This window comes from Balaenoptera ricei, chromosome 3 (assembly GCF_028023285.1).
Source record: "Balaenoptera ricei isolate mBalRic1 chromosome 3, mBalRic1.hap2, whole genome shotgun sequence".
NCBI lineage: Eukaryota > Metazoa > Chordata > Mammalia > Artiodactyla > Balaenopteridae > Balaenoptera > Balaenoptera ricei.
In genome coordinates this window covers 80,446,022-80,508,282 of record NC_082641.1, presented here as the reverse complement: position 1 = coordinate 80,508,282, position 62,261 = coordinate 80,446,022, and the positions used below count along the sequence as shown (strand labels likewise).

Genomic DNA, 62,261 nt, shown 5'->3' with positions numbered 1-62,261 from the left:
ACGCCTAGTAGAGTGTGTGGATTTGAACTCAGAACCGTGTGACTCCACCATCCATAATCCTGACCGCTATACTACGCCACCTCCTCTAAGGAAGAGTATATAAAACACATGTTTACGCACAAATGAACCTGTGATAATGGCCCTGTGGCTGCAAATGTGATCAGGATGCACTCCATATTTGTCATTCTGGTTTGTGAGCTCTTCCTGTCCTGTTGCCACGTTTCCTCCCAGATCCCTAGATAAACTTTCACCTCTTTCCCAGCCTCTAACCATCACCAAAATTTCCATCTTGACAGGATACTGAGAATCTTATACTCTGTGCTATCCCAAGTTATTTCACCGCTCTTTCCTTCTCCTTCCCAAGAAGGAAGATGAAGATCCATGCGGTGACTCTGGCGCAGAATCTTTCCCTTGTACTTAGAGTGAGCCAGTCGCTAGCTCCCCACAGACCTCACTGCAGCGATGGCCAGCGATGGCCAGCAATGCATAAACGGCATTGCTATCTGGCAGATCCAAAGAAGGTCTTGGGGGAAAATGAATTTATCGTCCCCCTCATCCTCCCCTTCAGTGACTCCTACCTTACTGCTTCTTGTTAGAAGCCTCTGGAAGCAAGTCCTTTATGCCATCAAATAGCATCATTTCCCTTGGTAGTGCTACATTACTGATTGAGATCATCCTGGTTTTTAAAATGTCATTTAAGGTAGGTACAATTCATACTTGGTTAATTTGTGTGTGGTTTGGTCTATATCCAATCTGATAGCAGAATGTTTACTTTTTTTCCTTCTTCTGGAGTTGGAGTTTTCATTATTAAAATTAAAAATGGGTCCTAGAACTGTCACCCGTGAAGAACTCTCAGTTAGAAAACATTGCCTGGTTGCTTTCTTCTGGCTAGAGTTTGACGGACCTACTTTAATACATTTTAGTTGACAGGACTGGTTTGTTCAACTGGTTTGAACATCATTTTAACGAGGCCAATGGCATACATTCTACCTCTGTAGGACCTGTTAGTATATTCTCCTGGGCTTGGATGTCCAGTCTCTTTGTAAATCCACACACTGCTCACAAGGGAGAGGAGGCACACAGACATCCCCACTCCAAGCACACACCTCACAGACATCATGTTTAGGGCACAAAGGACTGCGTTAAGCATCGTGCCTACTAGAGATACTTGGGGAAAGAAGAGAAGTAAATTCAAAGGAAAATACCATCTAAATAATAATGTGAATATGACTTGTCCATTTAAAAGACACACAGAAAATAGATGGAAGCAGAAACAATATGGTGAGCTAGGTAGTGAAATAACGAAGAACTGGGAACTGCTTGCTGTTTCTTGAATGTCTTGATTACATTCTCTGTGAGGGAGAGAGATGTTCCTTGGTTCACATACAAATAGATAACTGTTTATGGGAACAGGGGAAAAACTGTGGCAAAGTCTCTGTGCACAGAAAGGGCGGCAGCAATTCAAGACTGTGTTATTCCAGGTGATTCCAGGCAACAGGATGCTGCTAACTGGTGTGGGTACCAAAAAAAAGTTTTTAAAATAAAAAATAAAATAAATAAATAAAAGAGAAAATTGAGATAATTAACAGGATTCTTAATATTTGTTAGTCACCATTTGCTGTTCAAGACAATAACAACCTCTTTTTAAGATTTTTGGACAGCTGCTCAAGTTCTAATCCCTGGAAAGCTGGAGGTCTGGACATGAATATAGTGAAGAATTTTGTATTTTTAAGCACAGACCTCATTGTGACATAGATTATTTCGCAGTGTTCATTCAGTACAGACATAAGCACTATGTACTCAGTGGCTGTAACATTCATCCTACTTCATGTGTGCAGTTCAGTTGACATAATTTTCCTTTTTTATTTGTTCTGAACTGCCACACATAAACACTAAGTATAAGGATTAACTTTCTCTTTAAGAAATGATCAGGTATGTTTTCCCCAATCAGAATTCACTCCATTTAATATTCTACCTAGTAGCACTAACAGTGCTTTTCTGTGCCTTCAGTTTGGGTTTAATTCTTTTTCAAGCTTTTCTACCCTTTGGCATATTTCGTGAACAAAGACTAACTTACAATCTTGTGGTGTCTCTTTCTGGAACACCCAAGAAGTGGGGATTTACAAAAGTTTCCAAAGCCAGAAAATCCTGCCCCCCAAGATCCTCCCCACCAGGACTAAGTTGTTGCCATCCAGGCTGCCTTCAAAGAACCAAATGCAGGTCCCATGTCTGCAGGGGCCCAAAACTAATACTAAAGACAGACCTCTGGGATAATACTGACTTCTTTGCAATTGCTTAAAATTTAAAAAGGAAAAACCACAGTAGCGATATAGTTTAGAAAATGAGTCTGTGGACAAGTTGTACGACTTACTGTCAGTAACCATAAAGGATTTTGCACAAACACACCCTCACTCCCTTTCTTCTGCTATTTCTCGGCTCTTCCAGCAGGTGTCACTATAATCACAGAACAAACATTCCACAGGATGGTATGTAACTTTATTTTTCTACCATAATAATTTAAAGTATTTACACACTGCACACTCACTGTTTTACACAGATACTTATTCATATACCTATGAACCACATCTAAAGGTTTCTTTGCAAAGACTCTACACACTGTAGGAGTTTCCAAGCATAACAAAGAGAAGCACAAAAAAATGTTTCGAGTCTTTTAAAGACAGCCACGTGGAGCATCTGTGAAAACCAGTGTTTTCCCACAAGTTTAAGCTCCCCCAGAAGACGTCTTAACAGCTACATCCTACCTATGTGTTAGTATGACCCGACACTCTTCTGGTTAAGGAGGATTTCAAAAACCAACATGTGCAAGTAGCATTTTCTTTAGACATTCTATGAAAGAAACTGGAGAAAATAAACCAGGCCCTTCTCTAGAGAAATACCTGTATTTCTGAAACAGTTATCTGTGGCGAGGACCTCAGTGTCATACAGAGATACTGACTATAAAGGGAGAACAGCTAAATACACTGGTACTAATAATAGTGATGTAGGATGCTTTTAAGCATCCTTTCCAGGTAAATGATATGGCAAAACAACCCAATTTTCTTTTCCCAACTATTAGCAGAGGTGGTTGTTTTGCTTTCCCTGAAAAGGACAAAGGTATGTTAATCATATACACTCTAAACCCAGATACTGTAGAAAACTTCTACTGTTTTTACTTCACTTTTAGACTATTTGCACAAAAATAGTGGTTAGAAGTACCCTAAATATTTTTCCTTCATTCTACTCAATTACGTAACAAAATTACTAGCTAACTATAGCTTCTAACCTGGCACACAATTCTGTAAGTGAACAAAAGAAGTCACGGTTCAGAGCTGATGGTAGGTAGGCCCCCGGTCCAGCTCTTATACAAGGATAACAGGTTTGGGTTTCAACTCTCTGTAAGCAGGATGCCTTCATGATTTTCCCAGACTGGCCAAGATTATTCTCTCATATACCAGAAGATGGTCGAGAGGAGGCTTGCCACCTCTGGATGAACCCACATCTCCATCCTGTGACTGATAGATCAGTTCACAGAGAAATAGAACTTCACAAAATGACATCCTCTTTCCTGCCAGTCTGGGCTTCTGGCAGTGCCACTCATCAACAGGACACGGCAAAAGGAAGAAATTACCTGGCCAACTAAAACTAAGCATAATCTTGACCCAAATTGCTGTGAAATTTAAAGTTCACTAACTTTTGTTTTCATTTATGTAAATGATTAGGGTAAAGTATAAATATTACCACTAATTCTTGGAACCATACATTTATATTTTAGATGTAACAAAATAAACCTACCTATCCCGGAGTCCATGTTCTCAGTTACTGTTCTTGCCTTTTGTTGGTGGTGTTCTCCTTTTGCAAGAGGTGCCAACAATGTAATTGTAGAGGCAAGGAGTTTCTCATGTAGCTTGGTGAAATTACTATAAAGTAAAATGACTAAATAATAGTCACCTACAGATGTTAAGAGGGAGAGTTATCTGATTAAATGGAGAGGCCACCTGGGGTGCAATACTGCCCAGTGCGAATGTCTGGACTAACCAGCACCCAGTTAGCTACACACAGTCAGGCCAAGGAAGCGCTTCTGCCGTGAGCACCCTAGTCCACTCCATTATGCACACAGATGTGTCAAAGACTGTGAGGAAGACCTCAGTGTGGGGGGCAAGGAAGAGGAGAACTTTGTGATGGGATCTGGGCCTTGATATTAAAGAATCTAACAAACCCCAGTCCCTGGGATCCTAAAGTGAGACTGAGGAGGGCTTACTGGGCGTGAACACAGGGGGCAGTGTGTTTCCGAGCCCAAACAGCCGAGGAAGAGAAGGCTGAGAATGCGGGCTTGTACAAATTACAGAGATAAGAGCAAGGCATGAGCAATGAATTTATGTTTTTGCGTTTTGTTTGTTCAATGTAGAATAGAGTTAAAAGAGGGAAAAGCTGCAGTTTAAACAAGGACACGGGATGACAGAAGTCTGAGAGCTGCCGGGGCCTAGCAAGATGCCTGGTATTTAGCTGTGAAATTGTCATCACTAGCCCCTTCTGACCTATAAAAACAGCAGTTTTCATTCAACCTACCATACTGTAAGTGCTCAGATATAACAATCCTAGTTAATAAGAACTGTACTAACATTCTCCCCACCCTCTGAAAAAGTGACAGCTGTAAAAGAGGGAGAGGGCGTCCTAGAATCAGTGTTGAACAGCCAAAAGCACCTGGAGGGGGGTTAACTGTCGTCCTTCCACATCGAGTGAGGGCAGAAGAAGAGGGTAAGGAGCTAGTTCAAAGGAACGAGGCAGCTGCGCCAGGAGGCGGCAGGTGAAAGCTGCGTGCGCGGGATGAGCAGCAGTGGGAGAGGACGGGAGGGCGCAGCCAGGAAGAGCTACAAACGACGTCGCCGGTCATCTTCAAAGGGAACGCTGCGTACGGTGTCTGTGCACGTGTACTATATACATACTAACCAGGTACACACATAAATATTTAATATATAAAAAATAAAGTGCTTTCTAACAGGTCCCCAGGCAGGGACATTATAAAACATTTCACAAAACTGCAAAACAAAATCGATACAATCAAAGAACACTACATCCAACAGATGTGAAAACAGTCAAACACAATATGTACAATCAGGTGGGTGTCCCAGGACAAACATCCTGTCATATACATGGTATATACATATATACTCTTTTACTCAATATATTATGACAATATATATTTTAAAATTTTGTTATAGACAAAAACAGAAACAAAACAAGAGACAACGCCTACAAAAACACAATAAGGATGGAGCACGCGAGGCCTAGACTGACAGACAAATGGCTGTCTCCACGCGGAGTCCCGCGACCACTGCTTGGGAAAATGTGCCAGCGTTCCCTCCTGGGGTGCAGTGCCGCCACGTCTTCCAAGGCACTGTGGGCTGCGGCGGTGAAGTTGGCATCCCCCGTGGTGAGCAGGTCAAAGACACAGGACTGGAAATAGATGTCCTTCACCAGCATCTTCTCGTGGCATTGAGCGTTAGCAGTCTCCAGTGTGTAGCCAGGCCAGGCCTGGGCCGAGGGCGTGTGAGGCAGGCTGTGCCCCAGGATGGCAGACACCTGGCCCTGCCCGTCATCAATGCGCTCGCTCAGGGGGCAGCCGTTCACACACAGCTGCAGGTCCTGGCTCTCCTCGTAGGACATGGCCAGGTCTTCAGGCATGCGGACGGCGAGGGTCAGGTAGCGACCCAGCTGCCGCACGAACACCGTGGTCCCTATGTAGCGAGCGTGCATCTCCACATAGCGGCCGCTCTCCCTCTCCACGATACGCAGGCTCTTGGTGTCGCCGTCCCCTCCGCTGGTGCTGCCATCCACAAAGGCAGCTGGCAGGTCATCTGTCACAGCTTGGTATACTTTCTGATCTGTACACTCGCGGTGGGCTTTGAAGATGATGGTGATCTGTGGGAAGGAACGCGTACAAAGTTTAACACGATGGGAGGGATACAGGACGGTGCATCCTTGTGTGGCAAGAGCTGCTCTCCATTCTGGAGTTGAATGGCTAGAGACAGAATCTCCAGACTAGGCCTCTTTGCTTCTGCCTTGCAAGTGAATGGTGTCGCTGTTAGGGGAACTTTTTAAAGTCCTATGTATTCGGAATGATAATTTAACACAGATCCGGGGAATATGCCTCAGGAAAAAATTTTCATTTTCCTAAGACAGAACAATGCTGTTGTTGGGATACAGGCAATTTTTATTGGTAATTTATATCTTGTCTCTTCCAAAAACAGGTGAGCTGTGGTAGAGCTCTGAGAAAAAAACATTCCGTTCTCAGTTATGCAGAAGCTCTAAGTGGCTTAATTAACGATAAACCTACCAGAACTTTGATTTCTAAAAAGTTTCTCCCTTGGACCCTAAAACCATATCCCATGACTCATCACTACAAACTTACTTATAAACACTGAGGGAGGAAATGGAAAGCTGAGGAGGGGGCCATCCCAGCAACAGCTACCAATCATGTGCCTCAGGAAAGATTTCTCTTAAGTCTCTGAATCAAATGTTTCACATGACTGGCTAATCGCCGTGACAGCAAACTCACTTAGCAAATGCAGCTCCCAAGCACTGGCAGGGACTAAATACCCTAAACCTAGTTACAGCAAATGTTTCCCCCAAACAGCACGATGGCCCTTCGACTTCTCAGAAATCTGTTCCCCAGTCAACTCTCAACCCTCCAAGTTAAGCAGACAATTCATGGAGAAAAAACTACCGATAATACAAAAGCTTCCCTTTAGTGAACCGATTTTATTTCCTTCATTAGAACAATTATTTAAAAAAACGAACTTTGAGCACCTCTGTCTCCAACATCCTCAACATCTCTGCCGCAGGGGATGGAAGGAAGATGACGAGGAAGAGACAGGGCCTTCTGGGTCACACAGGTGGGAAAACGGTCCCCAAGGGGGAAAAAGACTATGCTTTGAGATCTGAGTTATTGTCAATAACTGAGGTAACAGCTTATTATTCTTTTTTTTTTCAGAGAACTATTTTATTTTAAATTAATTTTTACTGGAGTATAGTTACTTTACAATGTTGTGTTAGCTTCTACTGCACAGCAAAACGAATCAGCCATACATACACAGCTATCCCTCCCCTTTTGGACTTCCCTCCCATTTAGGTCACCACAGTGCATTAAGTAGAGTTCCCTGTGCTGTACAGTACGTTCCCATCAGTTTTCTATTTTATACATAGCATCAACAGTGTATATGTGTCAATCCCAATTATTCTTTCTTCTTGAAGGAAAAAAAAAAAGTATCAGGTGACTTCAGTCAAGGAGGGAGGTAGACAAGCCAAACACTCTACAGATTACTCTGGATGGAGGGAACCTTCCACCTCCTGCAAGGGGACTAATCAAAACAATAGACCCTTGTTAAAAAGGCCATGCCGGCCCCCTCCCCACCCCGCTCTCTACAAGTCCTCACTACCACCCTCAAGTTTATGTCTGAAGGGCTTTTTCCCCAGCCCGGCCAGCATTTGCTCACACTATTTAATTCCACATGTTACCACCAGTGTTACCTGACTGGAATTTTCCAGCCATTTCATTTCACTTCAGCCAGTTATAAAGCCAGATCTGAACCAGCTGCACTGTAGCAACTGGTTAAATTCATATCCGTTGTTTGCAGCTGCAACTAAAAGCCAGACAATGCACTATGAAAATGCTTGGTTTTCTCCCTTCCTAATTACCGAGCCACAACTTAATTTCATGACCAGCCTTCTCACATTTCAACACCTTCCTAACAACCTGAAGGAGGTGTACCAGAGATGATTTCAGGAAATTTGTTGTGCATCCAACCATATGACCTTCCAGAGCGAGTGGGATTTTGAGCTAGATATCTAATGGGACTATAAACTAGATTTATTTGGTGGCTCTAAAGACAGTTTGACAAGTGCTTTTTTAAGGCAAGCTGGGATCCCCTGGAGGTGAAAAAGATTTATTCAAGTAAATTCTGCACCTGAAAGAGCTGAAAGTTAATACAGACGGCTACAATAAGAGTAATAGACACTTCATACAGCCACTCTCCTCATTTTCAACTAGAACATCCACACTCAAAGAGTAAATGAACTCTTCTACAACAGCTAGGCCATTTGTCCTTCCAGTCTAACAAACCTCAAATTTAAACCAACTTGGCATTATCGGCAAGAATTAAGTACTTTTTAGTGCACCTTAGGAAAAACACAGAGGAATTAGTTTTGTTGGGACAACACACCAGAGAGATCCAATTCCAAACAAGTTTCCAAAAAAGGCAAGCAAGGGTCAATATTAAGATGAGTGGAATACTTCCAGCTCTCACCAAGTCCACCAATTCCAACTCAGGAGTCATTTCAAACACGCTCACGTTATTGTCCTCTGCTATGCCTGTGACACTGACAGTAACTCCTATACTTCTAGAAGATCAAGTAAAACTTAAAGCTTGACCTCTGCATACTATCTACACTTACAAAATATTCCAGTTTACCTAATGGATTTTTGTCTGTCCAGTTTCCTAGGAGTGATTTTCTCTAGGAGACCACAAAGCTGGTATTTCTCTTGTTGTTCCTCCTTTAGGTGAAATAATTCGCACGGAGCATATGTATAGAATTAGCCCTTGAATCAAGATGCTGAGGGTAATGAGGCAACCTCAAAGCATGAGAGAGGTTTCCTGAGTGGTCCTCTGTAGTTTAAGTAGGTACTGAAGAGATACCTAGAGATATAATCAATGTAGTAGAAAACACTAGGTAACAGTTTCACGTGACTTAAGTTTTGTAATGTAATTTCATTCCTCATACAATTAATTACAACTCGAGGTCTTAAAAAAGCAGGCACTCAGCCATGAAGGGCCAGAAATTCATTTTCAGATTCTGTCTCCCTCTTCAGAAAAAAAACCCAAAATTTATTCACTCTCAATAATTCTTACTTTAAAAACACTCAAAATTTTAATTGGAATGTTTGGTAATTCCACACGTTTTATATTTCCAACTAGCAGCTGTCAGAGGGTAAAAACAGGACATTCAAAATTGTATTCTAAAGCTCTCAAACAGATAATTTAAAAACACCAGCTATGCTGCTTACTTTCCCCCCTCTATGAACTGATCCATATGCTGTAATAACTCAATTTGGCACAGCTGTTCTATGCCACACCATTTATTATTGATGGATGGCATTTCTGTGCATTTAAAACACCAGTGCCTTTTGTTAAACCTCCCCTGCCCAGCCCCTCCCAACCCTCACCTCAGACAAACTACTCCAGTCCCCTCATTCATTTTTAATGTTTCATTCCCTGAGATCTTTACCACCCAACGGGTCCTCTTAGGAAGAGCAAGACAGCAGCTACAAATCAACCTTTCCACACGAGTAAGGCAATAAGGATTTAAGGTTTGCTGTGAAATACCAACATTTAGAGGCAGCTGCCTCTCCTTTCCACCAGGAAAATAAAAAAAAATTAAATGAAAACGACACAGCCCAGAGAACCAGGCATTGCCTTGGCAATGCACAGACAGAGCTTCCCCAGGCTCAACAGCCTTGCAAAGTGCTGCACAGAAGTTTTCAAACAGTAGAATTCCCCACAGGCTGTGCACTTAACTATTTGTGCTTATTGTATTTTGGAAGAAACATTTATTGGTGTTTAATCAGGCCATCTGGCACTGCAAGTGCAGGACCTTACTAGATTTCTCTAATACCAGAACTGGGCTTTAAGATCAAGGGACTCTATCTCTTGGATTAAGATGGGCCTGCAAACCAAACTGAAAGTCACAGAAATCATCCTGGAACATAGAGAAACAATTTTGACATGTACCTAATTAAGATTCTGCTTGTGTTAAGGAAGCTAAAATTAATTTTATTTCATATAATTAGCTGATATGTCCACTTCCTCAGATCCTCTGGGTGCAATTATAGGTTGAAAAAACAGGCGACTATGGGAGAATAAGAACGCTGTGCCCATGGCCCCTTTGCTCTTACCAGATCAGTGGAGTACAGCCTCTACACTCAGTCCTCAAGGCTGAGCAAAACGAGAAACCATTCCAACAAGAGTGCATACTTCAAAGAAATAAATACACGTGCTCTATCTCCAACTCTAAAACACATAATCTTAACTTCAGGGGGTCAGTTCTTCTAAATGTTGAGAAGCCTGAGCCTAGGAAGCGCTGAAGCACCATAAGGAAGTATCTCGGCTGGACTGGGGAGAACTCTGGATCTCTCTCCCTTTTGTGGAGCAGGAAACAAAAGCATATTCATCTACAATAACTTTCTGTTTGAACAGTTTCATACAAAACCTAGGAGAGTATCTGTACCATACTTAAGGAAAAAATGTTGCATTGGTTAATAACTGGTGTCATTGATAATTTTTCTGAAAAACTAAGAAAAAAAAATCTGCCAGGAAGGTGTGAACTCGATGAACCGAATGTAATTTTACCATTGCGACTCAGCCTACATATCAGCTATCTACCTATAGGAAATCTGAACTTAAGATCTACAAGAGTAGGACTAGGACAAGAGGGTGGCAGGTTAAAAATCTTACTCTAGACTTCTTTTAAGTCCTGAATGAGACTATAAACATCTCCTACCTTCTAAGGATATGAAAATAGGTTTCTCTATGCTCATGAGTCTCCTTCCACAGAGCTCTGTTCTAGGAGCATTTACAGGATTCCAGAGAAACGGAATGGATCAGACTTATTTATTCTTCAGTATTGCCCTAGGTAATACATGCAGGAACAAGGGCTGCCTTGGCTGCTGGAGGGGTTCTTGGCAGCAGACGGAGAAAGAAGAAACCAAACCAGAGGGAAAGGACACCCACAGTTGAGGCTGCTAGGGTGGTCCAGGGGAGAAGCACTAAGCTCAGTGGCTGGAAAGAGCATGTGAGAGAGAAAGGGAAGCAGGCCCAGGGATGACACATAAAAGGGACAGGCAAAAAAAATGTCGACTTCCAAAGAGCAATTTCTGTACACTTAAAACAAGGAAGGCTGGAAGTAGAAATAGGCTCAGAGACAGGGAAACTGGCCAGCTTCCTTGTACAGACCAGAGCTGAGTTTGGGGAGCAAAGCCTCTCTCTGGTCCTCACAGTCTTGGCACTCAGAGAACTCCAAAGGGAACTTCTTGTTTGTTTGTTTGTTGTGTTCGGACTTTGCATTGAGGAGGCCAGCAAATGTAGGAACTCACTATGCTTCTAGATGCGAAGTTAGATATGTGTGGACAGTATTACAGGCCGAGGCTGCCACTGTGCTTTAGACCAGAGGCTAAAAATATTCTGAAAGGTGACAGCCAGGGCCAGAGGCAGTAACTCTAGGGGCAGGAATCTGCCCTAGCAGGTCTTGCTTTCAGGGATCTCCCTCCTAATTGGGCAGGGCGGTGGGGGGGGGGGGGGAATGGGCACAGGGCCACAGATCCTCAGGCTCTAGCAGGACCTCAGGCAAATGCTCTGGGCCTAGGTTCAGCACAGCTGTTTCCCAAACCAATGGGGATTAGGAAATCACAGCCTCACTGATCATTTTTCAGTTTTGGTGATTTAAAAAGCAAAAGGGCTTGAAGGTCTCCACAATACACTCATACTCTGTCACTTGTAGGTTCAGTTTCAGGTTCCCAGGGCTATTAAAAAGAAAAGCAGCGGCTTCCCTGGTGGCGCACTGGTTGAGAGTCTGCCTGCCACTGCAGGGGACATGGGTTCGAGCCCTGGTCTGGGAAGATCCCACATGCCGCGGAGCAACTGGGCCCGTGAGCCACAACTACTGAGCCTGCGCGTCTGGAGCCTGTGCTCCAACAAGAGAGGCCGCAATAGTGAGAGGCCCGCGCACCGCGATGAAGAGTGGCCCCCACTTGCTGCAACTAGAGAAAGCCCTCGCACAGAAACGAAGACCCAACACAGCCAAAAATAAATAATTTAAAAAAAAAAAGAAAAGCAAAGCCCAGGAACGAGGTGGTTAGAGGGAGTGACCATATATTCCAAGAAGCCAGTTAACTGGAAAGTTACAAAACAATATCCTTCTGTCTTCATTTTCCTGAGGCAGGGAGAGGGGAAAGCATGGACACCACATAAATGCACATGTGTGCTTATGTGTGTACTCACACACACCTTTAGACGGAAAGATTAAACCCTGACCCCCTTTTCAGGAGCACATGCAGAGTAGATGGGAAGTTAGTATTTAAATGCTGTCACATCAATTCTATCCACAGTGTGCATACTAAGTTCCAACACTGAAAGAACCCCACCAGCAGTAGCAAAGGTACTTTGGGCTCCAACTCTTAAAATAACCAGCTAACTGGGACATACAGAGCTCCTCTCTCCACAGACCCAATTTCACCTGAAGTTCTTTCTAGACCCAACAGCATCATGTTTTCACTACAAGGCTCTCCAGCTAAATTCTGCATCTTAGATGGATGCTGCTATTCTTGTTAGTTATTACTTACTGACAAGCTGAGCAGTTTAAGAAGTCCTGAAGTTACCCCACCCATGAGAACACAAAATTCAAAACAGTGGAAGAGCAAGTTCTACTACAGTCAAAACAAATAAAGACAAAATGGGTAAGGTAGCATTTTTCATTGTTCAACACTGTAGGTAACTATCCCACATTCCGCACAGGCAGAAACTGTTTGGTTAGCGTTAATTGAAGCCAACAAAAAAAGTACCAACCATCCAATGTTTCCTTCTTGCCCCTTCCTCTCAAAATGTTAACTCAAAAGAAAATTTAACAGGGCAGAGAGAAACATTTGGAAATGTGACAGAAAAACAAGTTCTAACTCTCAGCTGTGCATCAGACTTGGCCTCCTGCCTCTGGTTTAAACTATGGAGGAGTGTGGATTTGTTTTAAAGGAGTAGAGGCCCACAGCACTCGCATGGAATCCTGGCTGGCTCAGGCAGGCGTTGGGTTAATTTCACTTATAAATGGGGGATTACGAAGGTCCTTTTTGTCCTTCCAAACCACATCTGGGACAGAGGGAGTGGCACAGAGAGATTCAAAATATAAAACTGACAAGATACACAGACACAAATTTTTAGACAGTTTCCACTAATATCTTCCGTGTTTCTTCATTCTATTCCAGAGAATAGAAAGATGATAAAAGACTCATTACCCAGAGTACATGAATCTGTATGAACTATATAAAGGTGTATCTTGTTTGGAAAGTACAGCATAAAGAATAACCAAGGCAGGCCCATTTTCACCTTACAAAATGATCTTTCACACTTACAGATACATCATGGAGCTAATAATTTCTCCTTCTTTTCCTGCTTCCTTTGCCCACATATACTTTTACCTCCAGGCAATCTGTTGAAGTTTCATATAGTTCTATGAAGCAAAGTTGAATAGTTTCTGGGCCTGAGACCTTACAATCCAATACAAACGAGAGCTATGCAGGAAACCAGAAAAGGACAAATAGGAATACTACCACCTGGAATTATATCTGATTTCTGCTTTTCTAAAACCTATTCTTTAATGTTTCAATATTATCTCTACAATAAATAAATTCAGGGAGGATAAGGTTATCTAAGACATGTTTTCATGTGTCTTAAAGATGAGATGGAACCCTGAAAAAAATGAATTTAACTAAGAACTGGTGACACTGATGGTCAAATTCCCTAGAAAGCTTTCTGGTATTAAATCAAAGGTCAACAACCTTTCAACAGTGGCAGCCAGGGTTCTAGAGCCTGCTAGGGTGTACAGGAGTGAGGAGACCTGGGTGCACGTGAGAGGCCACCTGAACAGTGGGAGGTGAAAAGGGAGACTGTGACAAATCCTAGGAGTAAGAACACTGACCTGTGATGGTGACCAGCGGGGACAGTCAGGCCCTGGGTACAGCAGCCCATCTCTCTGGCCCAACCTCCTGGTCCTTCCTGACACCCAAGACAACTCGCAGCACTTGGAACCAGCTTATAATGTGGGCCAGCAATGTTCTAAAAAGAAACCCTGAAAATGGCTTTTCCCCACCCCCCAACACAAACCCCACAATTCTCCACTGACTGCTGCAAAGTTTAGTTATGTGCTTAGACTGAGGCAGAGACAACATTCACCTCTGCATCTCCCATACACAATAGGCCCTTTAATGCTTGGTGTTTCAAATGCAGCACCACATTATACATTTTATCAGAGAAATGAATATAGTATACGAGCTGGGAGCTACAACTGCAAACTTCTTTCCCATCTGTTCTGCAATATGCCTCAACTGGTGTTACAACCTTTTTTCTTTTCTTTTTTTTTTTTTAGCGTTTCTGCAAAACAAGGAGGACCATGACAAGATGCAAATCCTAAAAAGATGGCAAGACTTAGCTGCATAACAGATCATCATAACAAAACAAAGAGCAATCTCAGATTTTAAGGATTAGTTACAATGTATCTGCAAGACAGCTTGTGCTCTCTGGAAGGAAAGGGCTCTATATTCTCAATGAAACTGCCACGTGTCCCTTCTGTAACAATGTAGCATGTAAGCACAGTGTCCATGTATTTAAAACACAAACCAGCAGACTGAAGGATGAGGCATCTTTCTTAGTCCACGAAAATAAGAACGATCACCACGGTGTAGCTCACATTGTCTCCATAAAGATACTAAAAACTGGTTACAAAAACTTGGCTACAAAAAAATGCACTAGGCCTAGAGTCAAGAGAGGACAGATTTCCAAACTTTGATCCAAAGATATGCCTAAAAAAGACAGTGGAAAGCCTTTGCAATGCAGGTGCGTCTGGCTCTGATTTTGTAACCAACAGAGAATGACCCAGAACATTGGTTTACATGCCCATTTGGTTGTCGAACAACAGTTCATGCTAAGGGGCATCAGAAAGGAGCACAGGATCCAATCATGCTCTAGGACCCTACAGTGAAGAGTATTTTATCATCAGGGAACACCTTGGGTTATACAGTTTGATGAAGATAGTAAGCAAGAATGGGTCAAAGGGACTAAGTCTTCCTGTATCTCTAGTATCATCAACCAGTGGAAGTTTTCAGGAAATTTCCCAGAAACTAACTAGAGTTCGAGACTTAGGGATAATTATGGACTTTCAAGACAGGGTCTCTTACCATGCTTTGGATAGGCACTGAAAGCTACTGCCCATGGGGTCACTGGGAGCTGGTGGCCCATGGCAACAGCAAGAATTTACAAGGCACCTCAGAGTACCCATTCACCTGGCCAACAGCCACCTGACTTGGTCAAGCACAAAGAACACACCTCTTCCCCAAAGTCAAGCTGCCTGAAGGTAAACCACCTTCTCTCGCTAAAGGATGAAGTACAGAAAAATCTGAAGATCTATAAAAGGACCTGCTGTCAACTCAATCTCCCCTCCTATCTGCAGTTTTGTTTCACTGAGTTTGAAGAACAGCATACAAAAGCTAGAGTGATGAGAAAGGACATGATTACGTTAAAACAAAAGGAAAAACAAAGCAAAGGTATACCAATTATTTGTACAGAATAATTTTTAAAATATTGCCATTGTTTAGGTATGTAATAAATTCATCCTTGAAATTTTTTGGAAAAGGAATCATTTTAAATGCACCTGAGAGACTGGTGTTTTTAATACATGTTACTAGGAATACATTTGTAAAGTGCAGAATCCTTTCATAAAATAATTTATACCAAAATCACCTTCTGTAATCATGGCATATACAATTCCTTATTAAATCCACATAAACAGGGATACATAGTTACAGAGAATGAAGTAAAAAGGAGTTGAGACTGAGAGGCTGGCAAAGAGAATGTGGAAGAGAAGGTACAGAAGCCCAGCATCCCCACAGATGACCTGGTTATTTACCTGTGTGAGGCCCAGGAGAGATACTGGCATTGTGTCCCCTCCCCACCCCCAGCCCAAAACAGAAAATGCTTTTCTTCCCACGCAGCCAGCGCTGCCAGTTCTAAGACTGCCCCCTCTCTCATCTCTCTCCCGCAGAGTGCCTGCAGGCCAGAAGCTGCCCCTTACAGCCAAAGGTGTAGAAGGTGGCCCAGAGCTGACATGGATCTCAGCAGAGGTGTGCAGGTGTGCCAGGAACCCCGGCAGCCCCAGGGCGGGGAGAGACGAAAAAATAGCCCTGGTCTCCCCTTTAGGAACACATCTAGCTGGCAAGGTGGCCAACCATGCAGACTCCTGGGAAGGGATCCCTAACAGGCTGGTGGAGAGTCCGACATAAACCCAGCGGCCCTGAGAAGGCATACCTGCACACAGCCTGACCTAGTTTCCCAGGGAAGGGGGAGAGAAAGTAGACAAGGGAAGATGAGGCCAAACTGTCAAGGACTGCAGGTCTTGCTGCCCTACACTCACTGCTTGCCATGTGGATAAGGAAAAGTCTTAGCTAATAAATGACCCCTTGAGTATACAGGTGACTCTGTAGTTTAGATTTTTTTCCCCCCAAGCTTTGTCTTTTCGTGATGAGGTTTGAAACGTGGGTGTTCAGGGGCAGGTAGAGCTCACAAAGACAGCCTTGAAGATGACTTGCTTAAGAAGCCAGGTTACCAGGACTGAGTTGCCTTAGGGACTTCCCTGAGCACTTCACTAGACCTGAGTCTAGTGCTTCAGTTTAGCGCTGAAGGTGGTGAAATGAATGTTTGCTTAAATACTATAATTTCGGCATCACAACCAGCCAGCCTCTATGATATGACATCATTGGTCAGTCTTTAAATCTAGTGACACTGAGCACATAGGTCATTAAAAATGCTTGACCACAGGATGACACAGTATCTGCAATGTGCAGTGCTGGGTTATCCAATAGCTGGTCTATGTATGTGTTTAAGGTCTCAGTAAAGCTGGGACTCATATAAAAAATTCTTCTTAAAGGTTTTTTGAAAACAGTATTACAGTAGACATCAAGGAAAAAAAAATAGATCTTTTCTGGAACTTATTTCTTATGTACTTTTTTGTCTCATTGTTTTTATTTTTATTGCCATCATTTTTTCATTGCTTAGAATTTTTAAAAGGTTTTATTTTGGCCCTGGGTTGGTAAAAGGAAATTGCAGTGCAAAATTTTAGGCCTTTGTTTGGTTTCACCAGCAGAAGCCATACCAACATGGAGACAGGCCCTCAACAGTAACCTTCCAGATGCTTTTGGGGGCTTTGGAGAGAGTTACAAAAAGAAGAAGGAAAAAAACAACTACTAGAGGTCATAGAGTAATTTGTTGCTGAAGAGCATGGACACCAGATGTGGGGAAATACTTTCCAATAGTGCAATTAAAGACCAAACATTCTCACTGTCTGCTTGAATTTATGTTAGAGGATAATTTTTCCCCTCTCCTTTCTGGAATGGGTAAAATCTTTGATTCTTACCAAAGTGAGGGAGAAAACAAATTGTATTTATTTATTTGCTAAAAACTATGAGAGATTCAACCACAACTGAAACAGAATAATCTAAAGTACTTCAGTGTCGACTGTTCCGTTTATATAATGTTAATACTCATAAGGTAACCAGTTGTCCCCAAATATTTTCAACATGATCAGTAAAAAGTATAAAATTTTGAAAGGTTGAACACCAAATAGAAGTGACATGTGACTGGATGGAAGGCTTGGAAAACAAAACTTTGGGCTTGTGAAAAGAAACAATATAGCTGACCCCTGAACAACAGGAGGATTAGGGGCAAAGACCCCTGTGCGGTTGAAAATTCACATATACCTTTATAGCTGGCCCAATGTATCGAGAGTTCTGCACCCAAGGATTCAACCAACCATGGATCGTGTAGTACTGTAGTATTTACTATTGGAAAAAAATCCACGTAAGTTGACTGGTGCAGTTCAAACCTATGTTGTTCAAGGGTCAACTGTATTTTCCCATGCACACAGCACTTATTAATCTCAAAAGTATCGTTTGAAGGATACCACTCCAAGCCCTCAATTATTTACACAATGATTTTGATGATTTTCTACATTCTTAATGGAACTGTCTTCTTGAATTTTCAGTGTTATGTCTTTCCAAAGACTATTCCCATGTTTTATATCCTATGACTGCAATAATGATGGATTTTTTGCCCATGGCTTGTCTTATGACTTCATAATTATATTAACTTCATATAATAACATACAGCAAATACATATTTTAATATACAGATAGGAAAAATTATTTGCATACTTGTAAAACACAGAGGAAGAAAAGTTTGAGATATAAGGTTTGGAAAGGCAAGCTTGGGCTTTATTGGGAGTTGAAGTGTAAATAGTTTTAAGTTCCCCTAAGATGTCTAGACTGATGTAATAGTCTTCTTTGTTCAGAGCAATGACTTCTAATCTTAGATTTGTGACACCCCCGGTGTGTCTCCATACACCTCTGGAGGTGCTGTAAAATTCCCTCCACAAAATGTCAAGTAAAATAATTTAAATTCACTTAATAACTATGCCACATATGTTTGGAGGCAAGGGAGGTGTCCTGGAATCAAAAGAACAGTCGTAAGTATTATAAAAGCTTGTTCCCTGTCAATTATATTTTAGTCTAAACCAACTGATGAAAAGATAAACAAAGGAAATCAAGTAAGATGAGAAAACCTGTATGTGTGATTTTGTGGTTGGAGGAGACAGTGAAGGAGCTGCTTACTTGGGACACTATTTTCATGGACAACCCTTTTTGACTGCTTTATTTATTAACACATGAATTAGCTCAGACTGGCAACTGGAAAGCCATTCATAGCTCCTCTCCACCTACTTGCACTAAGACACTGGTGCCTTAAAATTGGCTTAGAGGATCTCTATTCAGTATTAGTTTCTTTAAAACAAACAAACAAACAAACAACAACCACAGACACTGGCAGCTAGACATGGTAAGCTTAACTTAACTATGTCAGTTTTCCCCTCAGGCTGACTTACATTTTTATCCTGAGATTACATGGGGTTATATATCACTGCTCTGCAATATCCAATTCTTAACTTCCTTGGTCACCACTAGGTTAGGAACTAAAACACCACTGTGGGCTTGCCACTGAGAAGCTGGCTTATAGCCATCACATTTTACTATAGCTTCCAAGTTCCCAATAAAATTTCCTGATGGGTTATTGCCTCTGGCTTCACAGTGTTCTTTATTCAGAACACCCATTTCAGTCATCTGATAAATCTGAACATGGATTTCTTCAAGAGCCACACACATCTGCACTTAAAAATGACACCACTGAAAAAAAAAGAACTTTTTTTTTTTTCATTAAACAGGCCTGCCTTTTCCCTAGAGAACCCAACTTCAATGTTTACTTTTTATTTTTCATATCACTGCCTATTTAAATTTAGACCCACATTTTATATAGGCCCTAGAATTCCACTGAGAGATTCTTTTACCAAGTAATTTTCATTTAATCCTTCATCCACCCTGCGTGCCAAGATGACCAAGAGAAGCTCCTTTTAAACTAGGTCTTTTGTATCACACTTCAAAAGTTGTCTGAAGAATCAAACATCTGAAAGTTATAGGAAAGAAGAAAAAAGTACACTTGCCTTATCTGTAGCAGTAGCACTGGATCCAGGGACCACGGGCACATTCGTCACTTGAACTGAAAGATAATTATTATCTATGAGTGGCCAGGCCCCTTCCACTTTGCATGTCTGGAAGTGATCCTTGAAAGTTCTAAGGTGAGGATCTCCGAACAAGCCACAAAAAAGGTAATTGGGAGGGTTCTGGTCCCCTCCCCTGTGTTCTCTGGCTCCCGTGTGGCTATGATAGTTACAAGGGTCATGGGTCACTTCAGGGTTTGTGGAGGATGTGGGTCCGTCCTTAGAACAGTTCCTCTGGCTCATGAGGTCACTGATACCCAACACAGCAGAATGGTATACTAGGTTACCACGGCAGGCTTTTGAAGTTCGCTGGGTGCAGCCGGCATAGGCACGCAGAGCCTTGCAAAACTCAGAGTCAAAGCCATCAATGGCAGAGTTCAGGTGTGAAGTCAGGGACACAAAGTCCGTGGTACATTTCTGGATTCGACATTGGGCTGGCTGTTGGCAGTCACCTATGAGAAAGAAGATAAGAACAAACATTTTTTAAATGCTTCACAACTTCCTGAGCTACATGAGAAAATGACATTCTCCTCTGGGAACTGTTTGTTCTATTTCATATACTCCTATTTTAAGCAGGCCTTCAGAAATAGGGTTGTATTGTGCTTCTTGGCCTCTCACAAAGTAAGCCACTGGGAGAAACACTGCATGCAGCTAGTTAACTTGAAACTAAAGCATGGGCCATTGTGAGTAAACAGGAGTCTAGCCCAGTGTTCTTAGGGTAAAATTACAAGGGAATGATAAACGAAATATTTTATCAACTTTGCTATTGTTTATAGATTTTGAGAAAGATGTCTTTGCTTTAAGACCAAGTCAAAGATATGAACTTTGTTTTGATTTTGAAAACTGCATAAGTAATTTGCTTTGGAAATCACTGTCTATGCACAAAACCACGAGTAAAGCCTGCACACCTCAGGGAGGGGAAACTCCTAAATTACAGCATGATTAGTTAAAACACCTTTACCCGATTCTACTATGGCTATAGGGAAAGAATATCAGGAAAAAATCCAAGTACTAAGTTATTCTGCATTTCTTGAGGAATGTTTATCAACAAATTGCATATATATTAACACTTAATCTCCTGGTTTCTATCAATACAAAGTATAAATGTTCTCTTAAAAAAATGAAGTGATTGATTTGACCAAGCTAGGTATTCACTTATCCCATAGCATCAATCACGCTAGGATTCCAGCTCCTAAACAGTTCACCAGTAAAAGTACACTGAATCAAAAAGTACATAACACTGACAGGTGATCCCACCAACTATGTTTTTTCCCAGAAACAGAACCAGAGACAGAATTCTTAGAGTATATATAAACGACTTTTTCCCTAAATCAACAATTCACATAAACTTAATGATTTAAGTCAAGCTAAAATGAAGTAATGAAAAATCATGTGATTACTGCCCTACTATTTAAAAAGTCAGTTTTCAAATTATGGTCTGCCCCTAGCTTCTCATATAAAAATTTGTAAAATCTCTCAAAGCACAAAAAACACAATGAACTGCCAATACTAGGTCAGTGGTGTGCACCAATCAGTTTAACACTATATTCCTTAAAATGGGAACACCAGAATTACTGAAAAGAAAAATAATTTTCTTTATCATCCACCTCAAATTTTATACAAATGAACTGTAACACGTATTTGTATTACTTGCACATTCTTTATAGGTCTCTCAACCATGGAGGAACCTCAATGTCAAGTTTTAGGTTCCTCATATGAGAAATGAGTAGGTTGTTCTACAGTAAACTCTGTGATCTTTTCTAGGCACAAAATATCTATTGTGGGGGGGAAATCAGTCAGTAGAATATTATTAAATGTATAATTATTCAAGATTTAGGCATAACAAAACTTCAGGATAATATCAAGATTTAGTACTTTATCTGATAACCCTAATAATCATCTTAGAAAGATATTTTAATCTTTTCAGTAGTAAACTGCTTTTAAATCTGAATAAAATAGCCTGTAATCTCTGCTCATGGCATCAGCTGGGGAAACAAAGGGTAGGAAATGACAACCTCTTAAGGCACTTCCCCAACCATTCTTAAATTTCAAAAACCAAAAAGGGAAAAATATAGTCAAGACTGGGTATTTGATTTAACACGAGTAAAAGAGAAGATTAAAATATTTTAATATTTTGGAGCTATGAATTTACAGCTATCACTAAATCGCACTTAAAAAAATCAAATACATATTTATGTGTTTGGTCCCTTTTATGTTTGCTCATTCCAAAGTTGATATTTATAGAATTCTTCTCTATAAAGTAGATCAAATCATTTTTCAACTACTTTTACTCAAAAAAGCAAAAATGTGAACAAAAAATACAACCAACCAACAACCCCCAAAATGGCATTAAAGCCATTTTACAGATGGGAAAATCAAGACAAAGGGACACTAAAGGCCTTGTCCTGGCTGGATTGTAAACAGCTAGTAAGAAGCCCAGAGCATGGTGCCTTTCCTCAAATCCTGTTTTCATTCCTCCACATGTCACATCTCTACTAAATGCCTGATTCTCAAGACAGTACTTGATAGCTTAAAAAAAGACATAACTACAGTATCATTTCTTTTAAAATCAGCTTCACAGTAAGCAGTAAGCAAGAAAATAAAATATGGGCCAAGATCACTCAGTAATGAACAGTTCTTGGACAACATATAAATGACAGCAGAAGAACTTTCTGCTAAACTTGCAGTGCCTATTCTTTTTTATGGCCTATAAAATCTAGCCAAGCATACACTTACTAATAATTATTTCAAATAGTCATAAAATATCAGAAGTAAGACCAGCATGGAAATGCAGATGCAATTGTTCAGAAAGGAAGAGAAAAGCAGAATTTAGATTCCCAGCTCCTTTTTTGTTCCTTTCCTTCCTCCCCCGTCCCTTTTTCATAGCAGGTGGGTGCTGATTCCTTTGAGAAATCTCACATAAAACAGAACTCCTTGGGTTCCTTTGTATTGGATGAGGTTTCTAACAGACTTTTTGAATAGAGATGATGGGAGGGAGGAGGGCTAACTAGAGAGAAAGTGCATTTGGGTCAGCAGTTTCAGCCCCATCGCAGGCTCCTGTATAATGACTAATTTGCAGCATACACCCAGAAACATCCAGGCTTCATGAATTTATAATGACAATGCACACTTTGCCTGTTATAGGCGGTAAAGTAAGCCTCCTGTCAAAATACCAAGACAATGCATAGCAGAAACAATTTCAAGGATGCAGCCATGAAGGCCATGAAGTGTATGAGTAAGCAAGGAACTCCCATATTGGATCTCCATTCAGGAAGTGCAGAGGTTTGCTTAAGGAAAAAAAAAAAAAAGTGAATAAAAGTATTCTTTTCATTTCCCAAGGGCAGAATTCAAAATCTGCAGCTACAGATCTATTTTTCAAATCAGATCATCTATGATGTGACAGTATTTTCATTCCGGTAAATGAAACCTACTAAGGGATTTGTGGGTCTATAGCTTTCATTAATGATCCAGACATAAAGACCTCACCATTCAAGACAGTTTCCTCAACGTCCAGACTGCACGTGTGCATCTGCAGCCCAATCACCAGTTTATAATAAAAGAAATCAGATATGCTGAAGTGAATTAAGTGAAATGCAGAGCCATATGGGGTGCAGAGGCAAATTATATGGATCCAGGCACAAAACATATGGTAGCCCATCTGCAAAGAGCACTCGGCTAGGCTCCCTGCCCTGAGGAGAAACAACCCCTGCATTTCAACAGCACTGCTCTTCAAAGAAATCTCTCAAAAAGGAGCCCTCTTTTCTATAACCAGGTTAACTGCTCCCTTCCAACAAGCTGTCCACAGATAATCACTCACCACAGCAACTCTGGGTAGAATCTAATGGTGACTTCAGCGTGAGCACATTAGGATACTGAGAGGAGTTTCACATTCCAAGCTCTTGAACTAAGGCACCTTAATTTTCTAAACCTTTAAACCAACTTCTTAGGCCTTTCATGGGCCAGCGAAGAAATCTTCAAGGACCACATTCCAATCCTGTTATAGGACCCAATGGCAACTAAAGGAAACGATATCCAAGTAGTCAAGAGGGACCCAGTCCTGCCTACCACTTCAATTTCCATTTCAAGAAACCTACACTTTGACATTGTGGACACTTATTTTTTTCACACAAAACCCTCCTGAGTAGATTTTTTGACACGTCATAAAAAATTTTCCATGTAACCATAAGCAAACTGACTTTATTTTCTAAGGTTCTAAAGTCACTAATTTAAAACCTTAATCATTGTAAAACTTGCTATTTTACACTCTCTATTAAGACCTCGGTCTGTTTCCACAAGTGACAGTGTTAAAATGCAGCTGTTATATCACAATGCAAAGTTACGCAAAGTAAATTAAGTCACCTCCTCAAATGCCACATTTTTTCCCCATTACTTAAAAGACCTCCTGGATTTTTAACACCGCTGCTATGACTTAGTAAATAAATAAAAATTACTCCGTATGGGTGGCATTAAAGTTCAGTATTCTCCAGATCAGAGCGTTGTGACTGCTGTCCTACAAATACAGGACAAAAAGATCTCGAAGGAAAACTTACCTAATGCTCTAGGTGTTCTCAAACTAAAAGATAAATTACCTTTCAATATGGTATTAAAAAAATTCTTTGTCTAGACCTGCTCCTATAAGTGGTACTTATTTGTAAAGAGGGTCCTAGATTTTTCCCCCAGCTTTATTGAAATGTAACTCACATATAACATCGTGTTAATGAAACGATTTTAAAAAGAAAAGTAGGTTAAAACATGCTAAAAGGCTCATCTTCGCTAAGAAGAACGAAGAAGGCTTCCTTCGCTGAGAACAGATTTCTCACCGCTGCTTCCATAGGGGAAGCGCCAAACCTCCAGAAGGCAAGACATCTGTCAACCTCTCCTGGAACCCGAAAACACGCGGCTAGCCACAAAGCACGAGTTTTTCCAAAGAGGTTGAAAGCTGAATTAAAAGCAGCTTTCGCAAATATGAAAGAAGTCCCAGTTTAAAAAAGTTTAAGTTACTTCGAGATTAACCCCCAGGTTTTCCAGCTCTGGTGAAAATCTTTCCATCTGGTGCGATTTCTTCGCCTCGTCGCCACCCCCAACTCCAGAGAAGCAGCACAAGGCTTCCTAGTCACCCCACCGAGGAGGCGGCGGCGGCGGCGGCGAAACCTGATCCCAGCCTGACTTTCAGTAAACACCAAGGCAGAGAGCAATAAAGCATCCGGAACATTTGTCTCGGGTGCGCAGCCCCCGCCCGCTACATCTTTGATAAGTGGCCGTTGGAGGGGAGATTTATCAACGGTCCGAGCAGAAGGCGGGGAAGGCGGGAGGGAGGGGAAGAGGCCCCTCCTCTGCGCCCTGGGCGCTCCGCTCGGTCGGCGGGTGTGTTCCTGCCGCCGCCCCGCGAGCCCAGCTAAGGTGCATGGCAGGGGCTGGTGAGGCCTTTCCCGTCGCGCCACGCCGCCTTCCGCCCCGGCAAGCGCCTACGGGACCGGGGGTGTCGGGGAACAAAGCACTCGGCCCTAGAGCTGGCTCCCCTCGCGCGCGCGCCTCATACCTGCGTGAAGCAGCCCGAGGCTGAGCAGCAACAGAAGCAGCAGCGCCAGGGGCGGCAGGCAGAGCCGGGGGCGGGGGCGCTGCTCAGCCCCGGCGGCAGCGGCGAGGGCGGCGGCGGCGGCGCAGGAAGATGCTGCTCTCAAGCCCATGCCCGTCCATGCAGGTCTCGTGGGCTCCGGCGAGGGCGGCGGCGCGGGCGCCGTGGCGGGTCCCGGGCCGTGGCTGCGGCATGGGCCGGAGGACGCGCCTCGCTTCCTCTTCTTCCTCCTTCAGGCCCGCGTCGGACACGGGCCGCCGCCACCGCCGCAGCGAGCAGTGCGCCGCGGGCGGAGCGAGTTGGCGGCGGCGGCAACAGGGCGCAGTGGCATCGTGGCGGCCGGAGACGGCGGCGGGCGGAGGGAGAAGGGGCGGAAGAGAAGACACAAAGACCGTGAGCGAGTGCGAGGCCCGGCCTGCAGCGCGCGGGCGCCCTGGCCGCGGCCAGCGTGGGCTCACCGGGCGTGGAGCTCGGGTGTGGGCGAACAGGAGGAGGACCCAGCTCCTGCCAGCGGCCACCGCCGGCCAGGATATCTTTGCGCGTCAGCTCAGCGCTCAATCAATCTCAGCCCCTCACTGCCGCCCCGCCCGCCCTACACCCGCCAATCCGAGTCGTCCCCACCCCGGCCTCGCCCCTCCCTCTAGCTCCATTGGCTGAGAGGCGGGCGCTCTGGGCCCAGCCCGCCACTCGTAGGGCCCAAAGCGCCCGCCCCCCCGTGCCTCCTCCCTCTTTCTGCCTGCCCAGTGTAATTCGAGTTCCGCGTCCGCCCGCTGCGAGCCCTGTCCTTCGCGCCCGGGCCCAGCCTCCCTCCGGCTCCCTCCTCTGCTCTCCCCTCCACCCCCTTCTGCGATTTACTGTTTCCTCGCGCCCAATAGAAACAGGCGACAGCAACTTTGTCCTGGCGTCGTTACAAAGGCACCGGCCTTTGACCTCTCCTTGAATTAATGTGATCAGGTTCAACCTCCCTCCATGACTTTTATTAAAAAATTTTTTTTTCATCATCCCCACTCTGTCCCTCCAGCTCCAGCTACGGTTCCGGCTCCTTGGAGGAAGCGGGCGCTTTTACCCTGAGCCTTGCGGCAGGTCCCTTCGCAGCCAATCACATCTGCGGAACCGCGTTCCGAGCCTGTTGCGGACTTTTGGTAAAGCTAGCACCCAGTCTCGTTGGAAATCCGAATGTGACCCAAGGTCCGGAACAAATCGGATGGGCTGGGAGGGTACCCGCCAGCTCCCGGCGGAGTTCGCTGGCAGCCGTGCGAGGCTCCGGTGTTCTTGTTCCTTTGACATTTCCCTTCCTGAAAGCTGCGGGGAGGGGTCTGAGAGCGGGCGAACTTCAACGTGTTCGGCTACGGTGTAATTAGATTAATGAGGATAGTGAGTTTTTAATGCAGTGTAGAGTAATTATGCCATGATTTCTTGTTGCTCAGTGGCTTTTCCACAAATTTTCATCGTCTATTAGCAAATTAACTCAATGGCAGGTCGGTTTCTACTTTTGCGATTGAATGCATCCAAAAATGAGGGAAAACCAATTGTCTGCCAGAAAAGAGGTTGCCAGTGGAGATACAGGAAAGCATGTTGTGAGGTTGATGATAGGTTCTAATTTGTTATGAGTAGGTGTGAAGTGGTATCTAATCTCAAGAATGGCCTCAAAGGCCGGGAGCCACTTCGTACTGCCCTTGTCTTTGCCCTTCCCCAAACGGCAAAGGGCTGCCATTTTAAATTCACTGATATCCAAGTCACAGTCTGCAACCTTACCTGCTACATTACTTAGAATCTCTAATTAGGAATTTCGTATCAACCACGGACATGTTAATATTCCACATGTTAAAAAGTGCTAATCAATGGACCAGGATAATTGAGGGCAAACCTTCCAACGCTCCAGCTTACTCATTAGACGCATTCTGAATTATACAAACCACTAGGTCCCTAATGAAGGATGCCTATCTATTTTTACTGCAATTTTTCATTACTTACTTATTACGTACCATGATGACTCAAGTGGTAAACACACCTTTCACTGCCCAAGATATAATCCAAACCTTGTGTGTATCTATAATATGCTTAATAGTAGCTTCAGAGTTGCCTGGAGAAATGACTTTTTGGGGGGAGTCATCTGATATGATTTTTAGATGATACCGTGTTGTAAATACTGTTAAATCAAAAATTTACTCTCTTACAATTACTACATATTACAAATGAAATCAAGTTAATGAAATACTGGTAAGTGTCTTTTAAATAGTAATCAAATGTGAACACTATCTTTCAAAGTATTTTGCTAGCAAAGACTAACAGTAAGATGTTTCTTCTTCCTTAACCCAAGATTTAATTCGACCCCTATGAAAGAAGCATCCTACTTTATTGACCATACTTTAAAACATATAACCAAGAGTTAAGGATCAAATTCAGTTTAGTTTGAGTCTTTTCACTCCTGATTTTCTATGATTTTCCCCCCTTTCCTCTTCTCCCTCTTACATCCTGCTCCTTAAGTACACGGATGCTCTAGATTTTATCAACAGAGGGCACCCTCGAGTCACTGCAAATCCTGGTGTCCTGAAATGGAGCTGTTGTTCTTTAGAGGAAAAACTTCATTTCTTCTAAGGCACTTTACTGCTCCTATGTTGTAAAATTTGACAAGCTTAATATTTATACGCCTAACAATTCACTTTTTATTGCTGCATAAGTGTTCAGCCTGCTAGAGGAAAATGTTAATTTTCACAATTAAACCGCAAAGTGGTTCCTATTTTCCGGACATTAGTCTAGTTGACACATTGGCGGGGTAAATTCGGACTGTGAGCAAGATCCCGAATCAGCTTGGGAAGCAAGAGCGTAGTGAATGGTCACTTACAGCGCATCCACTCCCGCAGCTAGTATGCTGCAAGTTAAGGAGGATTTTAAGACTCTACAAAGAAAAATCTGGGGAGGGAGCTAGAACACAAACATAAAATCGATGACTTATAAAAGTTTTTATATTTTAATCAGGAAAAAAATCGTGAAGTGACAGCTTGCACAACTCACAAATCCACCCTGTTTCTTGCCACTTGTACTCTTTCCTCCTGCTTCTTTGTTTTCAGGAAAAAAAGATGAGACTGGAACAGTATAATTAGGGGACACAGCAAAGCATCCGTGCAAAATGGGTAGAATTAAAACACATGCCAGCAACATTAATGGATTCTAAACAAGATGTGGTTTCTTTTCCTGAACCTTTACATGATGTCTTAACGGTTCCCCTGTTAATATACAGAATCTCCATTTCCAGAAATCTAACACGAGGTCTCTAACAGATCACCGTAGGCAGAGGAGCCAGGAATCAGACCCGGGGTTGCGACTTGTGCAACCCATTTTTGAGTAAAGGTTCCCCTGCTGCTCCCCAGTCCACCCTACGCAAGGCAGGGGTGAAGGAGCCCGGAGTCCGACAGCCCAGCGGCAAGCAGCTTGTGTATTGTACTTACATCATTCTTAACCCTTCCGCTCCTGGAGGGGGCTTGGCGGGATCAGGGGATCCCTGAGCTCCGGAACACGCAGGACCTGGGTGTGAGAGAAGAGTCCCAGAGCCAGGGGTAAGCGCTGCGCCCCCGGAAGGAGAGGGCCCGGGGCGTGCGTGGGGCTCATCACCCGAGCCTACACAACCGGCCCCCGCGATCCCTTCGGGCTCAGCCGCGGCTCGCACCGCTCAAAGCGGCAGGTGCAAAAAGCATTTGGGAGTCGCTTGCCAGAGCGCGGAGGTAATGCGCTTCCTGTCCATTTATCTCAGGAAACCAGCGCAGCCTTCCCTTCCAAACAAAATTAACCTCTCATTACCCAGCCACTCATTCCCGAGAAGGCCTTAAAAGCTTTACCAGCTCGCTAATGTATTTAGGCTTTTCTTCCAGGCAAACGCAGCCGCTGCCGCGACTGCCATCAGCCCCGGGGGTTCCTCTGAGCTCCGCCGGGAGCCAACCGCTTACTTCCCCCCAGCCTCCAGGCTGGGAAACTCTGGCCAACCCAAATCCCAGTTTGTACTAATGGGCTGACCCGACACCCCTGAACCGACTTCATGCCAGAAGCAGCCCAAACAAGTTCCCACTAATTTCACAAGAGCACCTCGTTTCAAGTCCTCAGCTCCCCTATCCTCAAGGAACGGGGGAGGGTACCGGGGAGGAACTTCAATAGCAAGCTGTCCCCGGGGAGTGGGCGCTGACTCCCCTTTGGAGCGCCAGCCCTGTGCGCAGCGGGGGCGGGAAGCACTGATCAGGGGCGTGGGGGTAGTGTTAGCTAGGAGCCAGCCGATTCCAAGAGTGGAGAAGCAAAGGTGGTCCTAGGTCTACAAGGGGCAAGAAGGGGCCTTTTGGAGGGCTGCGGTTTTCTCACCCTGGTTCCCGCCGCCCCGAGGCTGGCAGATTTATACCACACAGGTGGACGGAGACCTAAACAAAACAGTCCCGGCCGCTGACTGCCGCTCGCCCCCCACGTCCCTCTGGCCCACCGCAAACTTCAACAAAATAAACAACTCACCACAGGCATTCCCTTGTCTGCAGCGCGACGCTTGCCAGCTGGGAAAATAAGCTGCAAGCCACGCGGCCAGGGCGCTGAGGGGGCCAGCGCGGCGTCCGCTTCTCTTCCCCAGGTCGGGGCGGCGGTAACCCGAGGCAGGAGGGAGGCTCCGCCTCGGGGGCTGCTCTCCCTGTTCCCCGACTGCTGCGTGAGTGCCCGGCGAGCGGCTGCGCCCTTCCGGCTGCCGCGATGTCTCCGCTACCTCGGGGAGGAGGCGGGAGGCAAATCCCTCGATTCCGTCTTGCTTTCTCCAAGCTGCTCTCTCTTCCCTCCGGAATCAAAGACCAAACCTAGGGGCCTCCACCCCACCCCTCCACATCTCCCCCTGCCGGCACACCCCGGATCTTTCCAGCGCGGCTGCGGAGTGGCAGGTAGCGGTGTCCCAGAACCCCAGCCCCCGGCTCCCGCTCCGCTGGCGCCTCTCGCACGTACACCTCCACCCCTAAGGCCTGCACAAAGAGCCTTTCACGCTGCCAGCGCCACCCTCCGCGCCGCCCTCCAGACCGGCCGCATTGCTTTTGCCCACCCGCGGCACCAGCCCATTCCCGCTTGGTGAGTGTGCCAGCCTTCGCCGGGGAAGGGCGGCAGTGAACGCGTGCAGGTTGTTCCTGCTCTGCGCTTCGGCACAGGCACAGATGCGGTCCCTTGTCCCCCCCTTCTACTGCTTTCTCTAGCTGTCCACCAGCGGCCACAAAATGCATCCCGTCCTTTGCATAAATGATCTTTGAGTGTCTTCCTAGTATGTCTAAACTGGGGGAGGGGGGCAGTAGTGGTCCTCCGGTTTTTCGCCGAAATAAGGAATCCAGCGACCTTTCCTGACCATCTAAATGTGGCTTGAGTTTGCAGCTTAAGAAAGCCCAGGATAACGATTTGGGAATTACGAGGGGAGAGAGGGTTGAGAGAGACATCTAAGACACAGGTGAGGAAGTGTGTTATTAAGAACAAGCCCACGCAATGTTTAAGGAAAGAATCACTTGGGTAAGAGTAGAAGGTATGCAGGGCGAGAGGGAAGGGACTAGCTGATCTTCCAAAGTTGAAAATGAGCATCACAGGTATTCAGCAGTAGCTACTGTTCTGTGCGAGCAAGGCCTGGGGCGAGCGGGCTGCTTCTCTTTGTCCAGGCAAATAAATATTAAAGCGTCTTGACCTAGGTATTTCACTTTTTGCCTCCTTAGGAGTTTCTCCGACCCTCTCTAGCTTTTCTTCACCTTCTGCTGTCCCCACTCTTTATAGTTTCTCGGTCTAACGCTAGAGGCAGCATAGGGCAGGGTAAAGAGGGAGGAGTGGGAATCCAGTGAGGAGGGTCCAGGAATAATTTTCTGAATAGGCGTCTTAGGCAACTGATGTCTTTGGACCTTGGGTCACTATCAAAATGGGTGTGTTAGGGGCAATGGCCGGGTTCCTTCTGGTTCTGAAATTCTATGACGAGAGACGTCTCCTCGCACCCTCTCTGTAGGTTCCCTTTTCCCCTTTGAAGAGTTTACCAACCTTGCTTTATCTTCTCCAAATGCCAATCAAATTGAAAAAAAAAAATACTGGGGATGTGTCACGGTAAACGTAAGATACACTGAAAAATGCTCTTTTTGCTATTGAGAATTAAAAAAATAATAACCCTCAGCTCCTGGTCCACAGAAACAAGGAATTTTAATGTCCTCACTTGCTTGCCTTTGAAAAGCCACTCCAGCAATCAGCAGAGCAGAGTTTGATTTAGAACGTAAAGGCAAGTCTCCTGTGTTTTTCTTTTTCCTTCCACCAACACAAAGACAAGCTGCCACATAAAATAATGATGAGCAAGAGTTCAAAGCAAGACCAGAGAGCCAGCCCAGAGGACGTTTTCTAATGCAGCCCCAGTCCTTCACCACTCCCCTGCTAAAGCTGGCTTTGGACAGCACATAAATAGTAGGCAGAAGCTGCCAGAATCCCCTTTCCCCCCCCCAACCCCTTCCCATAAATATTGGTCAGTGGAATCTGTATTGTCAGTCATCATGTAAATGCATTCATCAAATATTGTCAGTCTTCATGTAAATGCATTCATCAAATCAATACACTAAATTTTTCCTTAGCCTCATGATACTTTCCAGAATTTTCAATTCACTATTCAGTTTGGAATCTTTAGCCTTAGTTCTCCCTCTGGACAACCTTGACTGTTTTGTGTGTAATCTCTTCTGAAACCAAGGCAAAAAAAAAAAAGGTGAAATTTCATAATGAAGTGCTAATTTTCAAACTACAAATCTCTTGCTTCTTCAGTTTTAGCAAAAGAATTTTAGAATTGCTTAGCTTTCATAGCAATGCACACTTAAAAAGTTATATATTAAAGAGAATTCTTAAGTACACTTTCATTGGGGAATATAAGTTATTGTTTAAACAATAGTGGTGGAGAAACATTTTCAGCTTGTTTAATTCTGTTGCTTTCATTTGTATCAATCACACCCACCCTCATGACTGTCCCATTCATATATGCTAAAAACAGTTATATTTCTTATTAGACACTGTATGTTCCACTAGTAAAAGAACATGGCTTATTTTTTCCTCCCAAAATTATCTTGCTCAATGCTCCATAACTTTTTTCTCTTATTTCATTTTAATCTTTCTTTTTTTTCTCACACCAGCCAAAATAAACCAAAGACGGGAATAGAAAAGGGACAAAAAAGTCACCTTCAGTGTTTGACTTAGCATTTCTCTACTGACTGTAAAGAAACCTTCTAATGATTCAATGTGTATTTGCACCATCCTCTGAATTTCCACCTCTACGTGATAGAACTTCAGCGTTTAAAATGTTCAGTTAATGCATACATTCAACTCTCCGGTTGTCAAGGTCATAGTTTGCTTACTTTTGATATTTCTAAGTTTTTCCTTTTGCAAATTGGAAGAGTCATCTCAATGATCAAGCACCAAATGAATCCATTTCTCAGTATTTCTTGTTTTCCTTTTTCTTGCATGTGTTGTAATTCTTCCCTAGTTTCAGATTAATGCTCAATTTAATATCCTTTATTTGCTCATAATGTTTGAGAATTATTATTATTGCTAATAAATTACACTATTTTAAATGTTAGTAGCACCAATAATAAGATTGGTAAGGAATAGAATATATATAAAATAATGCTGGGAGAAAATACTGTTATACTTTCTACATGTGATTAATTTAGTTAAATGTTATTGAAGTTCATCAAGATCTTTTTTATTTTATAGGATCAGTGTTTAAATTGAGTGAAAACATAAAGGATCTAAGGCCTACTTCTATCTGTAAAAGGGTGAGAATTTACTTTGCTTTTTTCCCTCTATACAAAGATGTAAGAGAGCTGTCTTGAACCATCAGCTCACGTGATAGTTGAAGTAAAGAATTCTGGTAAATTGTAAATTTTAAAATGAAACCCCTGGACACATAGCTAATGAACAAAGAAAATTTTTAAAAAAATCCTTCAGAAGATGAAAACTATTACATTCTATCAGCAATGCAAGCCTGATTTTTTAGAGAAACCCTGCAATTCTAAAGTATTCCTACATACGTATACAATAAAGTAGATAAATGAATGTGTATTAAATTAATAAAGTTAATATTCATGAAAACATATGTGATAAAAAGAAAGTAGACAATAATCTCCTTGAAGTTCTAGGAAAAAAGCTACAATTTTTTGTGGGCTTGCTATTAGAAAAGCTCTTGTCATGAATCGTTTAGCCATCCAGCACAGTGTAAGATAGTAGAACATGGAACAGCAGGGACTGACCTTTTTCCATCTGTATTTGTAGATTTTTTTCAATTGTAGTCATTATAGACACACACACACACACACACACACACAAATTTTCTAGATCTTGTAATATGTCTTTAACATTTTTAAAAAAAATTTATACAATTCTAAAGGTTATTTTCCACTTACAGTTATTACAAAATCTTGGCTATATTTTTCATATTGTACAATATATCCTTGAGCCTATCTTATACCCAATAATTTGTACATCCCACTCCCCCACCCCATATTGCCACTCCTCCCGTCCCCACTGGTAACCACTAGTTTGTTCTCTGTATCTGTGAGTCTGCTTCTTTTTTGTTCTATATAATGTTTGTCTTTCTTTGACTTATTTCACTTAGCATAATGCCCTCCAAGTCCATCTATGTTGCTGCAAATAGCAAAATTGTGTTCTTGTTTATGGCTGAGTAGTATTCCACTGTATGTATATACCACCTCTTCTTTAACCATTCGTTTATTGATGGACACTTACGTTGCTTCCATATCTTGGCTATTGTAAATAATGCCACTATGAACATTGGGGTGCATGTATCTTTTTGAAGTAGTGTTTTTGTTTTTTTTTTGGATCTGTACCCAGCAGTGGAATTGTTGGGTCACATGGTGGTTCTATTTTTAGTTTTTTGAGAAACCACCATACTGTTTTCCACAGTGGCTGCACTAACTTACATTCCCACCAACAGTGTACGAGGATTCCCTTTTCTCCACACCCTTGCCAACATTTGTTATTTGTGTTCTTTTTGATGATAGCCATTCTGTCAGGTGTGAAGTGATATCTCATTGTGGTTTTGATTTGCATTTCTCTGATGATTAGCGACGTTGAGCATCTTTTCATGTGCCCATTGGCCATCTGCGTGTCCTCTTTGGAAAAATGTCTATTCGGTTCTGCCCATTTTTAATCAGGTTGTTTGTTTTGTTTTGTTTTGTTTTGTTTTTTGATGTTGAGTTGTATGAGCTGTTTATATATGTTGGATATTAACCCCTTATCAGCCATATCGTTTGCAAATATTTTCTCCCATTCAGTAGGTTGTCTTTTCGTTCTGTTGATGGTTTCCTTTGCTGTGCAAAAGTTTTTAAGTTTAATTAGGTCCCATTTGTTTATTGTAATATAAATCTTAAGAGGCAAAATATATATCCCCCAAATATTCACTTTCTTTTACATTACATTTGCTCTATAAAAGATAAACTTCAAGAAGCGGGAAAAGAACCTTTTTAGAGAGGTAAAAAATTGTGAAGTTACTCTTCTGTGAACCAATTTAGACCTACCATGGTAATTCATAACTTAGAGATGAAGTCTCTATTCCCACACTCACCTGTATACAGAGTGGCAAGAACATTATAAAAATATGACAGAATGGAATATGCCAAAATCCTTAAAATGTCATGAAATCTATGACATTTGGGAAATTGGATAACCTCAATTCTAATAGCCAATATTACCAATTAAGAGTTTAAATAATAAAAAAACCTAAGTGTGTTCTAATATATGAATGTTATGTTTATACCTACTGATATCAGAGAAAATTTCAAGGAGATATATTTTAATTCAACTTAATAAATTGAAAAAATAATGGGACCAAAGAAATCAGTGTTCAAATAATCACAAATACAAAAATAATAAGTATTTTCCTTTTTCTTCTTTTTTTCTCATATTTCATCATGCCATCCTTTCAAGTTGTCTAAGCCACACAAAGAGACTCAGGCAGTGTTTGTGCCAGAAGTAAGGTTAGATTGGAGCCTGAGAATGAACCCAGGGATGAAAACAGTGCATGTTCATCAGAAGTTTGAGTGAAATAAATCTGGCTGAATTCAGGAGTGGGGCTTATTTCACAAGAAGAGTAGGAAAGGATTCTCAGAGGTCAGGCTCTTGCTGTTGAGTTGTTAATGTGCTCTTCAGCTGTCCCAGCTGGGACTGTCCATCAACTAAGAATGTGAGGAATGCATGACTGCTGCAGGGATCTATGTGAAATAGATGAAGTTTCCCTTTCCCCTGCCCCCTGGTAGGGGCGCCACAAGGGAGATGGGGGATACACCCCCCCCCAGACCCCCCGGTAAACAATCAGCATCCAGGATACTTACTCCTTGTTACAGAAAGGATCATGCACATATATAATTCCTTTCTTTTAATCATTCGATTAAGCAAATGATTTTTGAGCACCCACCAGTGAGCCTGGCAATCCTCTAAATCCTGTGGATACTGCTGAAAATAATTCAGACAAGGCTCTGAAGAATGTACATTCAGATGGTGGGAAAATAAACAGGTAAACAAGTCAATAAACAAAATAACTTTAATAATGCTATAGAGTTTAAGGAATAGGGTGCATGTTAGCAACAAGGGTGAGAAGGAGTCACCATTAATGGAAAGGGCTTTCTGAGATATCATGGAAAGGCCTGTAATAATATGGGGGAAAGGGTTCTAGGCAGAGGTCAGGGTCTCAAGGTAGGAACAATCTTGCAGTGTTCAAGGAATGGAGAAAACTATGGCAAAAAGTATTTTACCCGGGAGAAGTTTTAACAATCTAAGGCAGAGTTCTTTGGCACTTGAATGAGGGAGACTTCTTGGTTGTTCCCAAACCTCAGGAAGGTAAGAAACAGAAGAAGCATTTATTTAATTACTATTAGGAGTGACACCTTGTGTCTGACTCCGACGTAGGTGGGAGTTGGTGGGCTCTAAGTGCACCCTCATAACCTCTCTCTGAAGCACAGACTGTTGTTCTCATTTTGTAGATGAGGAAATTTAGATTGAAAGATTGAAAAACCTGCCCAAAGATACATAATAAGTGGTTGGTACAGGATTTGAACCAAGTTTTTCTGATTCTAAAGTACAGTTTTTTTCCATTAGACTTCATTGCTCTATGTTATTTATGGACAGTCCTGGCGTTAGAATGCACAGAGATTCATCATAAAGTTTATGCGCCACTGACAAATAAAATGAGTGTAATTAATAGGAGAATTAAAAGGTGAACTAATTGGGAAAAAAACATTAAGAATTACTTTTAGAAATTTAAAATTAAACACGTGGTCCTCTTCTAGCCCAATCAAGAATCTCTCTTCAGTAGTGCAGAGAGCCAAAGATTTTCTCAACTCATATTCTGCTACTCTATATAGCTCTTGTCAAGACTTGAATGAACATTCTTCACTTGATAAATGTCTAGTAGCCTATGGCTTGATCATGGGAGTACAGGTTTTGGTGCACACTCTTTCAATGGGATGCCTATACGTTTCTAGGGAATTCACAAGCAGAATTATCTTATGGACATAACCGTGCCTGTTTCACAACGTAGCTTGTGCCATTTCCTTAGTAAGGGCTGTGCGACTATGGAAATGCATGAGTGGTGTCCATGGTGCCAGGTACACAATAATATTAGTGGTCTCCTACCACATCCAGAGCCTGGAAGGAACACTAGAGGTTGTTATGTGGAAAAAGTCTGATATAATCACAATGGAAAATAATCCGAGTTATCAATGCAGTTGTAACTTCATTACTGCACCCATTATTACTTTTAACAGAGAGCTAGTACTGTTTTATCCACTGTTCATTCATTCAGTCAGTTAGTTATTGAGCCAATCAATGTTTCCATAAACGTTTATTGAACTACCTACTATGTGCCCGTACTCTTCTAGGCACTAGAGATATATCAGTGAAAGAAAAAAGAGTTAAGAACTGAGAAATATATCAATGAATGAATCATAAAAATCCTCCCACCTAGAAGGAGAGACAGAAAATAAACATAAACATGAGGACGTTGTAGAGTATATTAAAAGAGTAACATGCTCTGGGAAAAATAGAACATGATAGTGAGAAGTGGATGCTGGTTTGTATGTATAATTTTTTAAAGGGTGGTTAAGGTGGGCTTGGCTGAGAAAGTGACATTTGAGCAAAGACTTGGAAGAGTTGATTGAGTGACCCATGCAGCTATCTGAAGGGAGTTCAAGGCAGAGGCAACAGCCAGTGCAAAGATTCTGAGGCAGGAGCATGCCTGGCATTTTTGAGAACGAGGAGAGGCCAGTTTTGTCAGAATGGAGTGAGCAAGGGAGAGTTATGAGTTTATATACATTATGGGGCCCCAGATCACAGAGAACTTCAAGGCCATTGTAAGGAGTCTAACTGAATTTGGGAACCCTAGGAGAATTCTGAGCAGAGGAACGACTTGATTTGAATTTTAGGAGTTCACTCCTGTAGTTTTGCTGAGAATTTACTATGGCCAGGCAAAGGTGGAAGCTGGGAGTCCATTGGGATGGTTATTTCAATAATCTGTGTAAGAGACGATAGCAGGTCAGACCGATAGTGGTAGCAAAGGAATTGCTTAGAAGTGGTTTGATTCTGTATATATTTGGATGTTTGAATCAAAAGGCTTTCTTGATAGATCAGATGGAGATATTAGAGAGTAGTCAAGGATCCCTCTAAGGCTTTTGGCCTGAGGCACCGTCAAGATGGATTGCCATCAACTGAGCTGAGTTGGAACAGGTTGGAAAGACAAAATGCACCAGTTAAGGAGATGATTTTATTCACTCTGTTGCAATAAGGAGAAAGTTCATTAATGAGGACCATCTCAAAAAAAAGGAAGGGGCCTCGAGGGAGAGGCAGGTACAAAATGGAGTCATCAGGTCGTCTTATGGGAGTCATGAGGAAGGATGGAGAGGGCTCTTTCTCATCTGATTCATTTGAAGAAGAGTGGAGGTGAGTTATCTTGATATATTTGAGGGCAGGGTGGTGCTTCATCGTTAGCCATTTCTTCGAACACAAAAGAGTGGGAGCAGAGGGCTCAGGTAAAGTTAAATATTGTCTGTGAGGAAAAGCAAGAGTTTAGTTTTGGACTTATTAGGTTTAAGATTTCTGTTAGATTTCCTGGTGAAAATCTCTTCAATATTTCCTTGCCTGACATCAAGATGTTTGCTGTATCCAGCCCTGAATTCTCACACTGCATGTAAAAACATGTAATTTGAATAATCAATTTTATTTCATTTCAGTAAACAGATGAAGTCTCTGAATTATTTTTTTCTTGTATAAGTATTTTTGGTTTCAACAGCCTTCATATTACTGAAATTATTTTAATGAAATTGGAACCAAATTTTCCTTTATCTGACACTTCAGATATTCCACATCTCAGTGATGGGATCCATGGATCACGAAAGACTGTAGGGTACTGGCCATGATTGATTTCATATTCACACCTATCTATGTGTATCATATGTTTTTTCCCCTGTAGGTCCAGTAAATTAGAAAAAACATACCTCTCTAGTAAATTTGCCTAAAGATACATGAAAACCTTTTTGATATCTATATACAATAAAATACATAAAATGGTTCATTTGATTATAGTGTTAGAGGTTAATGGTCTGGATTTTTCTCACATGTCCTGCCAACACCTAGAGTGCCTCATGTTTCATATGAAATTCAGGACAGCCAGTTTGATCAAAGCAGTCAGAGAAGTGGTAGGAAATGTAGGCCTTTTGGGGAAAAGACTAGAAAAAAGTAGATTGTAAATTATATGTATATGGAATGAGAAAAGAGTGAGGATAGAGAAGTTTTAGGTAGGAAAGAACATGTTGAGTTTAGAAATCTTAGAAGTTAAATTTAAGGAACAAAAGATAAAAAGAGTGAGAACAAACTACAGTTTGGTCCAAGGACAAAAGGCACTTGTGAAATGTAATAAAATATTATAAACAAGCTTTGTTTGCATGTTTGGGAATCTGATTTAGACTATCCCCTTTATTTTGGGGAAAGAATGACTTGATTTTAAAGCAATCCATGTTGGGATCTCTTTTGTATTACCTGTTTTTGGCTCTAGAAAGGCAATAATTGTAACTAAATTCTATTAATTAACATAGGAAATTACCTCAGAAACCAATATAAACTTCACTATTATCTCACTGAATTCTCATAACAATCCTACAATCTGATACCATTATTTTCTGCATTGTACAGATAGGAAATTTAGAAGGTGAGGTAACTTACTAAGTCATGCTACCCACCCTCCCCTCCCCCCACCCCCCACCCCGGGAAAAAGAAGGAAGTTGAAGAGGTGGGATTCAAACCCACGTCTATGACTCTAAAGTCTCTTATAGAGCTGCCATATGATCCAGCAATCCCAATCTGGACAAAACTATAAGTCAAAAAGGTACATGAACCCCTATGTTCATAACAGCACTATTTACAATAGCCAAGACATGGAAGTAACCTAAATGTCCATCGACAGAGGAATGGATAAAGAAGGTGTGGTATATATATACAATGGAATACTACTCAGCAATAAAAAAGAATGAAATAATGCTATTTGCAGCAACATGGATTGATTTAGAGATTATCATACTAAGTGAAGTAAGTCAGAAAGAGAAAGACAAATACCATGATATCACTTATATGTGGAATCCAAAATATGACACAAATGAACCTATCTTCAAAACAGAAACAGATTCACAGACACAGAGAACAGACTTGTGGTTGCAAAGGGGCAGGTGGGGTGGGAGAGGGATGGATTGGGAGTTTGGGATTAGCAGATGCAAACTATTATATATAGAATGAATAAACAACAAGGTCCTACTGTATAGCACAGGGAACTATATTCAACATCCTGTGATAAACCATAAAGGCAAAGAAAAAAGAGGGGCTTCCCTGGTGGTGCAGTGGTTGAGAATCTGCCTGCCAATGCAGGGGACACGGGTTCGAGCCCTGGTCTGGGAAGATCCCACATGCCGCGGAGCAACTAGGCCCGTGAGCCACAATTACTGAGCCTGCACGTCTGGAGCCTGTGCTCAGCAACAAGAGAGGCCGCGATAGTGAGAGGCCCGCGCACCACGATGAAGAGTGGCCCCCACTTGCCGCAACTAGAGAAAGCCCTCGCACAGAAACGAAGACCCAACACAGCCATAAATAAATAAATAAACAAATAAATAATTAAAAATAAAAAAAGAATGTAAAAGAGAATGTGTACATAGGTAAAGCTGAATCACTTTGCTGAACAGTAGAAACTAACACAACATTGTATATCAACTATGCCTCAATTTAAAAAAAAGAAGCCTCGGACATTACAAGTCAATCTTTCTCTTTTATTTTCTTAAAAATAACTCAAGAGAGGGCAGACAGCAGAAGCAAGAAGAACTACAAGCCTGCAGCCTGTGGAACAAAAACCACATTCACAGAAAGATAGACAAGATGAAAAGGCAGAGGGCTATGTACCAGATGAAGGAACAAGATAAAACCCCAGAAAAACAACTAAATGAAGTGGAGATAGGCAACCTTCCAGAAAAAGAATTCAGAATAATGATAGTGAAGATGATCCAGGACCTCAGAAAAAGAATGGACGTAAAGATTGAGAAGATGCAAGAAATGTTTAACAAAGACCTAGAAGAATTAAAGAACAAACAAACAGAGATGAACAATACAATAACTGAAATGAAAAATACACTAGAAGGAATCAATAGCAGAATAACTGAGGCAGAAGAATGAATAAGTGACCTGGAAGACAGAATGGTGGAATTCACTGCTGCAGAACAGAATAAAGAAAAAACAATGAAAAGATATGAAGACAGCCTAAGAGACTTCTGGGACAACATTAAACGCAACAACATTCGCATTATAGGGGTCCCAGAAGGAGAAGAGAGAGGGAAAGGACCCGAGAAAATATTTGAGGAGATTATAGTCGAAAACTTCCCTAACATGGGAAAGGAAATAGCCACCCAAGTCCAGGAAGTGCAGCGAGTGCCATACAGGATAAACCCAAGGAGAAACACGCTTGTAATCAAATTGGCAAAAATTAAAGACAAAGAAAAATTACTGGAAGCAGCAAGGGAAAAATGACAAATAACATACAAGGGAACTCCTATAAGGTTAACAGCTGATTTCTCAGCAGAAACTTTACAAGCCAGAAGGGAGTGGCATGATATACTTAAAGTTATGAAAGGGAAGAAACTACAACCAAGATTACTCTACCCGGCAAGGATCTCATTCAGATTCGATGGAGAAATCAAAATCTTAACAGACAAGCAAAAGCTAAGAGAACTCAGCACCACCAAACCAGCTCTACAACAAATGCTAAAGGAACTTCTCTAAGTGGGAAACACAAGAGAAGAAAAGGACCTACAAAAACAAACCCAAAACAATCAAGAAAATGGTCATAGGAACATACATATTGATAATTACCTTAAACGTGAATGGATTAAATGCTCCAACCAAAAGACGCAGGCTTGCTGAATGGATACAAAAACAAGACCCATATATATGCTGTCTACAAGAGACCCACTTCAGACCTAGGGACACATACAGACTGAAAGTGAGGGGATGGAAAAAGATATTCCATGCAAATGAAATCAAAAGAAAGCTGGAGTAGCAATACTCATATCAGATAAATTAGACTTTAAAATAAAGAATGTTACAACAGACAAAGAAGGACACTACATAATGATCAAGGGATCAATCCAAGAAGAAGATATAACAATTATAAATATATATGCACTCAACATAGGAGCACCTCAATACATAAGGCAACTGCTAACAGCTCTAAAAGAGGAAATCGACAGTAACACAATAATAGTGGGGGACTTTAACACCTCACGTACACCAATGGACAGATCATCCAAAATGAAAATAAATAAGGAAACAGAAGCTTTAAATGACACAATAGACCAGATAGATTTAATTGATATTTATAGGACATTCCATCCAAAAACAGCAGATTACACTTTCTTCTCAAGTGCACACGGAACATTCTACAGGATAGATCACATCCTGGGTCACAAATCAAACCTCAGTTAATTTAAGAAAATTGAAATCATATCAAGCATCTTTTCTGACCACAACGCTATGAGATTAGAAATGAATTACAGGGTAAAAAACACAAACACATGGAGGCTAAACACTACGTTACTAAATAACCAAGAGATCACTGAAGAAATCAAAGAGGAAATCCAAAAATACCTAGAGACAAATGACAATGAAAACACTATGATCCAAAACCTATGGGATGCAGCAAAAGCAGTTCTAAGAGGGAAGTTTATAGCTATACAAGCCTACCTCAAGAAACAAGAAAAATCTCAAATAAACAATCTAACCTTACACCTAAAGGAACTAGAGAAAGAAGAACAAACAAAACCCAAAGTTAGCAGAAGGAAAGAAATCATAAAGATCAGAGCAGAAATAAATGAAATAGAAACAAAGAAAACAATAGCAAAGATCAATAGCACTAAAAGCTGGTTCTCTGAGAAGATAAACAAAATTGATAAACCATTAGCCAGACTCATCATGAAAAAGAGGGAGAGGACTCAAATCAATAAAATTAGAATGAAAAAGGAGAAGTTACAACAGACACCATAGAAATACAAAGCATCCTAAGAGACTACTACAAGCAACTCTATGCCAACAAAATGGACAACCTGGAAGAAATGGACAAATTCTTAGAAAGGTATAACCTTCCAAGACTGAACCAGAAAGAAATAGAAAATATGAACAGACCAATCACAAGTAATGAAATTGAAACTGTGATTAAAAATCTTCCAACAAACAAAAGTCCAGGACCAGATGGCTTCACAGGTGAATTCTATCAAACATTTAGAGAAGAGATAACACCCATCCTTCTCAAACTCTTCCAAAATATTGTGGAGGAAGGAACACTCCCAAACTCATTCTACGAGGCCACCATCACCCTGATACCAAAACCAGACAAAGATACTACAAAAAAAGAAAATTACAGACCAATATCACTGATGAATATAGATGCAAAAATCCTCAACAAAATACTAGCAAACAGAATCCAACAACACATTAAAAGGATCATACACCATGATCAAGTGGGATTTATCCCAGGGATGCAAGGATTCTTCAATATACGCAGATCAATCAATGTGATACACCATTTTAACAAATTGAAGGATAAAAACCATATGATTATCTCAAAAATGCAGAAAAAGCTTTTGACAAAATTCAACACCCACTTATGATAAAAACTCTCCAGAAAGTGGGCATAGAGGGAACCTACCTCAACATAATAAAGGCCATATATGACAAACCCACAGCAAACATCATTCTCAATGGTGAAAAACTGAAACCATTTCCTCTAAGATCAGGAACGAGACAAGGATGTCCACTCTCACCACTATTATTCAACATAGTTTTGGAAGTCCTAGCCATGGCAATCAGAGAAGAAAAAGAAATAAAAGGAATACAAATTGGAAAAGAAGAAGTAAAACTGTCACTGTTTGCAGATGACATGATACTATACATAGAGAATCCTAAACATGCCACCAGAAAACTACTAGAGCTAATCAATGAATTTGGTAAAGTTGCAGGATACAAAATTAATGCACACAAATCTCTTGCATTCCTATACACTAATGATGAAAAATCTGAAAGAGAAATTAAGGAAACACTTCCATTTACCATTGCAACAAAAAGAATAAAATACCTAGGAATAAACCTACCTAGGGAGACAAAAGACCTGTATGCAGAAAACTATAAGACACTGATGAAAGAAATTAAAGATGATACCAACAGATGGAGAGATATACCATGTTCTTGGATTGGAAGAATCAATATTGTGAAAATGACTCTACTACCCAAAGCAATCTACAGATTCAATGCAATCCCTATCAAATTACCTATGGCATTTTTTATGGAACTAGAACAAAAAATCTTAAAATTTGTATGGGGACACAAAAGACCCCGAAAAGCCAAAGCAGTCTTGAGGGAAAAAAATGGAGCTGGAGGAATCAGACTCTCTGACTTCAGACTATACTACAAATCTACAGTAATGAAGACAATATAGTACTGGCACAAAAACAGAAACATAGATCAATGGAACAAGATAGAAAGCCCAGAGATAAACCCACGCACTTTTGGTCAACTAATCTATGACAAAGGAGGCAAGGATATACAATGGAGAAAAGACAGTCTCTTCAATAAGTGGTGCTGGGAAAACTGGACAGCTACATATAAAAGAATGAAATTAGAACACTCCCTGACACCATACACAAAAATAAACTCAAAATGGATTAGAGACCGAAATGTAAGACCGGACACTATAAAACTCTTAGAGGGAAACATAGGAAGAACACTCTTTGACATAAATCACAGCAAGATCTTTTTTGATCCACCTCCTAGAGTAATGGAAATAAAAACAAAAATAAACAAATGGGACCTAATGAAACTTAAAAGCTTTTGTATGGTAAAGGAAACCATAAACAAGACGAAAAGACAAATCCCAGAATGGGAGAAAATATTTGCAAACGAAACAATGGACAATGGATTAATCTCCAAAATATATAAACAGCTCATGCAGCTCAATATTAAAGAAACAAACAACCCAATCCAAAAATGGGCAGAAGTCCTAAATAGGCATTTCTCCAAAGAAGACATACAGATGGCCAAGAGCACATGAAAAGCTGCTCAACATCACTAATTATTAGAGAAATGCAAATCAAAACTACAATGACGTATCACCTCACACCAGTTAGAATGGGCATCATCAGAAAATCTACAAACAACAAATGCTGGAGAGGGTGTGGAGAAAAGGGAACCCTCTTGCTCTGTTGGTGGGAACGTAAATTGATACAGCCACTATGGAGAACAGTATGGAGGTTCCTTAAAAAACTAAAAATAGAATTACCATATGATCCCCCAATCCCACTACTGGGCATATACCGAGAGAAAACCATAATTCAAAAAGACACATGCACCCCAATGTTTATTGCAGCACTATTTACAATAGCCAGGTCATGGAAGCAACCTAAATACCCATCGACAGACGAATGGATAAAGAAGATGTGGCACATATATACAATGGAACATTACTCAGCCATAAAAAGGAACGAAATTGAGTCATTTGTTGAGACGTGGATGGATCTAGAGACTGTCATACAGAGTGAAGTAAGTCAGAAAGAGAAAAACAAATATCGTATATTAACGCATGTATGTGGAACCTAGAAAAATGGTACAGATGAACCGGTTTGCAGGGCAGAAGTTGAGACACAGATGTAGAGAACAAATGTATGGACACCAAGGGGGGAAAGCCGCGGGTAGGTGCGGATGGTGGTGGGCTGAATTGGGCGATTGGGATTGACATGTATACACTGATGTTTATAAAATTGATGACTAATAAGAACCTGCTGTATAAAAAAATAAATTAAATTAAACTAAAAAATTAAAAAAAAAAAACAACTCAATAAAGTGTACCTTGATGGGATTTTTTTCTTTCTTTTTTTTTTTTTTGTTATCCTTCAGAGGATGTTTCTAATCAGGAGGGTTAAAAACCATAAAGCAATTTGGCATTTTAAATTGGATAGGAAAAAGAACTCTGTTATGTACCTTTTATTACTGTCCTCTGTTCTGAGAATAAGAGGTAATTGACAGAACACTTGACGCTTTCCAATCATCTACCCTCCCATGTCTGGTTTGATAAGTATGTAGTTTGCATATACATACTATAACTTAGAGCTGTAAGAATTCATGCTATATTGAGGTGAATTGTGTCATAATTGTTTTAGGGTTTTTAAAAATAGACTTGATTGTATCATAACTGTATAAATTCTTAACTGATTCACAGAAGAGTGCTAAGCTTGGTAGTTTTTTATATCTACATTGTAGACAGCTAATCATGTATTATTTTGTAGTTCCTGGACATCAACAAAAATTTTATTTATTGACTACATATGTTTATAGGGAAAGTAGAGACTTTCTGGTTTATTATGTTAGCACATCTTATTAATAAAACTAAATAATCACAGAATGATAGAGAAAGGAAATGAATGATGTCACATCAAAAATATATGGAATGTAATATATCTGTCAGCTTTTTTGCTATGGGTCTGAAGGAAAGATGTTATTCAGAAAAATGCTTATTGAGAAACACTTGGTGCTGGAAGAGCAATTCACTTTATTTTCTGTTTATTTTTCTCAAGTGTCCACAGTTTAGTAGCATATATTTTTATTAGTTTGCATTATGCAGCATGTTCACAAGAAAGAGACACAAAGATGCACTGAAACAAAGCAAACAAGAAAGTGGATAGGCAGATACACAACAGAAAAAAGAATTCAGAACATTCGAGATTTTACTAAGTAGGGGAACTGGTTGCATGCTGTAGCTAAAATCTATGAGAAAGAGATAATTCAAAATTTAGCATAAGCCTCTCTTTGTGATGAAACATATCAGGGCTAGTTTCAGTGTTCCAGATTAATTTCCCTCTCACGAAAGCATATTTGCTGGCCTGCCATTGTCTTATTTCTTCTCAAAATTAAATTCCTTTTAGCTAGCATTTTCCTGTGGAAAATATACATAACAGTGTGCCTAGATGGAATTCAGAGGAGAACAAAAGATATGAAAAGTTTTTCAGGTCATGAGAGTCAAACATAAAGACTGTGCTCTGAACTTCAGAGCCTATAATTCATGTGTTTTTTCCTCATTAGATAGCTCAGTGGATCTCAAAGTGAGATCCTGCCTGTATGAGCAGCTTCAGTATCACCTGAGAACTTGTTAGAGATGCAAATTCTCTGGCCTCACCCAGGATCTACTGAACCAGAACATCTGAGAGTGGGGTCCAGCAACCTGTGTTTTAACAAACCCTCCAAGTGATTCTGGTTCATGTTGTGAGAACTTTGGGGTTGGGCCCTTGCTAATTCACAGTGTAGCTCTTAAAACAGCAGCAAACGTACCAGTTGGAAACTATTAAGAAATTCAGATTCTTGGGCCCTGCCCCGGATCCAGGGAATCAGAATATGCATTTTAACTAGATCCTCAGATGATTTCTCTGCACGTTAAATTTTGGGAAGCACAGGGCTAGCCATTCTCTCATGGTTTTCAGCCTTGGGTGCCTAATGAAACCACCTGGGGATATTTAAAAACTACCTCCAAGGCTTCCCTGGTGGTGCAGTGGTTAAGAATCCACCTGCCAATACAGGGGACACGGGTTTGAGCCCTGGTCTGGGAAAAATCCCACATGCCGCGGAGCAACTAAGCCCGTGCACCACAACTACTGAAGCCCGGGCGCCTAGAGCCCATGCTCTGCAAGAAGAGAAGCCACTGCAATGAGAAGCCTGCTTGCCGCAACTAGAGAAAGCCCACGTGCAGCACCGAAGACCCAATGCAACGAAAAATAAATAAATTAAATAAATAAATTTATTTTTAAAAAAAAAAGGCTACCTCCAGAGATTCTGATTTAATTGTCCTGGGATGTTGTCTAGACACCAGGGATTTTTTTCAAAGCTCCCTGGGTGATTCTAGTGGGCAGGCAAGGTTGAGAACAACTGCTTTAAGCTCTCAAACAGAGTTTATTTGCTTTTGTTTTTGACAAGCTTCTTTATATGATTTTCAACCTTGCAGGACATCTTAATCTTCAGCTACATGGTAGAAGAAGAATATCCCGGGTAAGAGAGGTGATTATTTTACTTTACTCTGAATGATCAGATCACACCCAAAGCACTGCCTTTAGCTCTGGGCTCCCTTCTGGAGAAGAATGTAGAAAAACTAGAGCATGTTTAGAGGGGCTGGACCAAGAGAAGCAATGCAAATCATTCCTGTGAGACATGGTTACAGGAATTTATAATGTTTAGGCAGCCGGAATGATCTTTTTAAGCATAAATCAGATTTTATCAAGTTCATGCCTGTCACTTGCCTTTGGATTTGGAAAGAAATCTAAGCCTTTTACCAAGTCCCTACATGATCTGGTGCTGCGTACCTCTTCCACCTCACCTCACACTCCTTGCTCCTCCCATTTCTCACCTCTCCAGCCACTGTTGTGTTCCTAGGTCACTTTGAGAGTTTTCTCATCTGAGAGGGAATTCACATTCTGTTCCGTCTGGCTAAAGTGCTTTTCCCTTGGCTTTTCCCATGGATGGAGCTTCAACTTTCAGGTCTCTACTCAGATACGGTGCTTCCTCATGTACTCAGTCTCTCCTAGTACCTTTCCGGAACAAAAGCCTAGTTAGGTTCTGCCTGATAACTCCTGTGAAATGTAATTATCTTGCTTACTTATTTATTTTCTTGTTTATTATCTTCCTTGCTAGAATGTGAGTTTGATGAGGACAGGGACCTTATTGGATTTATTCATTACTATAATCCCAGTGTCTAGAGTGGTGCCCAGCACAAAGTAGGGGGTAAATAATAATTCACTGAATGGCTGAAAAATGAAGGAAAAGAGAAAACTTTGGGTACCATGATAGTTATTTTCAAATATTTAAAAAACTGTAACTGGAAAGGAGTTCAGATTTGAATGGCTATCACTAAAACCAAAAGATGAACATTGTAAGGGGACTAATAGATAAACAAAATTCACAAAGCTGAAAGGAGCAATAGGCAGCCAGAGGAAGAATTCAGTTGTCATAGTAGATGCGTACAGGATTCAGCTGGGTGGCATTCGACAGAGTTGTCAATGAGGAGACTTGAACATTTGCAAGGTGATTGGTTTCAATGATCACTGATGTCCTATTTAATCTCATGACTCTAAGAAAAAGAAAATGAAGGAGGGCTGCTAGGGACAGGTGCAATGTCAGTGTTGAGAAGATAGAGCAGACAGTCTTGCAGCAATGGAGAAAAGCAGGAACATTTCAAAAGTCAGGCTCAAGACTTGAAAAGGACTATAATAGAGCCTGATTTTCGTGTGTGTGTTAGAGCAAACAGCTCTATCTATGCTCATCAGTAGCTCTGAAGGTTACCACTACATCACTGCACAATATCATTCATAGTAACATTCATATTTTCCTTTTTTAGCTGTGTGACATATTCATTGTCGTTTTTCACTTTGTAAAAATATTGTAAATGTTGCATGTTTTATTCATCATTTATTCGCCTTTACTGTTTCTATGGCTTTTGAGTATACATCATATAAATAATCATTTATGAAACCAATCTTATATGAATATCTTTGAAGTGAAATATTTGTGCACCCTTATGATTAGGCTATACAGATAAATTCCTAGTAATGAAAATAATAGTTTGACGGGTATTCAAGTATTTAAGGCTTTAATAATTGTTATTTATAATGATAAATTTGAGTCGTTAATATTCTTTGTTTAAAGAGTCAGGCAAAGTTAGTGATTTATTTTGGAAAGAATTCTACCCAACATAATTAAAAGAGTTTGGGTGTGTAAAATTATGAAATCAACTTTCAAAAAAAGTCAATTATCCAGCTATGTCTATTCACTAAGTGTCCCATAGCCTAGATGCTACACTCTTTGTCTAAATTCTTTTTTTTCTTTTGGCCGCACCTGACAGCTTGCGGGATCTTAGTTCCCTGACCAGGGATCAAACCTGGGCCATCGCAGTGAAACTGCTGAGTCCCAACCACTGGACCGCCAGGGAATTCCCTTGTCTAAATTTGTTACAGGGATTTATATTGCTTGAATAGAAATGTGTTTAATACTATAGATAATATACATATAATCTCATTAGCACTATCTTACTGGCACTTATTGGCACTGTCTACTCCATCTGTGGAAATGCACTGTCATAATTAAGATGAACTCTTTTCTAGTAAGGAAAAAGAGATTATTAGGCTAAAATATTTCACTCATTGCTCTGTATCGTATCCATATATTGAATAGATGTTTCAACCTTCACTTCATTTTGATATTTAGACTTATTCCTCATGTTTCCAGTCAGCAAATCTCATCAGAAGGGTTCAGTGGAAATTCCATAGGAAGACCTGGTACCAACCAAATATTAAGTTTATTTCTAAGGGTAGCTTTACCTCGCTTTGGATATTCATCTGTTTCTTTTTTGTTGTTGCTTTATGCTCTGTGTTATCATTGAATTTTTTATCAATGAGCTCAATGCTTACAACTGAATTTGGGCAATTAGTTACTGGAATGGCTGATGGAGGCTCTAACGGAGAATTGGAGTCTGACTAATCAACAGGTTCACAGCAGTTAAATTACAGTTTACCATTGCAACTGCCAATTACCTTGTTCGAACTTTGGAGGAGGATTTATTAACCAGCTGATAACATGACCTGTGCTTTTCTTTTTTTCCCCTATATCATGATGAAATCATCAGGGATCTCTCTGAATCCTCACATCTTCTAGGTTACATTTAATTATCTGTGTTCTTCACTCTATTTAGTCCTTTGCCAAATTTATTGTTTTTACTTTATGTTATCTCCTAAATTTGGTGTTCTTTTTTCCTGTAACTATATCCTGTAACTATAGTCCTCTGTCTCATTCTCATTACCTCTTGCTTGAATTGTCAATTAATACAATGTTTACTGGGAATGGAGCTGAAAAAAATAATAATTATTGAGGACTTTCTGTAAGCTAGGCATCATATAGACACGTTTCAAACATTATCTAACTTTTACCACAAATTGTGGAAGTTAGATTATTATTCCTATTTTACATATGGGGAAACTGAGGTGCCAAGATGTTGTACACTGTAGACAATATCTAGTTTGAACCTACTTGTGCTTGCTTTACAACTCTCTCCACAGTGCCACACACACTATCTCTACAGTTAGTTTGAGTGCCTACTATGTTCCAGAAGTTAAATTGTGTAGGATCTGTGGATATGAAAAGAGTAAGATATAATCCTTTTCCTGGGTGAGCGCATATTTCAGAAGGGAAACAGGCTTATACACGCATAATACAATTCTGAAACACAAGTATATTTGGGAAGGGGTAGAATGAGCAGACTCAGAAAATAAGGAGATGGCTGTGAGGACTGAAGAAAAGAGGAAGTGGTCCTTTTTCTTTGCCGAAACCTGGGTTTCAAAGTAACAGCTGACTGGCAGACATATGGTCCAGCTGGATACAGGGGCTCAACCAATGCCAAGTTGGACTGTGGTTTCTCTTTCTATCTCTCATCTCTACATTGTCCTAGTTGACTTTGACCCCAGGAGAGCTCGCCCTCATGATCAGCAGCAGGTGTTAATTTTGTGGTCTGTTCTTCAAATGCCATGCAAAAGAGTACGAACCTTTGTCCTTGGATTCCTAGAAGTGTCTCTTTGTCTCTAATTGGATCAGGGGCCCATCACTGAGTCAGTAAGTCTTGCCCAGGGTAATGTGCCATGCTGAGTGGCTTAGGTCTGTGTCACACACCATCCCCAAGCTATCTGTGGCAGCTCACCTGGAACCCATGTGCTGAGAGGGAGGGAGAATTAGCATCAGGGCACAGTTACCAAGAGAAACACATGAGTCCTGGGTGGTAAAAACAGCCATCCACTAATGTCATTGTTCTCCGCACATGCTGGCTTTTCCAATGTTCTTTTTTCATTTCAGACCCAGTTAAATGTACCAATGCCTTCTTAATTCAATTCCATTCAACAATCAAGTACTGAGTACCTGTTTTATGCCTGGACCTGTGTTAGTCCCTGGATAAATATAACTGAAAAAGACCTGGATCCTACTTTCGAGAAGCTCATAGGCAAGAAAACATTTAACCTCTCTTCTTTCAATAACTAATTTATATTTTCTTGACATAATTTAATCTTTTGGCTTCATCGGTAGTAGGTTTATCTGCTTTATTAGGCATCAATTTTATACACATCAGTGTATACATGTCAATCCCAAGGTTTATCTGCTTTAGATAGTAGGTTTCTGGAAGACAGGAACTTGCCCTTTTTAGCTTGTTTTGTACTAATTCTCATCTTTTCAGACAACTACTTTTCAGTGAAGAGTCTTCCAATGGACATTACTTTTTCAAGGGCTAAAAGGATATTGAGAATTCTTGAAGTTTATGTTTAGCTTAAAGTAGTGTCACACACATTGGTAACAGATCAAAGTAATGGGCAGGAACTCAACAACCTTCTTTGTGAACTGTATTACTATTTAACTACTTCTGTTCTTAAAGCACCAGAGTATCTATTGATACTTTTTCTTTACTCTGTCATATAAACTGTCAGATTTTACATATTTTTATGATGCAGCTCATTTTGTCTTCAAAAATTTAAAAAGCTTCTACCAAAGCATGTGCCTTGTGGCATGACCTCCTGACAATCCAACCAAACCTTATCATTATTATTTTTTTTAAAAGAGACTTCAGGGGCTTCCCTGGTGGTGCAGTGGTTAAGAATCCCCTGCCAATGCAGGGGACATGGGTTTGAGCCCTGGTCTGGGAAGATCCCATATGCCGCGGGGCAACTAAGCCCGTGCACCACAACTACTGAAGCCCACGTGCCACAACTACTGAAGCCTGCGTGCCTAGAGCCTGTGCTCTGCAACAGGAGAAGCCATCGCAATGAGAAGCCCATGCACCGCAACGAAGAGTAGCCCCTGCTAGCCGCAACTAGAGAAAGCCCGTGCACAGCAACGAAGACCCAATGCAGACAAAAAACAAGCAAACAAATAAATCTATAAAGTAAATAAATAAAAATAAAAGAGACTTCAGGAGACACTACAGAGCCAAGAATTACGTGTTTTCATGTTGATAAACTATTTATGAAATAGTCAAGAATATTACTTGTTATTAACTATGTAACTTAAATAATGCAAGCTCTCAAAGGAAATGTATTTTCTGTTTGCCTTAATTATTATTTGTAGCCCCCTGGATCCAGATCTTTGTAATTAGTTCTTACATTCTTTCCAATGTCCATCATGACTTTTTTCCCCCTTGTGTTTGTTAGTATCTATAGGTATAAATATACATATATACATATGTCAGTATGTATTTGTCTATTAAGCTTTATCTAGTTAAAACAAAAACACTGCATTTAGTAAGACAAACATGAAGAGTACCATTTCACAAAGAGGGAGCAGAGTTTAACTGATTGACCTGAGGTCTCTTAATTAGTCAGTTTCCCAGGTGGCAGTGGAAAGAAGTTCTTCTTGATGTATGTTTCAAATAAAGGTACTTAAAAGTTTTTGTTTTTTATGTTTATGTGCATGCTATTAGGTGCATACAAATTCATAAACATTATTTCTTCTTTGTGGATTGTTCCTTTTATTATTATACACATTTCTTCTTTGTCTTGGGTGACGGCTTTTAACCCTATTTTGCCTGATACTAATACTGTTAAACAAGCTTTTTACAGGTCTAGTATTTTGATAATATCTCTGTTCCTTTCCCTTTATTTTCAATTTTTCAGTTTGACTTCATTTTTATTAAGTTTTTTGAAAGCAAAGTATAAGTTGGAATTAAAGAAAAATCCACAGATAATTGCTATAATTAGAACTTTGCAATTCTTTTTGTGGCAGTTTGTATGTTTGGGCTTATTTCTGCTATCTTACTTTGTACTTTGTGGTTACAATTCTTTTTCTTTTTACCCTCCTTGCTTTCTGTTAGATTGATAATTTTTCCTTATTCTGTTATTTGAAAGCTATAACTTGTATTTTTATTGTTTTAGTGTGACTCTTAAAATGTTAAGATACATTTTTTTTCTAAATGGGCCTTCCATTATTTAGTATTTGTATTCTTTTCCCTAAACATGACAAAGGTATTAGTATACTTTAAGTATGCATTGAGCATCCTTCTGCAAGTTTATTATTATTATTTAGAATTTTATTTTTACCATTTAATCCCACAAATGTGTTATTTTTATTTTAATATTATTAAAATAGCTGACATTTTATAAACTTCTATGGTTTGTATTTCTTTTTTTTAATTTTTAAATTTTATTTTATTAATTTTTTTATACAGCAGTTTCTTATTAGTCATCACTTTTATACACATCAGTGTATACATGTCAATCCCAATCGCCCAATTCATCACACTATCCCCCCACCCCCCTGCTGCTTTCCTCTATGGTTTGTATTTCTTTTGGTTATTTACATAAAGTTCTTTTAGTGCAGGTCTGTGGATGTTAAACTCTTATAGTCTTTGTCTGAAAATATCTTTTTGTTACTTTCACTACTGAATGTTGGTTTTAATAAGAAGTTAATGATGGTTCAAATTATTGTTGCCCTATATATAATGTGTCATTTTCCTCTGGCTGCTTTCAGGATTTATTTGTCATCTTTGGTTTTCAGCAGTTTGACTATCAACTGCCATATATAGTTTTCTTCATAGTAGCCCTGCTTGGAGATCCTTGAGATTTCTGAATCTGTAAGTTGATATTTTTATTAAATTTAGAAAATTTTCGCCATTTTTTATTCAAAATATTTTTCTGTTTTATTCTCTCTTCTGCTGCTATGACTCCACTTACATATATATATATATATATATTTTAGGCCTTTTCATATTGTCCAACAGGTCCCTGAAGTTCTAATCTCTTAAAAAATTTAAAAAATATTTTTCTGTTCTTCAGATTGCATTATTTCTACTGACCAAACTTCAAGTTCATTGGCTTACTACTGTCACCTTCATTCTGCTATTAAACCCATCCAAATATATATTTTTTTAAATTTCAGATATTATGTTTTTCAGTTCTAGAATTTCCATCTTTTAAATTTATTTACTGTGCTTAAATTTATTTATTGTGCACATATTTTCCTTTATGTACCTGAGCACAGTTATAATAGCTGCTTTGAAAACCTTGTCTGTAATTTCCAATTTATGATCATCAAGGATTGGTCTCTGTTTATTATACTTTTCTCTTGAAAATGGATATTTTCCTGGTTGAGTAATTTTGGATTTTATACTAGATATTGTGAAATGTTATGTTGTGCAAACTCTGTTATATTCCTCCAAAGAGTGTTGATTTTTGTATTTTAGCAGACATTAACTTGGTTGCACTCAAATTGCAAACTCTGACTTTTGGGAAATCTTAGACTGGGTTCTTTTATCTTTAGTGGAGTCTGTCCAATGCATGCATGTTTCAGGGATTAGCCAGAGATTTGTGCAGAGTCTAAACACAGAATTCGAGGCTTTCCTTCTCCGTTTTCTTTTTTTCTAGAATTCCCCTCCTTCCCACTTTCCAGTGTTTGTGGTTGCTCTGAACTCTGTCCTCTGATTCCTCAGGCAAGAAAGATTGTGGTTTTTCTACTGGAGTTTTAGCCACCTTGTTCAACATCAACTTATTTTTGCCCTCAGGCTAAAAGTTGTAAAAAATGGGACCCTCAACCCTTGCTTTGGTTCACTCTCCAGTGCCTTCAGGTCGTTGCTTTTGGTATTTTGTCGAGAGTTTACAGGAGTTATATGCAGGAGAGTCAGATGCGGTAAAAGCTTACACACCCATGTCATAAGGGGAACCGTGATCAGTTCTTCTTAATATGAACTTGATCTCATATCCTTTGTGCCTACTTTGGTGTCATGCTGTCTTGTTATTTCTGCATGGATGATGTACCCTTATTTCTCTTTGAAATCCTCCAAATATTATTTCAAACTCATTTTTATGTTTTATGAAATAAATTCCACTTCAAATATAATTTATTTTTCTCATTGCTTTTTTTCAGCTTCTCATTTTAAAAAATTTTGTTTTAGAATTTACAGGCTTATTTTGAGTGCTTTTGTTTTCTCTATTCCCTGTATTACTGAGCTGTTTTATGTGTTTTGTTTGTTTGTTTGTTTTCTTTTTTTTTTTTTTTGGCCATGCTGCGAGGCTTGTGGGATCTTAATTCCCCAACCAGCAATTGAACCCAGGCCATGGTAGTGAAAGCTCTGAGTCCTAACCACTGGACTGCCAAGGAACTCCCTGTTTTATGGTTGACTCCACTTAGTTCTCTGGGCGCCCAGTTGAAAACTAGGATTTATAAACATACTTCAATAATATATGGGAGTATGGAAGACCTAATAAGCAGTTTAGCTGAGCTTCTAGTAGCAAGATTATACTTTTCCTTGGGCTCACAGCTACCAATAAGCTACAGCCCCCACCAGCAAGTCTGCCAAATTTTTTCTCCTCTTCCTTTCACATGTGAGAGAACTCACATCAGGCCCTGATTTCAAGTAGCGACACTACTGTCCCCATCTTGCATGAAATACTTTTAGCTCCTCTTCTTCCACAGGAATCAAATTCCCTGTGGCTGTTGCTCTCTTTTGACCTGGATGGAAACCCCCATCTACTCTTTGGATAGCCTGGATATTATCTTTTCTATAAATCTGAGTATGTCTTTTTTTTTTTTTTTTTTTTTTTAATTTTATTTATTTATTTATTTATTTATTTATGGCTGTGTTGGGTCTTCGTTTCTGTGCGAGGGCTTTCTCCAGTTGTGGCAAGTGGGGGCCACTCTTCATCGCAGTGCGCAGGCCTCTCACCATCGCGGCCCCTCTTGTTGCGGAGCACAGGCTCCAGATGCGCAGGCTCAGTAATTGTGGCTCACGGGCCCAGCTGCTCCGTGGCATGTGGGACCTTCCCAGACCAGGGCTCGAACCCGTGTCCCCCGCATTGACAGGCGGATTCTTAACCACTGCGCCACCAGGGAAGCCCTGAGTATGTCTTTTTGATCTCTCTTAGTATTTCACCCATTATTGCTATGTGTTTGGAGTAGATGGTGTTTATAAAGCATGTGACCTCATTGCAAAGTTTGACCCTGAAGTCAAGACAAGTCCTTCTGTCTTGTCTACTATATGCAGCAATGCTTCTATATATTCGTTTGCTTCCCCAATTTGTGTTTGTCAGCAAATACATTTAGTTTCCTTTCCATGTTCTGCTTAAGCCAGTAGATGCAATCTTATTTGTGTGAAGCGGGCCTCCTGATTTTTAGAATTAAGGTCAGGAAGATGGAGTTAGTGAGTATTTATATGTGAGGTGAGATATCAAGGAGAGGAAGGGATGATATTTTTTAAAAAGGAGACATTATAATTTGGGGGTTAAGATAACAGGATGTGGCCAAGATGGAGTAGGGAGACCCTGTGCTCACCTCTTTCCATGGGCATACCAAAATTATAATTATTTACATAGTAACAATTGATGAGAATGACCTGAAGATGAGCAGAAAAGATTTTCTACAGCAAAAGGTATACAGAAGGAACCACAATGAGATGGGTAGGAGGGGCAGAGGCACAATATGGTCCAGGTAGGCAACCCACAAATAGGAGGTTGATCACAATTGCAGAGGTCCTCCCCAAGGAGTGAGGAGTCCAAGCCCCACATTGGGCTCCCCAGCCTGGTGGTTCTGCATCAGGAAGATGAGCCCCGAGAATGTCTGGTTTTCAAGGCTGGTGGGGCTTGCATACAGGAGAGCCAGTGGGCTATAGGAAACAGAGACTCTGGTCTTAAAGGGCACATGCAAAATCTCACACATTCCAAGACCCAGGGCAGAAGCAGTAATTTGAAAGGAGCTTGGATGAAACCCACTTGCTGATCTTGGGGAGCCTCCCAAAGAGGCAGGAGGCAACTGGGACTCCTCTAGGGACATAGACACTGGTGGCAGTCACTTTGGGGAGCTCATTTTACTATGAGGACACTGGTGCTGGAAAGCACCATTTTGGAGTCCTCCCTCTAGCCCATTAGCACTGGGGGCTTACCTGCTTACCAGCCACTCAGCAGCAGTCCCGAGACCCCCTGCCCGTGCCCCCAGGCCCTGCAGCTAGTTGCCCCAGGACTTGGCCCCACCCACCAGCAGGGGGGCACTAGCCCTGGGATCCTCTGGACCCCACTGCCAGCTGTGCCAGGACCTGGACCCACGCACCAGAGGGCTGGCAACCTCCACACAATGCAGGGCTGGCCGCCAGCTGGCTGGGGCTAGAGCTGCATACCAGTGTGCCCACAGTAGTTGGCCCTGCCACAACAGAAGGGCAGGCACAGCTCTCATGGGGGCACCCCTAGAGCATATAGCTCTGGTGATCAGAGGGGAGTGTGCTGCTGGGCCCCATAGGATGTCTCCTACCTAAGGTCACTTCTCCAAGAATCAATCTACCTAATACATAAAAATCAAAACAGAGAATTAGGCAAAATGAAGCAACAGAGAAATATGTTCCAAATAAAGGAAAAAGATAAAGCCCCAGAAGAAAGACTAAGTGAAGTAAAGATGAGCAATCTACCCAATGAAAAGTTCAAGGTAATGCTCATAAAGCTCATAAAAAAAATGCTGAAAAACTTGGGAGAAGAATGAATGAACACAGTGAGAAGTTTAACAAAGAGTTAGAAAATATAAAGAACCAAACAGAGCTAAAGAAAACACTAACTGAAATAAAGAATACACTAGAAGGTATCAACAATAGATTAGATAATACAGAGGAACAGATCAGAGAACCAGAAGACAGAGTAGTGGAAAGCTAAACCCAAGTAGTGGAAAGCTTTCCAAGTAGTGAACAGCTACCCAAGCTGAATAGAAAAAAAAAAAGACTTAAAAAAATGAGGAGAGTTTAAGAGACCTCTGAAACAACATCAAGCATACTAACATTTGCATTATATGGTGTCCCGGAAGAAGAGAGAGAGAAAGGGGCAGAGTACTTATTTGAAGAGCTAACAGCTGAAAACTTCTCTAACTGGGGAAAGGAAACAGACATTCAGGTCCAGGAAGCACAGAGAGTAATAAACAAGATGAACTCAAAGATCATACTAAGACACATTGCAATTAAAATGGCAAAAATTTAAGATAAAGAGGGAATCTTAAACACAGCAAGGGAAAAGCAACTTCATGGGTAACCACAAACCAAAAATCTGTAATAGATACACACACACAAAACAGAAAGGAATCCAAACATAACATTAAAGATAGTCATCAAATTACAAGGGAAGAGAGAAAAAGAAGAAAGGGAAAAAAAGAACCACAAAAACAATCAGAAAACAATCAGCAAAATGACAGTAAGTAAATACCAATCAGTAATTACTTTAAATGTAAATGGACTAAATGCTCCAGTCAAAAGACATAGAGTGGTTGAATGGATAAAACACAAAGCCCATCTATGTGCTGTATATGAGGCTCACTTCAGATCTGAAGACTTGCACAGACTGAAAGTGAGGGGATGGAAAAAATGCAAATAGAAACTAAAAGAAAGCTGGAATAGCAATACTTATATCAGATAAAATAGACTTTAAAACAAAGACTGCAACAAGAGACAGAGAAGGACATTATATAATGATAAAGGGATCACCAGAACAAGAAGATATAACAATTGTAAATATCTGTGCACCCAACATAGGAGCACTTAAAAGCAAGTATTAACAAACATAAAGGGAGAAATTGACAGTAACACAATAATAGTAGGAGACTTACACCCCTTACATCAATGGACAGATCATCCAGAAAGATAATCATTAAGGAAATCCTGGCTTTGAAACACATTAGACCATACGGATGTCTATATATTTATATGTCTATATGTCTATGTCTATATCTATATCTATAATGTATATTGCTATACATTCCAGCAAGTCCACTTCTGGGTATTTTTCTGAAGAAAACACAAACACTAATTCCAAAAAAATATATGTACCCCTATGTTCATCACTGCATTATTTACAATAGCCAAGATATGGAAGCAACCTAAGTGTCCATCAACAGACGAATGGATAAAGAAGATGTGATATATATCTACAATGGACTATTACTCAACCATAAAAAAGAATGAAAATTTGCCATTTGCAACAACATGGATGGACCTAGAGGGTATTATGCTAAGTGAAATAAGTCAGACAGAGAAAGACAAATACCATATAATTTCATTTATGTATGGAATCTAAAAAGCAAAAACAAAGAAACAAACATAACACAACAGAAGCATACTCATAGATGCAGAGAACTGATGGTTGCCAGAGAGGCGTGGGGTGGGGGGATGAATGAAATAGGTGAAGGAGATTAAGAGGTACAAACTTCCAGTTACAAAATAAATGCATCATGGGTATGAAATGTACAGCATGAGGAATATCGTCAATAATATTGTAATAACTTTGTATAGTAACAGATGGTAACTAGACTTATCATGGAGATCATTTTGTAATGTACAGAAATGTCGAATCACTATGTTCTGCATCTGGAACTAACATAGTGTTGTAGGTCGATTATACTTCAATTAAAAAGAAAATAACAGACTGTGGAGTCCAAGAATGTGGGCTACAAGCTGGCTCCACTGTGTACTAGCTCTGTGATGCTGAAAAGGTACTAAAGTTCAACTTTGGCAATAGAATTCCTATTAGGGAGAAAATTTTAATTTTGGTTCAGCAAAAGATCTTGATAGGCCACTTGGAGTAGATGATGAAACCCTTAATGTATGAGTAACCATATTGCTCCAGGGTTAAATAAAAGGATGGTAAATTTCTCTCTAGGAGAACATAAAATATACGTTTTTTGCTCTTGAAAGGGTATGGGTATAGAACATGGTGGTGAGTCCAAGACGTAGTGGAGGAGGACTAAGCACTGGAAGCTCTCCAGTGATGGCGTGGCTATAAGATATCTTAAGAACAAGAATGCATAATGTTCACTGTAAAGTTGCTTGTTTACCTGAACTATGATTTTGTCTTGTTTCCACAGCCCCCAAACTTCAGGTGATGACACTAAACTCATCCTTGGATTATATGAAATTTTTGTGTATTTATAAGTTATAGTGAGGCAGTCCATAGACTGAATAACATCATCAGAACAAGTAGAATGAATCAGAGGTGAGCAGAAAGCATATAATCCTTGGGTATTTGTATCAATCCCAAAAGGGACTTCAGATCTCTATAGGGATTTGAGCCTATTATATTAACTAGGAGATCCCAAGTTAACACATTGTTATAAAAATGAGGTAAGGGTGGAAGGTAAAGTGATCAAAGCCCTTGACTGAGTGGGAGATAGTAAAAGATCAACTTAAGGCAGCCATGGGATCACAGTGAAGTGCAACTTGAGAGTATCCCCAACGTCTGATTATCCGTAGACTAATTCTGACCACAAGTATTTACAGAAGATTCTTGGTTTTTGCAGTAGTAGGGTTCTCTAAAGTTGCTACAAACACTGAATTAATATGAATACTGAACTAGGGGGAAACAGGGTTAGATTCCTGTGAGCCTCTGGTCACATTGACCTATGTTGTGATCGATTGATACATAACCTTCTTTTATGTGTATTGCTGTTTAAAGATACCTTATTTAAGATATATTGTTGGTTCATTAACATTGAACTCATGGCCACCAGTACTATAACTTGGCCTGAAAAAAGCTTATCTAATATATGCATTTTCTCTTTAGGGCACATTAAGCCTTCCTGTGCTCAGCAACACTAGACAGAACTCTATTATTTTGCTTGGGGATATTTAAATAGTGAAATGACCAAGAAAAAGCACAAAAATGTGAAATATATGGCACTAAGTAGACCACAGAAAGGACACTTCTTTACAGTATGAGAGCTGAAACAAGAAGGCAGAGTGTCACCTTGTCCAACCTCAGCTGGGATGTGGCCATTGGATGACTCAAATATTTTGCTGCTCCGCGTGTGTCTGGGAACGACCTCAAGAGCTCAGCGGGTATTGATTTTGGGGTTACAAATAACTTTTAGCAAGTAGTGAATTCGCAGGCACAGAATCCATAAATAATGAGGATTGACTGCATATTCACTTTGATAGGTTTCAACACATGCTTAGGACTTGGCAGCTACAAATAAAATCTTCAATTCTAATTTTAATATTCCAAGTGGAAAGAAAAACAATAGAACATGACCTTTAATTATATATTCCTATTTCTCTACATGGTCAGAGAAAATATGACTAGTTTATCAACTCTTGTAAAGGTTGTGCTTTTGTGCAAAATGTGCATTTACTCCAGAAAATTGATGGAATAAGTTCCTAAAATTTTAAAGCTCACAAGTTTATAGCCTTATGTGTTCTTTCTAACTGCATAAAAAACTGTAGAAAAATTTGCAGTAATTTGACACATTAAAATCAATTTTACTCTATATTACCAAAAGTCCCAATTGCTTTTTAAGTTTGAGTACTTAAAACCATTTATGAAACTACAGTAATTACTAACAGAGTATATAAAAATTTGCAATTACTAAAGATTCCCTTTTCACTCTCAACTTCAAAGTCAGTTATCTAACTCAACAATTCAGACTATATTGATGGGATCAAAAATATAACATTCACATAAAAAAGCAATTTAAAGACATTAGTGATAAAAAAATATAGTATTAGTTATCTTACTTCAGAGAAAGAATCATATTTTTAAAACTTTGGCAACCAGAATCTATCAACTGTTCTGGCATCTCTGTCTCTCCTTCCCTTTTATTATTCTTGGGCAGCCAAGTTTCCTCCAATATAAAAATTATTTACAGCAATAGGGAACATTTT

At 40.6% G+C, this 62,261-nt stretch overlaps 1 protein-coding gene across 2 annotated transcripts; it reads right to left on the bottom strand.

The window, feature by feature from the left end:
• Positions 1-2,474: 2,474 nt before the first annotated feature.
• RGMB (repulsive guidance molecule BMP co-receptor b) lies at positions 2,475-29,823 on the bottom strand. 2 transcript variants are annotated; one of them, XM_059916827.1, is made up of 5 exons: positions 29,480-29,823; positions 28,438-28,513; positions 24,953-25,218; positions 19,357-19,865; positions 2,475-5,919 (listed from the first exon to the last, which is right to left on the bottom strand). In XM_059916827.1, the coding sequence occupies exons 2-5, from the start codon at positions 28,440-28,442 to the stop codon at positions 5,251-5,253; spliced, it is 1,449 nt and encodes a 482-aa protein (XP_059772810.1). In that variant the 5' UTR covers positions 28,443-28,513; positions 29,480-29,823; the 3' UTR covers positions 2,475-5,250. The 2 variants fall into 2 exon arrangements, with proteins under 2 accessions (XP_059772810.1, XP_059772812.1); XM_059916829.1 differs by lacking the exons at positions 28,438-28,513; positions 29,480-29,823 and having other exon boundaries at positions 24,953-25,545.
• Positions 29,824-62,261: the final 32,438 nt, after the last annotated feature.

Bases quoted from the DNA above. Each gene is read 5' to 3' on its own strand.
- RGMB (XM_059916827.1), bottom strand. The intron at 19,866-24,952 runs GTATGAGGCGCG...TCTTTCTCATAG, and splicing joins CCTCGGGCTGCTTCACGCAG to GTGACTGCCAACAGCCAGCC. The intron at 5,920-19,356 runs GCAAGTGTACTT...TCCTTCCCACAG, and splicing joins GTGCTACTGCTACAGATAAG to ATCACCATCATCTTCAAAGC.